The following is a 72089-nucleotide window of genomic DNA, read 5'->3' as shown; positions in this document are numbered from 1 at the left end:
ATCTACCGTAAGTATCATGTTGCCAAAGTCTAACGGGCAACCTCTGATCTCCTGGGTGACGTCTAAAGTATCACCGGACGGTAGGGAGACAGTCAATCGCCGCAACCTAACAGTAGGTAATCTACCAATCTCCCGCATAAAGGTACGGGATATAAAAGAGTGCGAACTACCAGTATCAATCAAAATATCAGCAGTAAATGCATAAATGGAAATCGTACTGCGGAAAACGGATCCGTCGGCCCGCGTCCTCTGGTAATAGCATGAACACGACCGGCTCTGCGGAGGAGGAGGTGGTAATCTTGCCGGTAGGCGTAAGCACCGCCTTGGACTATGTGCGATAAGGCGAGAGGATGATGGCGTCTTGTCGGTGGCAGAATCGAGTCTCGACATCGCCCGAGTCGGATAATAAGGTCCTGGAGCAAAACGGGGTGCTACAAAAGCACTGGAGTACTCCTATCCAAGCATGCCAAATGCTGCGGAGGCTACTCCCTGCCGACGCTGTGAAGATTGGGCTTCGCCCTCCTCGATATGCCTACGATGACTAGGCTGTCCCTCGACTGACCCTCCGGAGCCGGTGTCTGAGCCTTCACCGACAATCTCGCTCTGGTGCCGGCGGTTGCAATAAAGCAAGCGACTATCCCAGAGCAAGGCGGGGTGAGGTGATCTCTGGATCCACATCCAAACAATGAGTATCAGGAAGGTGGTTGCGATTCTCTGAGAAAATCGGGGCGTCACGAAGACCGTCACGATTTACGAGGCCTCGAGGCGCCCGAAGTACTCGACGACCGTCTGCGACTACTGGCTGTCCTGTCACTGTGTCTGCTGGACACGCTCGATGTCGACCGTATGCTTTCTTTTCTGTCCGGATATGTCTGAGCTAACTCTATCATCAAAGCTCGATTCAATGCATCGAGTAGGATGAAATCCTAATCCGAAGAAGTACATGCGAGATAACCGTCAATCCTGTATAAAGCGCATCATGCGAGTTACGTCCTCCATGACTAACTCGACAAAAGCGAGCCAACCAAGGAATTACGTATTATACTCGGTCCGGCGGTTATTCGCCTCGGACTCATAAAATCGTGAGACATCGATAGGGATGGAAAAGCGGCTCTCAAAAGCCTCTCGAACTCGGGTCCATGTGACGCTCTGATAATAGAAACGAGTAACCCACGGGCATTAGCTTCATCCGTAAATGGTAGCGGCCACTGCTTTCTCCCACTCGAGCAAGCCATATAGAAAATCTCCATAGTCTCTATCCATGCGAGCCATACTCGGATCGAGATCTTGGAAAAGAGTGAAACGAGTCTTCATCGACTCGGCCATGCTGGAATCCTAGCTCGTGCGGCGACAATATCGATGAGCTGTGTCGGGACGGCCGCAGGAACTGGCGGATACTACCGGTGGTACCGCGGAATAAACCGGAGGAGGAACTCCGGTGCTCATATATCTGGGAGCATAAGCCGTCGGTGAACTGCCTGGGAACAAGCGTGGTGGCAATTGGAGTACGGTGGGAAAAAGTACGGATGTGGAGCATTGCTCATGAGCCTTTGGAGATACAGTGCCAGCGGTGTCCTGTAGGTCCAAGTGGCGGTGGTCCCGAATACACGTAGGCTGCGCTGGAGCAGGTGTCGGGTATGATGGTACTGTAAACAGGGTAGGCGTGGATATCGTCGGTGTGGCCAAAGTAGGTATCTCTACAGGAGCTATCGGGATTTGAGAGCCCGATGCTCCCGCTGCATCCTTGACTGACAGGCTCACTAACAGTGGGCATCTCTGGCATATCCAGAGATCCCGTGGTCCTCGCACGTGGTCGACCAGCACCACGTCTCGCAGCAATACGAGTAGATCGTCTCATATCTGTTAAATTAAATTACAGATATCAATACCAATATAACCAACACAAAATAACAACATACCTATTTGCTGTCTGGAGATGTTCCGTCGCTGTCCAGTCCCCAATTTGACCTCAAAATTCCGAACGTACATATCGCCGGAAATCCAAATAAATCCGAAACGGAAATCCGAAACATAACCATATCGAAAATCCGATAATGCCCAGTTTGACTCGCAAACCTGGCTAACCCAAATATCCTGAATACCAAAACAAAAGATCGTATAACCTGGCTTTGATACCACTAAATTGTCACGCCCCCAGAAGAGTCCCTGTCCGAGAAAATTTCGGCAGCATCTCCCCTGTACAGCGGACAATCAAAATTTTCTACAAGCACTAAATACTCAGCCACAGGCGGCTGGAATAATAACAGTAATAAAAATCAATCACCACGCAGTTTATATATATATATTCAGCCTCTGGCTGACACAACCACGCAGTAATAATACTCTGATTCAAAATCAACCCTACTCAACTACACTCGTAAAGCCCAAATCCGATTTTTCTTACCTCTTCTGCCGTTCAGGCAGGCATGTAGTAGAGTAAATCCAAATCATACGAAAAGTTCATCCAACGGAAAGATTCCATACAATATCCATATGTAAGTCCAAAACAAAACTAAAATAAAGTCTGATAGCGAAAAGCTAAAATGAAACAACTCAAAACCCAGAGCGGTGTAGCACTACGTGCAGTGGGGACTAGCTCGGACAGCATCAACCTGAAAATAACAACAATGGAGGCGGGGTGAGTCCAACACTCAGCAGGTACAGTTGATATGCAAAGTAAAGAAACAACACCTAGCACTAATCATGCGTACAGTCTCCTGATAAGAAAGATAAGAATGCATCTGAAATAAACAGGAGAATACTGTACTAACCAGGTCCTGAGTATAAGGTCAAACAGTCCAAGGGATAAGGAATCCTGTATGCATGTCAAACATAGGTATCCAAACAATATGCATAATATGCAGCAAACACAAACACAAGCAATAAATGCATCATGCATATGATGCCAATGATGCGTCCTGGTCACCCCTGACGCCAGTCGATCATCTCACACAATAGTGAGGCCAATTGGGTAGGGCTGTGACAACCGTGCACTCTGTCGTCACTACTCCTGATGAGTGACCGAGTGACGGGATGCTGTCGGAGTACACCTATCCTCCTATCCCAAATCATAAATGGGGGAGCACAATGCTCTCAACTCCCGGTACACGATGACGGGGAGGAATCCCAGCCGGATAACACGTTGTGTCACACTACCCATGAGCGGACCAACAGTGCCTAACAGAGTCCTCGCTCTAACTCACAGAATCGACCACTAACCCATGGTGGTGGTGTGTGCAGATCCATGTAATCGGCGATGTGCTCAACAATAATGGAGCGGACTATCGCACAGCATGCAATCATGCAAATGATGCATGGCAATAACCATATAAACATCCTGACCTAATCCATATATATAGAAAAGTGCACCCTAGGTCAACGAATCATATCGAATCAAAGGTACACAGAAGATATAAAAACCTAGGTCCTGAACATGGTCAAGCATGGCATATCACTACCCCTATAAGCATGTATAAACAGGTAAAATATACCTGAGATGCAAAACCAATCAATCAATCAAGCATGTAAGATTTGGGTAGTGATTAACCGAAACAGATAAGAAACACAATTAATGCAACATGTTAATTTAATTACTAAGCATATCAAATGACATAAGTCAAAAGTACCCGCCTCCGAAAATAGAAAGGTCCAATCCGATATCGAGATACTCGTCTCGCGACCAGTCCTGTAATAACCACATTTAATTTAGCTACATACATATCACATAGCTAAAGAAAATTCCTTATTTACCAGAACTCTAATTCGTTCCACTATAAAATTTGATTTAGGTCTAAACCTAAATCAACTTAAACTCTTCCAAATACAAACCTGATACCAGAACAAATTTATACACCTTACCTCTAAACAAACCATTAGATAGAAATCCAAAAACCTAAATCCAAGTACTCATGAACATAATTACTACACCTTACCTCTTCCTCACAGCCCCTCTTCTGATGATCCTCTGCCAAGATCGTTGCTACTAGCAACCAGGTGAATCGCTGGACCAAAGCACACCACAAGCAAACCAGATCAAAAATAAAAATCCTTGCACCTACTAAATTTCCAACCAAACAAAACCTCACCGTGGACTTGATCAAAGGCAAAGAGCACTAGGGCACAAGGTGAGGTCGTGGTCAGCACTGTGCAGTGGAGAAGGCTGAGGAAAAACTGTGGCCGACGGTGCTGAATGAATCAAGGGCAGATGAAATGCAAATTTGTGGTCGGCGGCTGTAAACTCCACAGCAAAGGGCAGAGGAAAGGAAATGCAAAGCTGTGGCCCAAACCTAGGGCAATGGCGTCGGGAAGGAGTCGGCTAGGGCACAAGGTGGTCGTCGGCTCTAGGGCTCGGTTGCCGGCACAGAGGAGTCGGGATCACCGTACGCAGCGGGGAGGAGCGGTGCTCGGCGTCAGCGCCGGTGGGCAGAAAGCAGGCGGTCGGGTGGCGCCGGGTGGCTAGGGCACCGAGGGGTGAAGGCTTCGGCGGCGGAGAGGGCAGCGGTTAGGGCTTGGAGTAGTCGGCGGCGTCGGGGAAGAGATGAGGTGCGGATCGGGGCTAAGGGATTCGGCGATATAAGAGAGAATAAAGAAATAAGAAATATTTAATAAAAGAATTTATTAAAGGAACAATTCCTCACTTAAATCGGGTAGCCCAAACAGGCTTTTCTGGGCCCCGTTCCGGTCCCCGCTAACTCGTCCATACGAGCTCCGAAAAATTCCCGAAAAATATCCAAAAATTCTGGAAAATTCCCTTATTAATATTCGTCATTTTTCCAGTATTTTACAACATCCACCTCACCTGGTGGTCTCTCTGACTCAAATTCCGGACAAGATCAATTTGGCGCTGTCTGTTGGAATCTTCTCCACCTATTCTAGAACGTGAAGATGGACGACGTTGGGAGGTTCTCCACCATTATCACAGTCCCAGAGGATCCTAACGAACATATTATCTTCTACCCTCACTCCACGGGTATTCGGGAGTTGAGGGATTGAGTTAGAGCTTTAGTTGGCCAATAGGTTAGTTTTTCCATTATATTTTTTCCTTACTCCACTAGTATTCAGGAGTCAATGGACCGAGACAAACTCTCACTTGGTTGGCACGACTCCTCAATTAGGTACGTTATGGGTTTTGCTCCCTTTTTACGATTATAGAATCTGCTATAACTCCCTGATAAGAGAGTAAGATCCTAGTTCCTTGATTAAATAGTAGGACCTTCGATTTTTGATCGGACGCTAGGGGCCCAACTCCTCGATCAGACATTAGGGGCACAACTCCTCGATCAGACACTAGGGACACAGCTTCCTGATCAGTGACTCGTAGTACAGCTTCCCGATAAGGATCTAGGGATCTCACTCTTTGATTACAGGTTAGAGGCCTTACTCTCCGATCAGGGAGTAGGGGCCCAGCTTCCCGATCAGGTGTGTTACAGGCTCTTCACCTTTCACCATGGGGCTCTGCATTCTCTTACTGCTACAAGCTCTGCACCCTTCACCATGGAGCTCTACATCCTCTTACTGCTATAGGCGCTGCACTCTATTACTACTATATGCTCTGTATCCTACACCTGTTTTGCATCCTCTTACGTCTACAGGCTTTGCTCCCTTTACCCACCGTGCTATGCTTCCTTCTACTGCTATGAACTCTGCTCCCTTATATTGCCATGGGTTTCGCTCCCTTTGACAGTTAGGACTCAGATTATTATCTTCTCCCCTCGCTCCATGGGTATTCGGGAGTTGAGGGACTAAGACTGATCCTCGGTCGGTCGACACCACTTACGATCAGGTATGACAAAGGTTCTGCTCCCTCATATTGCTATAGGCTCCGCTTCTATGGACTTCAGGGCTTAACCTCCCCCGATTGGGGTCAAGCGGTCTTCACTGGTCTCGGACCAGCCTATCGGATCCCTTATCTCCCCCATTTGGGATCGAGCAGTCTTCACTGGTCTCAGACCAACTTATCGGATCTCTTATCTTCCCCGTTCGGGGTTGGGTTGTCGCCACCGGTTTCGGACTGGAGTATCGCCACTGGTCTCAGATCAGAGTATCGCCACCGGTCTCAGGCCAGAGTATCACCACTGGTCTCGGACCAAAGTATCGCCATCGGTCTCGAACCCGAGTATCACCAACAACCTCCCTGTCGTGCTCCAAACTCTCGCCCCAGCGCGTGTTATAAGCGCGCATGCTCTCGCGACCAATGACCTCCCGGTCGGGCTCCAGACTCTTGCCCCAGTGCGAGTTATAAGCGAGCATGCTCTCACGACCAATGACTTCCCGGTCGGATTCCAGACTCTCGTCCTAGTGCGAGTTATAAGTGAGCATGCTCTCACGCCTCCAGACTCTCGCCCCAATGCGAGTTATAAGTGAGTATGCTCTCACACCTCCAGATTCTCGCCCTAGTGCGAGTTATAAGCGAGCATGCTCTCACAACCAACAATCTCCCGTTCGGGCTCCAACTCTCACCCTAGTGCGAGTTATAAGTGAGCATGCTCTCGCGACCAACGACCTCCCGGTTGGGCTCTAGACTCTTGCCCAGTGCGAGTTATAAGTGAGCATGCTCTCATGCCTTCAAACTCTCACCCTAGTGCGAATTATAAGCGAGCATGCTCTCACGATCAACGACCTCCCAGTCAGGCTCCAGACTCTCACCCCAATGCGAGTTATAAGTGAGTATGCTCACATGCTTTCAAACTCTCACCCTAGTGCGAGTTATAAGCGAGCATGCTCTCGCGACCAACGACCTCCCAGTCGGGCTCCAGACTTTCGCCTAGTGCGAGTTATAAGCGAGCATGCTATCGCGACCAATGACTTCCCAGTCGAGCTCCAGACTCTCTCCCCAGTGCGAATTATAAGTGAGCATGTTCTCACGACCAACGACCTCCTGATCATACTCTTAGGATCAATTACTAGTCAGACGGATTACTCCCTAGTTAGGGACTCGCCTCACTCACCGCTCTGCCTGACACTCACTGCTCTCGCCGCTCTGCCCGACACTCACTGTTCTCACCTCACTCACCGTTCTTCCTGGCACTCACTGCTCTTACCTCACTCGCCGCTCTGCCCGGCACTCACTGCTCTTGCCTTACTCGCCGCTCTGCCCGACACTCACTGCTCTTGCCTTACTCGTCGCTCTGCCCGACACTTTCTGCTCTCGCCTTACTCGTCGCTATGCCCAGCCCTCACTGCTCTCGGCTTACATGCCGCTTTGCCTGACACTCACTATTCGCATTTCGCTCACTACTGTTGCTCGGTTGGCACTCATCTCACTCGTCGCAATATTGCTTGGCTACTTGCTTTATTCCGATCGGCCTATCGCTTAATGTTTTTCTTGGTCGCGCTCTTGACACCGCTCGCCATCGTCTTTCAACCCACTCGGCATTCTCTCTTTATTGTTTGGTCGACATCTTTTAGTTGCTCAATCACGGTTACTGTCGCTCGGTTGACATTTCTTTTAGTCGCGCACTCGACACCACTCGCCCATCGTCTTTTGGCCCGCTTGGCATTCTCTCTCCATTGTCCGGTCGACTTTTTTCGATCGCCCGATCATGGTTACTGTCGCTCGATCGACATTTTTCTCGGTTGCGTGCTCGACACCGCTCGCCCATCATTTTTTTGATCCGCTCGACATTCTCCCTATTACCTGGTTGGTAATTTTCGATCGTCCAGTCGTGATTTACTGTCACTCGGTCAGCATTTTACTGTTGCGCCCTTGGAACCCCTTGCTCGTCGTCTTTCGACTCGCTCAACATTCTCCCTATTGTCTGGTCGGTAATTTTCGATCGCCCGGTCGTGGTTTATTGTTGCTCAGCCAACATTTTCTTGGTTGCGGGCTCGACACCAATCGTCCATCCTCTTTTGACCCGCTCGACATTCTCCCTATTGCTTGGTTGGTAATTTTTGATCGCCCGGTTGCGGTTTATTATTGCTTGGTCGACATTCTCTTGGCCACCCGCTTGACATTGCTTGGTTGTTCGTTTTACATCGCTTGACATTTTTCAGTCGCTTAATCAGCATTTCTTCGATTACTCGCTCGGCACTACTCAGTCTTTTACTTTGTTCTGTTTATACGCACGCTCGGCATTCTTTCGTGTGGGATCCGCTGGGTACCGTTCGATCGTTCGATCGAATTCTCTCTGCTAGCTTTCCAGATTCTCGCACGATAGCGAGCTATAACCGAGCAAGGCTATCATGGTCACGACCTCTCGGTTGGGCAAAATGACTAGTCAACTGGGTTCTCTCCCTGATCAGGTGCTGATTTCAATTGCCGCTCTATTTGACGCTCGTCGCCTGGTTGACATTCATCTCATTCATCTCTCGCACCTCATTTGCCGCTCTACCCGACGCTCATCATTCGCGTCTCACTCGCCACTCTGCCCAACACTCATCGTTTGCATCTCACTCGTAGCTCTGCTCGGCGCTCATCATTCGCATCTCATTCATCGCTCGTGCCTCATTCGTCGCTCTGCTAGGCGCTCGTTGTTCGTCGCTATTCGTTTGACGTTATACGACAGGCCTAGCGATCTGACTTTGCATTCAGAAATAATTCCGCTTTACGTTAAGTTTGGTCTAGTCAGTCAGACTTGCGCCTCCTTCAACTAAACTTGAAGGTGAGACTTGTGATGCGAATATTGATTAAGGGCCCAGAAGGAATTAGAGAGAAAGGGAGGGGCAATTTGGTCAAATCATTATTAGGGCATTAATAGGGTGAGGAGACACTGTAGCAAGGGAGGTTGCGTTTTCCTTCTTCGTTGGTTTCCTGCTCCGCTACCATCATCTCATGCACCACCAACGTCGCCGCCACTCCTCTCCTCTTTTTGATCTTCTTCGCCGTCTCACACAGGGGCTTTAGTTCACCGCTAGGAGGAGGAGGATGCACAGGAGGGCTACCTTCACTGCCGCCTTGCGCCAGCTGGCGCCACCTCATACCTCAATGTCGTCTTCTCCTCCTCACACCACTGCCACTTCATGGACTCACGCGATGACGTCGCAGCTTCTTCTTCCCTCTTTTCCCGACGACCACGCTACCGCCTCCACCTCTCGCGCTCGCCACCACGCGCCGACATCCCCCTCTTTTTTGGTGTCCATAGTTGCCTGTCGGCGGCCTCTCCGCCATCAGCGGCTTGACGCCAGCGCTCTCCCGTCATCTTCCTTGCTGTGCGCTTTCCGCCGATCGGCCTCGCAGACCACCCTGCAAGCTAGGTCACCGCCATGGACACCAAGCACCTTTCGTGGCTCCGGCAATGGCCGCCATTATCGCTCCACGACCCTCGGGTAGCAGTCTCCATCCGCCAGTCCCCCTAGCACAGGTCCGACACAATTTCTACAGTCGGAGTAGTCTCCTCTCCCCCTCTTCACTGCTGTCCTCGGGCCATAGCCTGCCGAGCTGTCCTCACGCCTTACAGGGTCAGCTCCACCATCTCTCGTAGCCTTATATCGGCTAACTCCACGAGCTAGTGGAACCTACTTCGTTAGTCTCCCTGTGGTTTATTGTGTTTCGGCCTTCGCGCTGTTATCATGCCCTAGCCCGTGTGTCGTGTTTCGGCCTGCGAGCCGCGGTCGTATTTTGGATTGTGTGCTTTATGTCCAGCCTTCGGGTTGTTGTTATAGTCCGGCCTACGTGCCAATATCTTATCTCAATTTGCGTGCCAGTGTTATATCCCGGCATGCGTGCCGAGGTCGCATCCGATTTCGTGTCACCGTATCTGGCTCCGCGTCATCAGATCCAGCTCTTCATCCGGCTCAGAGTCATCTTCTCTTCCGGGTCATGACAACTCGAGCAACGTCCAGACCAGCTCACCGATCCACTCGAGGATGCCCCCTTGGGCCAGGGTACGTTCTTCGTACTCATTCTACATTTATTTCATCATTATACGTCTTAGTCTGTTACTTATATACTCGTTGAATCTGCCTCAAGCATCAGGGTATCAGGGACCAGGACGACTCAGTCACTGGCTACATATGACGTTGACCAGAGGACTTCTAACGACTTGATCAACATAGAAGACATCTCAGCATATCCTCCCTTTGAATCATCACGATTCGATCAATATTTCATTCACCTTATTTGACGGTCCCTCTGATTCAGATTCTAGACAGGATCAAGGTGAAAAGTATTTTTTCCAATAATAGTTAATTACGTTTTTAAACTTGATTTGAGATTACAAAGGCGATGAATAAATTAGAAGCTTTCGGCTTCAAATTAAATATGAGACTAGAGATTAAAAAAATTGGAGAAAATGATAGTGTTGTAAATTCTGCAAATGAAAGTTGTTTTCATAACTATGAAAGCTTGGATGATTTTCTGATTATGCAAAGTATAATTCATTCTTGTTTTTATTAAAAAAAAATATTTTAGCCTTCTTATTCTTGTTGAGCAGATAAAATTTTTCAAAAGCGTGATTTTTGAAGATTCTACCAGGAATATTTGAAAGCTGAATATTAACCTCATGTTTTCTCACCGCAACAAGTTAACTAATCTTTTAAATCTTAAAAACGTGGTACCTTCATCTTAGCCGCCGCTGTTTTATGTCATTTATAAAGAGTTGAGTACGAATTCAAATTGACAACCAGATGGATGGGGATCTACCAAAGTGATTGAATTTTTGGTCGACTTTTGATCTGATTATTATAATCATTATCGCATATACTTACTGGCGGAATGGATCTTCTGCACTAAGCTTTTAGATTAAAAAATAAAAATATAGAATCGTCACATCAACGATCCCTTAAATAAGTTTTTAGATCTTAATTTTGTATTGGTTGTTCGTCCAAGGGTGATAGGAGAAAAATGTTTAAAAAATATGATGATTTTATAAAAATCATTGAATCAAATAACATTGAATCTGGGACGATTGATTTGAGTCAATGTAAATTTTTTACTAGTCGCTAGGATAAATCAAAAAGTGCTGACGATAGATGGCTCAGAATTCCAATATCCTATGATTACGTATCTCATTTGGAGAAAAAATCTCTCTACATGCGTTATAGTTGGGGATCGAATCATAGATGTATGGTGATAACTTGACACCCTTCTATTGCACCATAGCTCCGGGGACAACGTACGATGATTTTAAAAAAATATTGAACCAGATAATATCGAAGTTGGGCAACTGCCGGGCTTTATTCAAGTTTTTTACCGACTGCTAGGATAAATCAGAAAGTACTCATGATAGATAGCCCAAAACCTAGTATACCGTGATTCTATGTCCATTTAAAAGAAAAATATTTATAAATATGCTTGTCACATAGACTACGAAAGCTATTATGGTGGAAAAAAGATGAATACGTTCATCCCAGCACTTCCGCCAACTCATTCCAGGACTAACACGGAGAAGATAAATCACGGGTGGCTACTAGCCTTTGGAATAGTGGTTAGCATATAAAGGAGACATTTATCTCGACTTTGTCGAGATTCGAACCCCAGACCTCATGATGATAATATTTCATGTGCTAATCACTAGACCCGTCTAAAGAGACAAAAAATAATAATAATAATAATAATAGAATTGAACAATAGAACTACGTATTATTGATATAAATTGAACAATAGAACTACGTATTATTGACACAAACAAAAGATGATTAAAAAAATGGATAATTTTTTTATTTTTAATCAAAGGATGTCCCTCCCAATAAAAAATCCATGTATAATTATCTAATTGTCTTTTAGTGTATTGTTCTCCTCATTAAATCCTTAACCGATCGGAATGTACGATTTTGAAAAAGTTAAGAGTAATTTTGAATAAAACTGCTACCTGTTTTAATATTTTTGACCTGACTACCATAATATTGAAATAAGAATATTTTGAGGATGAAGAATAGGATATATAAGATGTTGTGTTGATATTTTTCATTTTGATTTTTATCAAAAATTGAATTAGGTGATCGTACATTACTTGAGCCCAGTTATAATCCTTCAACGTCGTCTCAGTTGACACTTTTTGGCTTAACTAAATGATGATCTGACAAATCATCAAGGCAGTGCGGATGCCTAGATCACGAGGTTGTTGGCTTAACTAAACTCGCTTCTAACTCTTTCTAACTACTTAGGGTTACTTAAGATTTTTTTCCTTTATTTAGAGTTCACTCATCTCCTTAGAGTCTTCCTATTACCTAAGGCTTACTCTCTTAAGATATTTTTTTTTTGGTTTGCTAAACATTTGATCACTTTTTAAGAGCTCAAGTACTTACGAGGTTCAAAAGTAACTTTGTATCTACTTATAATAAAAATTTGATAAGAGTAATATAAAAGAGCGTTGACTTTAAGGTGGTAGCAAAGAACAGGGCATAGTTAAATTTTTAAATAAGATTTTTTTGTAACCTTTAATGTGCCACGTAAAAAATGAAAAAGCTTACTATTTTACCTACAATGAAAAAATTTCTATACAACTTTTTTTTATTAAATCCTACCTTACAAATCATATATCTCCATACATTATATATAAATCACAATCTCCAAATCATATATCTCCATATATTATATATAAATCACAATGTAACTATTTTATTATTAATTACAAGCTCAATCTTCAAGAGAAAAAAAATAAGTTTGAGTTTTCAATATTGCTCTTGCTCTTGAACTATAAACCTCAAACCTTACTTCTATAATGGTTCAATTTCTTTTATTAAAATTTTTTAATTTTACAAACCTCTCACCAACCTTGCATTGGAAATGCCTTAAAGCGGGGGTGATAATGTACATGACAAATTTGTTAGAAATGTAAATGGAAAAGGAAGTGGAAAGGAAAAATGAGACTTTTTTGTATATGAATTTAGTCCCACATTAAAAATTTCAATGCATTATACTTGATTTATATTGTTGTACATATATTAATAATGTAAATAAAACATAAGGAGAGACTTTTGTTCATACTATTCTAAAATTTGGATAGACAATTACATGTGAAATAACTTAGTTTAATGAATTATTTATTTTATTTCATATATATGAAGTGAAATTTTTAAAAATTATACTTTTACCAGACATAATTAATATTTTATCAACAAATAATTGTTTTTTAAAAGTAAACAAAAAATAGTGAATCGCGTGCATAGGGTTAGGTTGGAGGTTTAATAATTTAGATGAGCTACTAATTAGGCAAGTCAATTAAGTAAGCTGAGGTAGATGAACTTCACGTTAGACAGGATAAGCATGTCGAGCTTGGATAATGCAACCTACCTACCTTAGGTGGGCCAATTGAGACAATTCAAAAATGTTGATTTAATTGATCAAGTTAGTGAATCAATTGAATCATGGATGAAAGTTGAATGTGTGAAATAAACAAGTTGGAAAATTATACTATAGTGAAACAAATATACCCAATATAAACCATTTCGCTCTTTGGAGTATTTATTATTTTAAATAAATAAATAAATAAAATTGGACACTCCTCTTATTTAAATTTCGTTCAATTAAGGCTACGTTTAGTAGGATGTAATTTGCCTGTAATGTAATCAGGATTATATTACAAGGTTGATAATTTTATTTATTTTAACTTTGAACCTGTAATGTAATGTAATCTCGATTACAAAAAATAATGAAGTTGTGCAATTTGGATTACAAAACAAATGCTATGTAATCCGATTACATTACGAGGTCACTGTTTAACCAAAATTTGAATGCCTAATATACCCCTAGTCAGTCGATCGCCTGCCGCCTGCCCATCGCCCGCTGCCGCCGGTCACCTCTCGCCGGTCGTCGTCGCCGCCGGTCGTTAGCCGTCGTTGCCACCGCCGGTCGTTGGCCGTCACCGACCACCGCCGTCGCCGGTCATCGCTGGTTGGTCGTCACCGGACACAAGCTCCGATAGAGGTGTGGCGACCGTCGGTAGAAGTCGCAGGATATTTTTATCATTTTATAATAATATGAATTACATTTCTTATAAAAAATAATGGATACAAAACACAAGAATGTAACCACCCTTGTAATCAAAGATTACATACACTATATTACCAAACGTAGTAATGTAATCAATATTACATTACATTACATTACAAATTTGATTACATTACAAACTCGATTACATTACACTCAACCAAACGTAGCCTAAGTGATTCCATATTGCAATTTGATACGATGATGAAAAGGCATTCTAGGATAAAGTAAAAAAGAACGATTGATGTGGAGGTTGAGGTTAAAAATGATCAAAGACCCCAGTCGATCGATCTGTCGACCGGATGATCAGACGAATGGAGAGCTTGATCGGTCGAGCAAGGGTGTCGAACGACTCACCTAATGTCGACAGATGGAGTCAAGAGGTAAACGACAATCTGCAACGAACTTGTTTCACCAACCGGGAGGCACGACTGATCGAACGAAGATAACCAATGGTAGTCAGAAATAAGGAAGGAGACGAGCTAGTAAATCCGAGGGACACGACAGAGCCGGGATGCCTTGACCGAGCGGACGCTGATCGGCCTATAGCAGGACCCACCTAACTATCTTGGCATATCGGGGTTTGCGCCACTAACAAAGGAGCATGTTCCACAGGCAAATGGTACTTTGGAAGTTTCTAACCTGTCACATAAAAGATATGCATGCTTGCTTAAAGAAAGATGTACACTTTTTGGCTTGTCTTTTCATAGGATATTTGGGAAAATATGTGCACGCTTTGAAATACGTGCACAGACACTACAATGACATTATAAAAGAGGATTTGACCTCATCTACAAGTGAAGGTACGTGCAACTCTATTTTCTACACAATTTGCTACCGCATTCTTCTCGTTTTCTACATTATCGGAAACTGACTTGAATGTCGAAGCACAAATACCAAAAACCCCTTCTCAACCCACACTTCTAATGTTACATGATCTTGTCCGAATGCTGACTCAACGGACGCTGGGCACGTGGCGCTCTCCGAACTGCTGACGTGGATCTCTGACCGTCCGCACGGACCTCCGACGAACCTGCAAAGAAGTCGGACCGGGAAGGGGTTCCCGGCGACGACCCTTCGACGCTCAAGTCAGGCAAGTGGACAACAAAGAAGTGGCTCTTAATCTCGGAGAATGCATACCTCCGGCGAAGTGTGAGACTCCTTATATAGAGTTGTGAAGGGGCTCATGCACACATACCGAGACGAATACGTGTCCTCAGCCCATACCTCAGTATGGTCTTGTCAGAAAAGCTTACCTGACACCATACTGCTACAGTCCGAGCACATCTCTGATGAGACAGCGGAACCCTCTGTCATAAGATCCTGAGTATGGCTTGATCATCGAACATACCCGCTGTCAGAAGGTGTTCCCTTGTCCTCTTCTCCTTTTACTCCATGCTGAGCATCCGGCCAGCTGGCAGTCCCCTCACGTCCGGCCGGTCGTATGTGCTGGTCCACTCGGGAGATTCCCGGTTGTGTGCTCTATGGACTGCTCGCAGTATTGCTACTTTATGCCTTCGGCTGAACGAGCTACCCGATCGGCCCGTCGACCCTGTTCCCGGCGTCGGAGACCCGACTCCTCCGTCAGGTTCTTTGCTTCTGATTAGACCCCGGTCGGCCGGTCGGTCCCCTATTTTCGGTCGGCCATTCGACCTTTTGACGCCCACATGGCGCTGACTCCCCTCAAAAAGGGGGTCCCCTGTCCTCACCTCCGGATCATTACAAGATTACGAAGAGGCTCTACTCCGTCAACCTTCTAATCACATCCCAGCTCACCATGTCTTCACTTTCTGACCGAATCAAAGTTAATGCAAGCAGCGCCCATAAATCATGACCTAGTTTTCTGGCGGAGTGTGAAATACAAGCATCATCCCGTCTGACTTTGCCCATTAAAAAATATCATCATAAATAAAATCATCAGGCTCTCTTTGAATACAGTGGGCAGCCCTTAATCATAAGATACGCGTTAACTAATTTATTTATCCTCCTATGTAATTTGACTAAAGTGTTTGACCGATTCATCGGTCCTCCCTGTCAGCACCAACCTCATCCAGTTCCAAATAACATCGATGTCTCCGTCGCGGCCTCATAATCTATAAACACAGGCCAAATAGCATGCACATATCGTCAATTCACCCTTGCTATTTGTAGCCCTCTGTGTTGTGTTCTTCGCTCGATCGAGTTCTGAGTTAAGAATATATGGATTATTTCCCCAGCTCAAAGTTGAATGACTCTGCAGCACCTGCACCGGGATCTGCTCGGGTTCCCGGTGGAAACCCGGCCGGTTTGGTCGACAGGCCTCTTCGATTGCGCGGATGACTTCGGCAACTGTAATTAAGCTAATTGGTTCTATATATTATCTCCATTGCAATTTGATCGATTTATGAGCTTAAATAATCCAATGTACTTGTTTCATGCTGCGTGCAGGCTGCATGACCTGTTGGTGTCCCTGCGTCACTTTTGGTCGGATTGCAGAGATCGCAGACGGAGGCTCAACCTGTAAGCCAATTAGTTAGATAGCAATAGCAATAGGATTATAGCAATGATGAAATGAATACGATTGATGCAGCGGAGCCAGCGGGGCGCTGTACACTCTGATCGCGGCGGCGACCGGGTGCCAGTGGATATACTTGTGCTTTTACAGATCAAAGCTGAGGGCGCAGTACAAGTTGCCGGAGTCGCCGTGCTGCGACTGCTGCGTCCATTTCTGGTGCGAATCCTGTGCCTTGTGCCAGGAATACCGAGAGCTCCAGGCCCGTGGCTTCGACATGACCATCGGTAACCTTATTATCTATTAATTATGATCAATCCATTAAGTTAGTTAGTTTAATTGATGAGTTAATCGATACATATAATTAATGGATGCAGGATGACATCTTAACATGGAAAGAAATCAGCAGGCAGGTGGAATGGTTAGAATGACGCGACCACCAATAAAACAAGATGGGATGATGCGATGAGAATACAATCGACACAATGCAGTAGCCTAAAGCCTAAATTAATAATAATTAATTGGGCGTGTTCTTTAATTTCTATGTTTGTTTTTCTCTATGTAATGTGTGTTGCAAGGATATGTTATATAAAAATATGTTCACTCTAGAAAATAAATGACATTTAAGATATAATTGATTTCTGCAGTTCAAATTATCTAATTATATGATCACTTGAGGAAGAATATGTAAAAATTGATCAATGCTCATGACTCGTTAATTGTGTGTGTAATTTTAGACATCCACATAAATAATAACAAAGATGTTACTTTATCAAAAAAAATAGGATGAAAACTTCTCGCAGAACCATTCCAGGAGATATTTAGAACAACCGAAAAGCAAAATAAAAAAGAAAAATTAAAGGTCTGTCGACCAATCAATCTCATTTGTAGTTTCAGAGGGAAGAGATTTCTACTTCTCCGTTGTGTAATTTTGTTGCACGGCGCTAACAGCCTACAGTCGTTCCTCTGTCAAAAGTGACTCCCTTATAACTTTCTTCCGTTCACATAATCCTGACCATTTAAACTAATTCCTTTTTTCTTATAAAATTGCTCCTTGACTCTCGTTCAAACTCCATGCCCGGTGGTCTCTAAGGTTGGTTCCTGTACGGGTTCTTTGAAATTAGCTTTTTCACATAGCTCCTCGTATGCATCCACCAAATTCTGAAGCCTCGCAACAAATTCAATAAGTAGAGAAGCAAAAGTTGCCAATGACAATGCACTAGCACTTTGGTAGGTTGTTGATTCGAGTTGACTTGGCATGGCTTCTACATGAAAGGATTGCCTTGAGGCCGGCCATTGCATCTGCTTTTTGAGGAACGAATCCATCCTTGACAGAGAAGCCATATCACTAATGACAGAGTTGTGTGCACCATAATTGGTTGACATTGGCGGCGGTCGATAATCCTGAGGCAATTCTGATTTGTTCTCACATTCCATGTTAGCTCTGTCTAACATCCATTTCATTCCGTCAGGGAGCTCTGCACCATCCCATCTTTCCGAATTCACTAGAAGATAAGATTTCTGGTCTATCTTCTTCTGCAACACCTCAGCTGCCTCATGGACTTCAAAAAGAAAATTTTGTTTTCTTAGCTTAGTCATTTTCTTAATTAAATCTCCAAGCTCACGCAATACTTTAGAACCCTCTGTACCAACCCGCTTCAGCTCACTCCTAAAAATTTGTCTGCTCTCAGGTGGAGCCTGTGATATTAGTCAAAGTGTAAATTTCAGTGGTGAAAAAGTAAATTGGAATATTTGGCTTCTCATAATTTTCTTATTAAATCTTAAAAAGAATGACGAAATGAAATGAGGAATTGATAACCATATATGTACCTCAAAAACAAAAGACAAACACAAACAGAAACTACTGTTAACGGATTATAGTTAGCACAGAGCACCCTCGTATAAATGCAAGGAATGATGATAGTACAAGGATAATAAAAGAAAGTGGAAGACTATTACAGAGAGTAAATATAGCAAGGATGTGGTATGAACCATGCTACCAAGATTTATTAAAAATTAACCAAAATTACATAAGTAATTTGCATTTAACAGAAAACTTGACACCAACATTGTTGTAGAAGCAATGGCAAAATATCACAATACCATAGGTTGAATCCCACTATATTTCACCAGTTGTATAAATTAACACCTAAGTCACAGGTCAGAAACCTACATAATTGAAGCCTAATGAGAAAAGGCTACTGAAATGCAGCGTTGATTTCCTTTGTGCATGAGGGCCATCAAGTTTCATTAGATGGGGAAGAAGCTACAAAGTGTATAAGAGCTACACACATGATAAATGGAAGGTCAAGTAAAATTTTCAATAAGGAGAATTGAGAGGATGGGTTCTTTTATTCTCTAGCATCTTCAAATAGAACCACATTTGAAAGAAAGTGTGAACATGATTGAAAAGATAGATAACCAGCTGCTCCATGTATATATGAATCTTTGGTGACTTTGACACAATAAAGGCTCAGACTGATTGCTAGTGGATGACAGACAAACTTTATGAAGCTTGTAGTGGCGAGTAACTTGGGTTCAAACCAGTATCACTGGATATAGGGAGGTATGCTTATCAGGTCATCAACTGATAAGTGTGACTTGCTATACAGTGTAGATTCGGTAAAGATTTTACATCATGTTTTGCAGTATAAATTACTGAAATGTTTCTAAAATGTAAGAGGAGTTGCTCTGAAAATGTGGATGGTTGGCTCAATTTGTTTCAAGCCATTACATGAGCAAGGAACCAGTACTTCTGCTTGACAAAGACTCCTAGAGTGCAATGAAAATATTACTATCATAATAAAATTAATCGATGTAGGAAAGTTAAAAGGCCAACATATTGCTGTACAGCTACTTTGGAACTAATAAAGGAAAGAAGTAAAATTAATTTTTAGTTGGGTATCGTAATTAATTAGTTTGCTATGGCTATAAACCTAATCTAGTAGCACTGTCGTGGATGAGATTTAGTCATGCTAGGGAATCTGAAACTTCTCAGCATTTGGAATTGTTGTACCCAAGTTTTAATCATGTTAATAAAAAAATACACAAAATTTGGAATGTGAAAATTGTTTTGGTCATAAACATCCTAAATATATGCAGTGTTGGCCTTCATTATGTGACCACAACATAAATATGAAAATTTTCACTGCCCTCCCAGTTCAACATAAAAATGTATCTAATTTCCCTAAGATGGCTTTAAACATAAACAATTTGTAATATATGGTATACATTATACTACTCTAATATAAAAATTTGAGAGACAAATACAATCAAGAAGAAAATCAATCTGGCAGTCACTAAGAAAATGGACATAGCAAAAGAATCTTTCCTTTTGTCTTCAAGAATCATCTGAGACTTGAAAACAACCATATAACTTTTAGAAATCACCTCAAAGTTAATATAGCTGAGTTTTAGTACAAGAGGGTTAATTGAGCCTTGAGGGCCTTTTTTTTTGCCAAAAGCTAATAAAAATGATTTTAGGTTACAATATTGTCAGACATTCAGATCCAATGACTTCGATATAAAATGAAGGATATATTTCCCACACTTAAATTCACATTGTTTCCACTGTGGTGGATCAAGATCATGTTGTACTAACTGAACCATTGAAAATCTTCTTTGTTTCTATTTTTCTCAGAATATTATGAGAAAAAGGTCGCATATCATGCCTTAGAAAGCTTTATATCGTGTGGAACTATTCGAGGATCGTTTTCATTCAAGTAACCAAATTATATTGCTCAATTTTACATTACTCAAGCTACCAGATAGGTTACTCAGAGGATCAGACTATTCAAATGGGACTTTAATAGAAGTCATCTGGTTACCATGAGTGCCTTCTGGTAGTCAGAAGCACCAGAAGGCACTCAAGTAACCAGATGACTTCTATTCGAGGATCGTTTTCATTCAAGTAACCAAATTATATTGCTCAATTTTACATTACTCAAGATCATGTTGTACTAACTGAACCATTGAAAATCTTCTTTGTTTCTATTTTTCTCAGAATATTATGAGAAAAAGGTCGCATATCATGCCTTAGAAAGCTTTATATCGTGTGGAACTATTCGAGGATCGTTTTCATTCAAGTAACCAAATTATATTGCTCAATTTTACATTACTCAAGCTACCAGATAGGTTACTCAGAGGATCAAACTATTCAAATGGGACTTTAATAGAAGTCATCTGGTTACCATGAGTGCCTTCTGGTAGTCAGAAGCACCATTTGATGCATTGGAGGCAGTACTGGACTCCGATTAAACTAAAGGTTTTGATCATTCCTTGTTCTTTCATGATACCCATACCTCTTAGCCTCTCTCTCCATTATATTTCTTTATTTCCCTTTCTATATGTTTTATGCTCCCACTTTGGGTTATTTACAAGTTCAAGTAGCTGCAAAACTTTGTCACGCTACCCTCTCAAGAAAAAAAAAGGTATTGATATTATATGCAGAAATTACAATAGGCTACAAGGCACTAAGGTAATTGTATCTTTAATTCTTTAGCTGCTTGCAGAAATTTCTGATATTGCCTTTGGGCTGGTTTTGCACCTTGGTTAATATCAGACATCTCAAAAATGAAAAGAGGCCTAGACCAAAGGCTGGTTATTCATTCTTTCTCTCTTCTGATTCTGCAGAAGTGCAGTAGTTTCCAATCGCTCACCTTACAATTGTGGAAAATCACATCACCAAATTTCCCCATTGAAGACTGGAAGTGGCCATCATAGTCTTATAGTCACATTTGCGAGAAATCCATTCAAATTATAGTATTGCCCATGATTAATTCTAAGTAATTGGCAAAGAGAAGAATAGTTGCTGTTTTTTTAAAGTCACACGCCTATTATGTGACCTCAGTCACACCTAAATCTGGAAGAGAGTGACCCAGCATCATTCAATCACCAATTTGTTCAAACATCATGGTCCCACAACCACCAACAATTTCTTCCATGCATGCAGGGCTATTGGAGACTCTTATCATGTTTCAGTTCACATAGGCTTCAAGTAGTTTGTCTGATTATTCAAGTACTAAAAGTTCATCCACAGTCTTAGTTCCAAGATTTTCAACAAAGAATGTGGCCATGATAATTGCTCATTAATTTATTTTTTGTATGTTGTCAAGAAGAAGCTTCATCTGATGCCCACTAAGACATGAGAAGAGAGGGAACAAAAGCATTCATTGACACATCTAAAAATGATCTAAAGCAGTGATGGACCTGGTTAATCATTGTAAAATTGAATATGGTGTGTAATATGCCCACCACATACCTTATTTAACAGACACTGTAACATGAAACAAAGGTTCTCAGAATGTAAAAAGACATTAAAAAATCTCAAGGTTACAAGAAAAAGGAAAAAAAACAACCTGAATCTCCGAAAGTACACAACCATGCAAGGCCATAACCATAAAGGCACAATGTCTGAGTGCACCACTGACTCTAACATACGAGCTCCAGGGATACTTCCACTGCTTATAAGGACCATGTGGGGGCTCCCAGGAAGCAAAACCTAACTGTAAAAATATATCGAAGACATTCAATAGCTGTCAATTCAATCTTTTTCAGATTGCAAATGCATACGCAAAGACAGACATACAAGAGAATCCTCCTGACTCGTTGATTGAACAGCAGACCTGTACCCACTATACATTGGATCATCATGAGCTTGGTATGTAAGAATTTTGGAAGGAATTCTGTCATATTCAACACACTGAAGATATCCATTGACACAGCCTGCATAGATAAGGATAAACAATCAGCTGAAAACCAGTTGTGTGCTACGAAGCATTAGCGTAACCCCAGCTACGTCACTTTAAACACTTTTGCACTTTCTACCAAACTTTTAACAGTTTATACTTTCATAACAGCATTAACATTAGTTCAAAACTTTGAGTATTGATGATGAGATGAATTTCATGTTTCAAACGTATCATATTATCCACTACAATTACTCGATAAATGCAAAGGTCTGTCAACCCTTAACAGTTACATTTTCTGGTCGGATCAAATAAGGGTACATCAAGTTTCCAGGACAATCAGAATTTCAGGTACATAACTAAGCTCTAAGCATATTGTTACAACAATAATGAATACCTTCCAAAGACTTGGCCACGCCTATGAAGTTCTTTGCCACTAGGTTGTGTAGATCCTCTCCTGCCCAGATTGGATAAATACAAATATTTATCCCCATGCCAACAGCAGCACCAAGTGCAATTAATAAAAACCGACTCACAGCAGTCTCAACAAACTCTCTTGTCTTGTATCCAGACACTAGAATGAAACAAAATGTAAGCAAGAACACCCGAAATCCATATTCATATGGAGCCATTTTTGGGAATAGCTTTATGTAAGATGCAAGAAAACCTGCATCACAATATAATGCGAACATATGAAAAAATTAGCACTTTGTACTTACGATCCAGTTCATAGAAGTAAAGAGAAGAAAGCAAGACAAATATTATGCAGCTCACCAGCAACAAAGATAAAAATGATGACAATCACTTCTTCCCAATCACCAGCAATTGTTGCTATCGATGCCACCCCTAGAGCAAGACCTCCCGCAAGTAATGTTCCTAACCCCCGATTAAAACCCTTGCTTAGGGTTGCACCTGGAAGGCGAAGTGTGTATATTATTGTAGTCCTTGTGCAATGCACCAAGGAAGAACCCAAGAGAACCAAAAGAACACTTTTTTTTTTTTTGCGAGAAATCGGGGACAAAGCTACCCGATAATAGTCGTATATAAGTATAATGGATAGTTAGTAAGCGACTCAATAGTATTTTATTTAGAAGTCGCAAATGTTTTTAATTGACCTAGACTTGTTTATTCTAAAGTTGTCGATCCAATTAATATGATAAAATTACAAAATTGTATATTGGTTTGACAGAATGAGATGACGAAAGAAATGAGATTGGAAACGAATTTAAAAAATTTGGAGAATCCAGTGCCGATGGAACTAGAAAGACGATTCACCCGAGCAGAGAAGAAAGCTCCAACAATGGAGGAAACCAGATGGGAAAAGCACGAAGGAGCCATAAATAGATGTGAGGAAGCGTTTTTATAAGTGATAATAAGAGATTCTGCATCTCGAACCTAGATAAATTTGCGCAAACAAAATCGACATAAAGAAGGCAGAGCCAATCATCGGCCGGACGCACCTATGCTGAACTCGAAGACGACGACGACGGTGAGGATCGCCCAGACGGAGTGCTTGGAGAGGTCGCGGAATGGCACCCGGAAGAAGATGAGGACCGCGACGATGGTGAGGGCGAGGCCCATCTTGGCGGCGAACACCACCTTGCGGGGATCGGATCGGCCGAACTTCCAGCCCTTGAGGACGAGGTCGTGGAGGCCCTCCCACGCCGCGGCGGCCCCATCGGAGAGGCACCAGAAGCAGCAGCGGCGCCGGGAGGAGGGCTCGTCGTAGAGATTAGGGAGGAAGGCGGCGGAGAGGAGCCGCTCCTTGCTCCGCTGTTCGAAGGTGTAATGGAAGGATCCGAGCTTGGGAGGCAGGCGATTCGGCTCCATGGTCGAGAGCCCGATCAGGAAACACAACGAATAAGTTCCATTCAAATGTGAAAAAGAAAGAAAGAATGAAAAAATTTCATTCGTGTTCTAATTTGAAATCGATGCCGCATATTTTTTTAGGTTTTTCGACTATAAAATTCAATCGAAATTTGTTGAATGCGAATCCACTTTTATAGTTGGTTGGAGCGGATTGATTCACGGGTGAAGAGGAGCATGAAATGCTCTTATACCTCAATTTATGAAAATCTAATTTATAATACGGGAAATTATAATTTGTTTCACGATGTGTTTTTTTATAGGTTAACGTTAATGCATAAATTAGATGTGATTTAAAAATTGACTTAATTTACTAATAATTTCTTCATTTTAAATATTGACAATTAATATATATATATATATATATATATATATATATATATATATATATATATATATATATATTTGGCCCACAAAATTTAAATACAAAAATTTATATAAAAATTTAAATACAAAAATTTTTCTATTTGATTCTGGAATGTTGGAGTGTGTTCTTTCAGTAAGTTGTCAACATGTACTTTTCCACTGAACATGTGGCATGTGGTAAAAGAATGATTCATTTATCCACCATTGTTAATTTATTTTTAGATTAATAGGAAGAAAATAAATTATGGATAGATGGTTAAGATATAAGAAAAGTTATATTCAGATGCATTAAATTTTGATCCTAACAATTCATATGATAATATTTTTTATTTTAATCATCACACTGTCCGAGAGATATTTTTCCACTGAACATGAGAAAAGAGAAGGAATTTAATCCGTTCATATTCTCTAATTTTATTCTCAGCCAAACCAAATAAAAATGGTCGGAATTGAAGTTTACGCTGATGGGCACCAGAAGTGAGCATTTTCTCCCGTCAAATATGTCTAACCAAACAAGATAAATTAAAATAGTGGAAGAATATAATACATACTGAAGAGTAGCATGATCAAAATTCATTATCATCAATTTCGCATACCCTAAAGTTTCAAAATTCCAAATACATATAAAATTTTTCCATTATACCCCACTTTCTTTCCACGTTCAAATTTTTTCTATCCATGTTCAAATTTTTCTCAACCAGGTCAAAAATTTCCTCAATCGAATTCAGATAAAAAGGCATGGATACATTAAAAAAAACTTCCATGAGTACATTAATTTTGATTAAATGATTACTGTCAATTTTGGACACAACTAATTGATAGACTTATATCATTCAAAAATATAAAAAATTAAGGGTGTGTTTGTTTTACGCATGTTTCATTTTCATTTTCTGGAAAACGTGTGGTTTCTAGAAAATAGAAAATAATTTTTAGTCATTCTCTATTTTTCTAGAAAATGCTATTTATTTTTTTAGAAAACAGATATGGAAAATGCAAACCAAACATCATTTTTTAGAAACACGTATTTTTCAAAAAATGAAAATGAAAAACGTGCAAACCAAACACATCATAATATTTTTCAAATAAGGAGAGGAACTCATTGGTGATATTGTTAATATTGTCCTAAGCTTTATAATGAACTTGTGATAAATTTTATTAAATATTTGTAAGTTTAATAATTTACTGCTCTTAATTAAGTCGTCGAATTCCTATATATATATATATATATATATATATATATATATGTATGTATATATATATATATATATATATATATATATATATATATTTTGAGGGGATTTGTAAAAGTACATTGATTTTAGTTTGAAGTGATTCAAAATTCTCTTGGTCAATCAACTAATTTTGTCTGAAATTGATTGATAGACCTATATCATTCAAAAATTCAAAATTAGATATTTTTCGAATCAAGGGAGTTCTAAAAATTTATTGGTGGTGTTAGCTAATAAATATTACTGTCCTAGATCTTATAACTAATTGTAACAAATTTTATTAAACATTTACAAATTTAAAAATTTAAAAATACATTTCTCTATTTAAACGGTCAAATTCAGATATAAGGACATAGATACATTAAAAATGTTTACATGAGTATATTATTTTTTTTATTTGAAGTAATTCAGAGTTCTATAAATCCATTAGTCAGTTTTATCCGAAATTAATTGATGGATCTAAAGAACTGTAATGCTCAGTTTATCTTAAGGAGTGAATGATAGATGGATAAAATAAACCTAGTCATGAGAAGAGAATGGAAAGAAAAAAGGAATATAAATACATACAATATAATTTTTTAATTGAAAAATGGTACATGCGTTATTTTTTAGCTATATGACATAATTTTATGAGTTAAAATGACACATACGTCATTTTTTTTTACATATGGTATAATTTTGCGAATGAAAATTTTTGTATATGATATAATTTTGTGAATGAAAAAAGACATATATGTCATTTTTTTTCTCATCGGTTGCTTTCTACTTGATTTTTAGACTTTTTAGATGATCAATTTTGACTCTAAAACTATTGTTGATAGATTACGTATTTTTTTCTTTTAAAATTTTAATGAAGTAATTATAAAAAATTTTCCTTTAACTTCCGCTCTCCCAAATAAATAAGGAATAAAAAAAAAACTAATATATTTCAACAAACATCCCTTCTCTCTCTATATATATATATAACAAAGTTAAAAAAATTTAATTCTATTTAAAATTATCTAAACCATTAATTATTATATATATTTTTTAACAAAATTGTTAATTTTAGAAATATATGAGTTTTTTAATGGTTTATTGAGTATAAGTTTTGCTCACTCAAGATTCAATCTTTTGTCCTTGTCTAAATTAAAAAATCAAAATTAGTCATCACATCACATGAGAAGATAAGTTTTCGATTTTGTTCAGGATTCAATATTTACTTAATTATATAAATCAATCGCGTAATAATGAACTCGATTACGTGGGACAAATTCAAGCTTCTTCCGTAACATGATAAGCTAGTCAACTTGACGTTTTAATCTTGTTTAATGTTTCACTACTTTGAAAGAATTAGAATAAAGTCATGCCTTTTTTGTATCTGTATTTTGGCTTTGGCGTTCGCCACTAACTTGCAGATGTCATGTCGCTGTCCAAACTCATTAAAGACGCTTCAAATGCATGGGATTTTATCTTCTCTAGAATTTATAATCACAGATCGACCATTTCATCGTAAGAAAAATCTTTATTTTTCAGATAAATTTTTATTTAAAAGCAGCCACAATCTGAAAATGTCACTGTCGTTGAATGAATTTATCCTGGAAAAACGAGGCAAATTTGGGCGTTGAATTGTAATTTTGCGAATAGTTAGGCGCAGTGAAGAAATTTGAAGATTATCGCGGAAAGCGTGTCCAGCACGAGGCTCTCACGGCGACGGGAGGAGCAGTTACCGCGAAACTCACAGCAGCCCAGGAATCATCTCTAGAATATTCCGAAAGCACAATCCCAGAATCAAAATCGCATCTTGCGGCATCTGCTCCGGCGACCACTATTTTGATGGATTGGCAAGCGCCAAATTAGCAGCAAATCATCCCCTTGCTTTGATTTTTCTTTTCTTTGTTTTGTTTGGGGAGAGAGAGGGGTGGGGGGAAGATATCACCTTTTTGGTGTGTTCTTTCCCCTTTTCTTTTAAGGGTTGGAGCAGCAATCGGAATCTCATCTTTCGACGACCTGAAACAAGATCATCTTCTTGTTCGGTACTTTTTCCCACTTGAACTCTTCTTATGCCGTTTTCCTGTTTCTTTATAATTTCTTAATGCGAAAGCGGTTGCGAGATGGCTGTAGACGCCGTTAATGGGGGCAGAGAGCCTCTCGAGTTCGACCGGAGTAGTAGAAGGGATTCATGGGGCAAGGATGATGGAAAGATCAGCTTTCGGAGTTGATGAAGCGCTCGTCCGTGAGGATACTAACTATTCAAGTTGCAAAGGCTCGGGTATCACTGGCACTAATCAAGTATTGCAAATTCGGTGAGTGAAAGCAGGCGCTCCGATCGTACCCTATCTCCTATCGTCGATTGATGTGGTCCTTTGGGGCCTAAAAAAATCAACCTTTGTGTTTCAGGAGAATATGGGAGCAGAGGCCACCTTGTTTGAGGCCAATTCGTTGTACACTTCACGGTATGGGTAAAATTAACCTTTGGGAATAAAACCAGTATCCTTGTGTGAAAAACTTATCAGAATGCACAATTTGTGTGTTGCTTTCCTGATTAGGTGATCAGAACATTTCGGAAACTGTTGTGAATGTATTGACTTCTCTGCCTTTTGTTTTTCTTGGATTGCAAGTGCCCAGGTCAGTTCTACAGGAGAATACATCAATAGAAATTTACACTACCTGTTAGTTTTACTTCCTTTTTTTTTGCAATACTTGAAAAATATTAATTCACTTTGCAGGAAGAACATAAATAATAAGCTGTATGCTACTTCATTGATTGGGGTAGGCATTGCTTCGAGCTTGTATCATTCTTCAAGAGGGCAATTCAGAAAATATCTAAGATGGGCTGACTATACAATGATAGCTACTAGTACTATTGTAAGTACAGCACAACTTAAAAAAAGAAACATGTATATATATATATATATATAGGGTCACATGAAGCATGCTCAACTTGTTTAACATTCTATATTGCAAATTGTTGGTGGATGATCACCTTTAATAACATCACTTGCTTGCACTTTCAAAGTATTGTTTATGCTGAACCAATTTTTTAGCTTCTCATCCTCCTGTTTCCCTACTTGATTCTTCTGTGTTATATTTTAGCTTAGCTATTTTTTTTTCTATAATGCCATGACTCCTAACAATTAGGACTCTTTCAGGACAGTTCGACTATTGCAACAAGCTGTTTAGTTTTTTCTACTGAATGCATTTTGAATGATAACTCTTGTGTTACTTGAAAATTTCACATTTGACTCTGACCTGGATTTAATGTTAGGAGTTGATTTGCCTCTACTTATTTTCTTTTAACTGTATTGTATAGAGTGCTCCAATAACAGAGTGACTATTTCATGAATTGGTCAAACAATTTCCTTGTGATCGCCAACTCAATATTAGTGTTCATTGCATATCCATGGATATGCCCCTTGGAAATTTGTAATGGTAAAGCAGCTAAGGATAGCTTGGTGAATTCTAGTTTTGAGTTTCCTCGGTGGAATGGGAAAAAGATCAGCAATTGATCGGCTGCATTGGGAAGGGAAACATGAGGAAAGAAAGAGAAAGAAAATGAGGGGGGAAATCACTAAGAAACAAAAGGAAAAAAAACCCACGACCTGGCTGTCATGGTTCGTCATTGTGGCTTAGTTGCGATATCACAATTATGTAAGTACCCCGTGCTAGTTTTGATGTGATCAACCAAGTAAAGTTAGGTCTTGTTGGTATTTAACCCTTGTGTTTAAGTGTGCAGGAACTTAGGAGTACAGGAAGTCGAGCGAAAGATGTAGCTAGTGAGAAGGACGGCACGAGAGAGAGCCGACAGGCTCGGTGTGTCCGAGGGACGAGGTGTTGCGGAAGAGTACGCTGGCGGACGAGAACGAGGCGCGCGACGTTCTCTGAGGGACGAGACGTCGGAGTGGAAGAGTGCTCAAAGGTCGGAAGTTGGGTTCGGGTGAGCCCTATTCCGGATGTCCGAGATCACCCATGCGAGCGGAGCTGAAGTGGAAAACCCGAACTAATGCGAGCGGAAGATCCGGACCAAAATTTCAACTAGAAGTTGACTTTCTGGTTAGAATTTTATCCGAAAAGCGATGTGACGTGTTGCATTGCGATAGGGATAAAGTTTTATCCCCCTAGAGGCGCCTGGAACCCTTCCAGGCACCCCGACCAGGGCTATAAATACAGCCCTGGTCCCAATGGTTCATAACAACACTTGTAATTGATTTCTTTTTAGTCTTGTTCTGTAATTAAGTGCTTCAACTGCTGTACGAGACTTCTCCGTCTAAAGGAGACATTAGTGAGTTTTTCATCTTCCTTGGATTAAACACCTCCCCGGTTGTAACCAAGTAAACCTTTAGTGTCTCTTTCTTTCTTTATTTAGTCTCTTATTTCTTTTATGCATGTGTTGATTCTTATAAATCTATAAAGTTCAAGGAAGGTTCGTTTTCCTTTGTAGGGCTATTCACCCCTTCTAGTCGGACGCCAAGAGTCCTTCAAGTGGTATCAGAGCGGGATCATTTCAGGAGGACTAAATGTCGAACGAAGCACACGAGATGGCCGGACCAAGCATCTACCCACTGAAGTTCGAGGTGGAATTCGCGAGCTGGGAGAAAAAGATGGAGGTATTCTTTAAGACAGATTTCGATTTACTTTTAATAATGAAATTCTGTTTTATAGCACCTAAGGGTAAAGAAGAATACCAATGGACGAAGGAGTAAGCCGACTTTATGGCAAACGACAAAACGGAGTTTCACCTGCTTAGCGTTTTACCATCTCAAGAAGTCAACCGGATCGGAGCCTATGAGTTAGCTAAGGAGCTCTGGGAGAAATTCCTGGAACTACACGAAGGGACCTTGGAGGCAAAACTCGCGAGACAGGATCTGCTCAGCAACATCAAGTTAGAAGAAGGAGAAATCATTACACACTTTCACTCAAGAATAAAGGAACTCATCACCGGACTCACGAATCTCGGAGAAAAGGTAAGCAATCGAGATTCGCTAAAGTACGCACTTAACGCATTTCCTAGGACTACTGAATGAACATCATTAGTAGATGCTTATTATATATCTAAGGATCTGAAATCAAGTACTTTAGAAGAAATATTTTTAACTTTTGAAGTCCATGAAACGAGATATGCAGATCCGAAGGAGCCAAGACACAACATTGCCTTAAAGGTAAAGATGGACGAACGAGATTCTAAATCTTCTTTCGATGACGATGAAATGACATTTATGGTAAGTAGATTTAAAAAATTATTTAAATTTAACAAATGCAGCGTACAAAAAGAAAAAGAAAAGTAAGATGCTACCACTGCAATGAAGAAAGACATGTGAAAAATAACTGCCCAAAATTGAAGAGCAAGGACAAGGAAAAGAACAAGAAGGCAGCCTAGAACAAATATAGAACTCTAAAGGCGACGTGGGACGAAACGTCGTCCGAATCAGAGATCGAAGCAATCGCCGGACTTGCCCTAGTGGCAAGTCACCAAGAAGATGACGGCGAAGCAAGCTTGTCCAAAATGAGCATCGATGAAGGGGAAACGACATCGGAAGAAAGTAGCAATTTAGGGGGAGCTTCAGATTACAGGATTGACAAGGTAATTCAGATACAGTCTCTTCCTCCTAACAAGTTATTTCAGTTTGTAAAAATATTATCAAAAAATTGCTGTAAGTTAGAAAAAGAAAATAAGGAATTAAAATCAATTCTAGCTGGTTCTTATCGATTAGAAGATTTCAACAAAGTAAATATTGAAAATGAAAAATTAAAAAAGGAAATAGAAAATTTGAAAAATTATGCATGCTCATATATTCAACATGTTAGAAAATACAATAGATTAAATTGATACTTTAAATACAACAAGGGTCAAATTAGGAAAGTATCACAAAAATATATTCTTAAAAATTTTTTGATTAATCTTGTAGGAAGGAATCTATTTTGGGTTCCAAAATCATGTCTAGATTGATTTTTTTTCTAGGGCTTTCAGAGAAAATTAAACAAGTGATTGTTGTTCCAATATCCAAGACGGCCTAGTGCCTCGTTACAGCATGAAGTCAATTATTAAAATGAGTATTTAATTGACTAACAATTGAGCATTTAATTGTTATAAAAATGCTTTTAATTGTTTGTCAAAAATTTTGTTATAAATTAATTAGAAGTTAATTTTTCCGAAAAGATAACTTTATTACTTATCTGTAAGAAAAATTTTAAAATTTTTTGAATGTTAAAATTTTTAATTATTAACAATTTTTTTTTAATGTGGAAAAGACTGTATTTTTGCTTAAGAATAATTTTAACTTTATATGAAATTTTTTTATGCCTTATATATGTTAAATTTTTTATGTAAATCTAGATTTTTCGAAGCTTAAACTTTAATATTTTTCTAGAATTTTTCCTTAGATTTTTTTTTAAATAGCATTTTTAAAGTACCCATTTTTAATGTGATCAAAAGGGGAAGTAGTGAAGATTAAGTCTAGGGGAAGGGTAGTACAATTTTTTGTTTTTAATTTTTGTACTTGCAAATTTTATAACTGTTATTTTTGTGGTTTACCATAAATTTGGATTTGCTCACATTAAAAAGGGGGAGATTGTAAGTACCTCGTGTTAGTTTTGATGTGATCAACCAAGTAAAGTTAGGTCCCTCTGTGTCTAAGTGCAGGAACTTAGGATCACAGAAAATCAAGTGAAAGATGCAGCTAGCGAGAAGGACAGCACGGGAGAGAGCCGACGGGCTCGATGCGTCTGAGGGATAAGGTGCTGCGGAAGAGTACGCTGGCGGACGAGAAGGAGACGCGCGACGTTCTCCGAGGGATGAGAAGTCGGAGCGGAAGACTGCTCGAAGACCGGAAGTTAGGTTTGGATGAGCTCTATTTCAGATGGCCGAGATCATCCAAGCGAGCGGAGTCAGAGCGAAAGACCTGGACCAATGCGAGCGGAATCGGAATGGAAGACTCAGACCAAAAAGTCAACTGGAAGTTGATTTTCGGTCTAGGTGCTCGGACTCTGGGCATCTAGAACCGAATGTTATCCGAAACGCGATGTGGCGCGTTGCGTTGCGACGGGGATAAAGTTTTATCCCCCTAGAGGCGCCTAGAACCCTTCCAAGCGCCCCGACCAGGCTATAAATACAGCCTTGGTCCCAAACAACACTTGTAATTGATTTCTTTTTAGTCTTATTCTGTAATTGAGTGTTTCAACTGTTGTAAGAGGCTTCTCCGTCTAAAGGAGACATTAGTGAGCTTTTCATCTTCCTTGGATTAACAACCTCTCCGGTTGTAACCAAGTAAACCTTTAGTGTCTCTTCCTCTCTTTATTTAGTTTCTTATTTCTTTTATGCAATTGTTGATTCTTATAAAGGTATAAAGTTTGAGAAAAGTTCATTTTCCTTTGCAGGGGTATTCACCCCCCTCTAGCCGACGCCAAGGGTCCTACAAATTAGGCTTTCGTGGCTTGCTCATGTAAGGCTACAACCTAGTCGTTGCAAGCTCGTCGGGCTCTCCATGAGGTTGGGCTCTCCATGAGTGCGGAGGTCTCACGTCCACATTGAGGCTAGGCCTGACCATAGGCTCTTCGCAAGGCAGTGACGACCTCGTGAAGGCTAGGCGTGGAGGGTGTGAGTCGAGGTCTTGCCTAGCATAGTTGTGTAGGATTGTGGATGACTAAGAAGAGTTGGAATTGTCAGAGTTGCAAAAGGAAGGAAAGTTGGTTCACTGATTTGAGGTAAATGAAAAATAAAAAAAAAATTGATCCACTGATGGATTTGGAATCTATCCTTAATTTTACACCAAGCAAACAGGGAAAGTGTATTGACTTCTATGCAATCCATTATTTCTTTTATCCATCCTTAGGAGTAAAGGGGGAATAAGAATCGGAGATACTTCTTCCAAAGATCTCATTTTGTTGATGTTATATGTTGAGATTGCTAAAATGAGAGAACTCTTGCAAAGGCCTTTGAGTTATGAAAGTATTTGAATGCCTTTGAGTTTTGATCGTAAGATTATTTTTTTAAAGAAAATATAATTTTAGACTTGTTTTGTCATCTACTTTCCTTTTGATAATATATTGCCTTCAAATGCTAAATTTATTTTTTTATGGGACAATATATCTTATCATGTTGCTTTATTAATTTTATTAGAGGTATTAGATTAATAGAGATATTGGTCTAATGGGTATTGTCCCATATGAGTAATTCTAAATTTATAGTTTATCATGAGGTATACATAAAGAAATACAGAAAAGAATAAGGAATAATTATTTTGGACGATATTATTAATGCAACCAAAGAGGCTTGTTTATGCATATCGTCCAAATGATAAATATGGTATACAATTATAAGAATAGTAAAAATTGTAATCATAGCAATGAATACGATAAATCTTAATTAATTTGGAAATATTATCTTATGCCATCAATTGATGTTAATCATGATTATTATACCAAATATGGTAAATGTTTGAGATCAATTCGAAATTCTTATCCTTTATTGTTACTCTTATTGTCACTACCCCCAACAAATTCAACAAGAGTGCTTGAACATTGAGTTTGATTGCCAACTTGTTAACTATTGTTTGGATAATGACGGTGAATATGTCAACAATTTGATCAGAGATAAAAGAAACTGAGAGTTGTTGAGTTGCTACACATTCTCAGTCAAAATGAAAATCAATCTTCACATGTTTGGTACTAATATGAAAAATTGAATTTGCAACAAGATATGTCGTTATAATATTGTCACACGAGATTTTGGGTGTAATAGTAGAAAGATGTAATTCCAATAGAAGAGATTGTAGCTAAATAAGTTATAGCTTTGTATTCAGCTTTAGTGCTTGAGCGAAGGACTGTAAGTTGCTTCTTTGAAAGCCAAGAAACAAAATTTTGTCCAAGAAAAATGACATACCCACTTGTAGAACGTCTATCTTTAGGAGATCCGACCTAATCTGCATCACTATAGACATTCAACTCTCATTGGGACCAAGTAGAATAGTGCCTTTAAGAAAGCAAAGAATTCTCTTTAACACCTTCACAATGGTGTTAAGTAGGAGCATACATTAATTGACAAGCACGATTGACGTCGAAAGCAATGTTGAGTCGTGTGATGGTGATATATTATAAGGTACCAATAATGTTTTTGTAGATCTAGGGTCAACCATTGTAGGAGAGGATGAAGATGTCATGAAACCACCTTCAATGATCAGTGTGGAGATGGGACATGCACCATTCATTTTTGCTCGTTGAAGAAGCACAGAAATATATTTGTTCTGAGAGAGGAGATAACCTTAAAAATGTGAAAAAAAACTCTATGCTATGGAAAAAAGCGAGTATTGTTGAGATTTTGAATAGGAAACTCTTGATTAAGAAGATGAAGTAAAGTAGCGATGCGTTACTGATCACTGCGGGTTATTAAAATATCATCCACATAAATTAGTAAAAAGATTGTAAGTTTTTCATTGCATTTGTAAAATAGGGAAGAAATCAATTTTTGAGCTAAAGAATCCTTGGGTGTGAAGCGAGTTAAAATGAAGATGAAATCATGTACGAGGAGCTTGTCGAAAACCATATATAGATTTCTTAAGTTAACAAACATGTGTTGGAAGTTGGAGATAGATGTATTATAGTGGTTGCTCCATAAACTCAATTTCTTCAAGTTGACCATAAACATCTAGTTGGAGCTAACAATTATAGATAATAACAATTTGATAGTCATAATTTTGATGATCGAACTAAAAGTATCATTGAAGTCAATACCTGATTATTAACTTTTAGCAACAAAGCAAGCTTTGTAACGTTCAATAGAATCATCAGCATGGGATGCAGGGACGGAGCTAGGAATTTCATATCGAGGGGGCAAAATATATGTGTTTATGTTGAGGGGAGGCGACCATATCATTGCCTCCCATTCGCCTCTCTTTCACCCTCTATTCCTATACCTCATATACTTCTTATGCTTCTCCCTTATGTGCTAGTCACTATTCCAAAGGCTAGTAGCCGCCCGTAATTTACCTCCTCCGTGTTGGCCCTGGGACGGATTGGCGGGGGCGTTGGAGGCGAGCGTATTCACCTTTTGCCACCACCATATACTTCTTATACTTAAAATTTGAAGGGGATGGACGCATGCCCTTGGGGAAAAAACCCCTTCCACCCCCTAGCCAACTTAGCGGACAGCTATAAGCTGACCCCGTGATTTACCTCCCTTCACATAACCTGAGGACGGACTGTGAGAAGCGCCTGGGGTGATCACCTTTGCTACAATAGAGTCATCAGCACGATACTTGATTCGGTAAACTCATTTAAATCCCATAATATTCATAAAGGGAGTACGAGGAACTAAGTTCCATGTTTTATTGTAGGAAAGATCATCAAACTTTATAGCCATCGCAAACACCAATTTGGGTCTTTGACTGCCTATAAAATTTGAAAAAACAATTAGAACCTGTGGAATAAGATATCGAGTGGAAATTGGCAGACATCGTGTATAAATCTCTCTTAGAGGAAACATTCGACGAGGAGTATTATCATCAGGACTACTTGGAGATGAGTGATCAAGCAGACGAAGTTACATCATTTGAAGAACCAAGATCGAATAGTGCGTCATCATTAGCTGTCTGTAAAAATTAGCAAGGATGGAGCTAGAGCTGTCAGATGGGTCAATCCGTGGCGGTGCGGGCCGACATGTCAACTTGACGGGTTGAAAAATTTCCAACCCAACCCAATCCAAGACGGGTTGTGGGTTTGGCGGGCCAACCCGCGGGCCCATCAATTTAAAAAAAAAAATAAAAAAATATTTCATATTTTCAACGTTTTACTTTTCATCAATCAAATGTATCTATAAACATGTATTTTAAATATAAATGGACACAAACAAGTACTTATGTGGGATGAAAAGTACTATTTAAAATTATAACAAAGAAAGATAATAAATTGGCATAAAACTTAGTTTACATGTGTTTATCAACCCACGGGCCAACCTAAGCCCGTCGCGGGCCGACCCACGCGGGTTGTGGGTCTAGGCGGATCGGCACACGACGGGCTTGGGTTGATAAAATTCCAACCCAATCCGCTTAAATTGTTTGGCGGGCAGGCCAACCTAACGGGCCCAACCTAAATTGACGGTTGTAGATGGAGCATGACTTAAAATTTTATCCTTCTTGTACCTTCATTATGCTCTATTGGAGCAACTGAGATTCTGGTATATTATTCGGTGGTATTAAAATGTGCTTTGATTTTTAGAAGGAGTATCTGAAATCAGAATAGAATCATAAATGGAAAGATAGACATCAAAAGTAACATGTCGAGAAATATATATCCGCCAGATATATGCAGACAACAGTACCCTAATGCAAGTTACAAATATTATTGAGAGCGACAGTTTAACTTGTGTTTAGAGTAAGGGCATAATCAAAGATAACATGCGCAGCTAAAGATACGTAAGAATGAGTAATCTAGAGGTCGATTATAGAGATTTTTTACGAGACTTTTGTTTTGAAGTGACATAGATATATTAGGTAATGGTACCTGTTCAAAGCAAAACCTAAAATCTCGTGTTAACGGAACCCCACGAGTTAGGCCTTTATATAGAAAAGAAAATATACACCAAAAGACTCAAATACCCTTTTACTTATTCTAACACTCTCCCTCAAGCTTGAGAATATAGATTATATACACCAAGCTTGTTACATATGTAGTCAATCCGGGGACCTCTAAGTGATTTAGTGAATATATCTGCTAGCTGATCATTTGAGTTGACAAAGCTAGTAGATATTTCTCCAGATATGACTTTCTCTCTGACAAAGTGACAGTCAACTTCAATATGCTTTGTTCTCTCATGGAAGACTGGATTTGAGGCAATATGCATAGCGGCTTGGTTGTCGCATATGAGTGACATTTGTGTAACCTCTCCAAACCTTAGTTCCTGAAGCAACTGCTTTAACCATATAAGTTCTGGACTAGCAATAGCCATAGCTCGATATTCTGCCTCTGCACTGGATCTTGTCACAACATTCTGTTTTTTACTTTTCCAAGAAATAAGGTTACCTCCGACAAATATACAAAATCCAGAAGTGGACCTTTTATCAGAGGGAGATCCTGCCCAATCTACATCAGAATACCCTACGACTTGAGTATGTCCTTTGTCTTCATATAAAAGACCCTTTCCTGGTGCACCCCTGATATATCGAACAATGCGAGTTACTGCATCCCAATGTTCTTTGTATGGAGAGCTAAGAAACTGACTTACTACACTCACTGCAAATGAGATATCCGGACGAGTGACAGTAAGGTAGCTTAGTTTCCCTACCAATCGCCTATACCGTTCAGGATCTGAAAGGGGCTCTCCCTGATTTGGTAGGAGCTTGACATTAGGATCCATGGGATTGTCGACTGTCTTTGAGTTTAACATTCCTTTTTCTTCTAGAATATCCATTGCATACTTCCTTTGGGATATAATGATCCCATCTTTAGACTGTGCCACTTCTATCCCTAGAAAGTATTTGAGTTTGCCAAGATCTTTTATTTGGAAATGTTTGAAAAGATGTTGTTTTACTTGTGAAATTCCAAGATGATCATTACCTGTGATGATAATATCATCAACATAAACCACTAAACCACTACATAGATGCAACCAGTAGATGAGTGGCGATAAAAAACAGAATGATCAGTCTCGCTTCGAGTCATGCCAAACTGTTGAATTATGGTACTAAATTTACTGAACCATGCTCTGGGTGACTGCTTAAGACCATATAAAGATTTCCGCAAGCGACATACAAGACCAGAAGACTCCCCCTGAGCAACAAAACACGGAGGTTGCTCCATGTAGACTTCCTCGAGCAGGTCACCATGTAAGAATGCATTTTTGATGTCCAACTGATGAAGGGGCCAATGGCGAATTGCAGCAATAGACAGAAAAAGACGCACAGAAGACATCTTGGCAACAGGAGAAAAAGTGTCGCCATAATCCAATCCAAATACCTGAGTATAGCCTTTAGCGACAAGACGAGCCTTAAGCCAATCAACCGTGCCGTCTACACCAACTTTCACCGTAAACACCCATCGACAACCAACCACTGACTTTCCAGGAGGTAGAGGAACGAGGTCCCAAGTCCCACTGCTTTGTAGGGCACTCATTTCATCAAGCATAGCCTGTTTCCATCCTGGATGGGCAAAGGCATCACCTACCGTCTTTGGAACAGAAACAGACGACAAGGAAGACAGACAATAATAATAGGATGGGGAAAGACGATGATAGCTTAAAGAAACATAGTGAGGAGAAGGATTACGAGTAGAACGCATACCCTTTCGAAGTGCAATAGGAATATCAGAGTCAGGAGATGGGACCGGAGGAAACGGCGAAGGACTTGGCTCCAAAGATGTGCCCACAGCAGTGTTAGTGTTGGTCGGTGGCAAAGCAAAAAGAGGACGACGCTGATAAACCTGTAAAGGAGGAGACGAGGCTGGAGATGATAGAGGCGCCTCCGGAGGATAAAAGATAATCACTGGTGCAGGTGGAGAGGGAGAAACCTCGGCCTATGAAGCGGAAGGACCAAAAAAAGAAACCGACTCAGAATGTGACATCAGCAGAGATGAAGTACCGACGAAGAGTAGGGGAATAACACTTGTACCCTTTCTGAGACCGTGGGTACCCAAGGAAGACACACTTATGAGACCGGGAAGAGAGTTTGTCAATGCCGGGATCAAGAGCATGAGCAAAACATATAGAACCAAAGACCCGAGGTGGCAGAGGATGAAGGGACTGATGTGGATAAAGTACCTGATGAGGTATTTTACCCTGGAGAGTGGATGAAGGCATGCGATTGATGAGATAACACGTAGTAAGTACGACATCACCCCAAAATTGATGAGGGACATGAGAATGGAGAAGAAGAGTCCGAGTGGTCTCAAGGAGATGACGATTCTTGCGCTCTGCAACCCCATTCTGTTGAGGGGTATGAGGGCAAGACGTGCGATGCAACACACCATGAGATGTCAAGAAGGTACGAAACTGAGTAGACAAATATTCGTGTGCATTATCACTTTGTAAAGTTCGAAGAGAAGTACCAAATTGAGTTTTTATTTCAAAGAAAAAGGATTCAAAAATAGAAAACAATTCTGAGCGATCTTTCATTAGATATAACCATGTACAACGGGAAAAATCGTCTATAAAAGTAACAAAATACCTTGACCCCATTGTAGAAGAAACACGACTCGGACCCCAAACATCAGAATGAACCAAAGCAAAAGGAGACATAGCCCGACTCTCAATACGAGGAGAAAAAGAACTACGAACATGCTTGCCTAATTGACACGATGCACAAGATAAAGACTCTAAGTGAGAAAGACTAGGATGTAACTGTTTCAACTTATTAAGACCTGGATGTCCCAACTGAGCATGAATAAGAAGTGGAGATGCCGCCGCCGAACCAACAAAAGAGGGTTGTTGAAGCCGATATAGGCCATGAGATTCACATCCGAAGCCAATCATCCTCCCCGTACTCCGGTCCTATAAGGAAACAGACGTGTTAGTAAAAGAAATGACACAATCAAGAGATCGAGTAAGTTGACTTATCGACAATAAATTAAAGGGAGCTCCGGGAACATAAAGAACATTATGAATTGAAAGAGATGAAGAAGGATGAACAATACCAATACCCTGGGATTGAGTTTGGGAACCATTGGCCATGGTGACCATTGGTAAACTACCAGAAGTAGGAAAAAAGGGATTTATTACCAGTGATATGATCGGTGGCCCTAGAATCAAGAACCCAAGGACCCGAAGAACGAGATATGCCAGCAAAGGAAGTACCAGCGTCTGCAATGGTAGCAGTGGAACCCGAAGCCTGTCGATCCTCAAACCATTTCAGAAAGTCAGTATAGGAAGGTGTTGAAGTCGAATCAGGAATTAACTATGGAGTCGAAGCCGAAGGAGCAACAGAACTCTGAACAATCTGAGCAGCACGAGGAGGACGACCATGCAAACTCCAGCATTTATCAATCGTGTGTCCCGGTCGGTGGCAATGATCACACCAAGGTCGTCCTTTGCCACCCTTGCGAGGTGGAGGTCCTTTGTGTCGAGAGACCAAAGCTGACGAGTTGACAGGAACAGAGGAAGACATCGTCAAGACTTTGGCCGGGACACGGAGAAGAGTCGCCCAGGTATTTTCCATGGTAGCTTCTGTGGGGCTGCCCAGGATCTGGTCACGGACATGAGAATAATCCGTGGGCAGACCATATAAAGCCAAAGACATAAAAAATTTCTTCCGATTTTCAAGTTCTTCAACAGGATCGGCCGCAGGTGGGAGCAGTTCATTGAAATCACAAAAGAGGTTAGAAACTGAACCCAATAAGTTGACATTGAATCCTTAATCTGATTGGCGTTGAGGATGGTCATGAGATCTTCACAGACTTGATAGAGTCGCCGAGAGGTGTTTGTAAAGAGTTGTTGAGCTTGTGTCCAAACAACTTTGCAGGTTTTGTGAGAACGGAAGACATTCCTAAGAGATGGATGGATGGTGGCTCAGATAATACAACATAACTGAGCGTCGACCTTCTTCCACAGAGGACGATCGACGTCTTGAACGTCTTCTTCAGTTTGAGTGAGATGTGTCTCATAACCCTGTCCAACAAGCCAAAGCTCAATGTGAGATGCCCAAGAGATATAATTTTTACCATCTAACTGCTCGGAAGAGAGAGGTGCAGTGATATGGTTGGTAAAGATTGAGGTATCTGGTTTTGGGACACTAGATGTAGCCATGAATAGAACTGTGAACCTGGCTGTTGAAATATACGAAGTGAGGAGGAACAGGAACTGATATTAGTAGTTAATTTGGAGCGGATATGCGGATATAAAGAGTGCTGTTAGGTTTGCTGACGCAGAGGAAATCAGCTGGAGTTGGATTCCAGCCGGTGTGCCGGCACTTGGGAAGCAGGAGGCTGCAGGCACTTGAGAAGCAGGAGGCTGCAGGACGCCAGGCCGAGGAACCACACACAGAATGTCACCTAATAGCTGAGTCGTGAGCACAATAATGAGCGCGCAGAGGAAACTCAAGATCACGATCGCAAAGAGGCGGAAGGAGATCAAGATCGCAGCGACGGCGGCAGTGACGTGGAGGAAGAACACGTCGTTGGCTAAGGGATCCTCAGCGACTCGGCCACCAGAGGTATTCAGAACAGTCGTACCTGAGAAGAGGGCGTGGTCAGCAGTGCAGGCGCACCTGAAGGCCGGGTCGATGTTCTCCTCGTCCTCCTCAACGCGGCTAACTCCACCGACGAGGGCAGGCTTGGGAAGAGAGGCTCGAAGCTCTGAGAAAGCGTGCGCCGACACCGATCGAGGCAGCGAAGAAAGCTGCCGGCCAGTGGTGAGGAAGAAGAAGAAAGCCGGCGGTGGGAGTTGTCGCGAGCCCTAGCCGCACGATCGAGGAAGAGGTCGATGCCAGTTGGCGCTGGTGAGAACTCGCGCGGAAGGAGGCGACGCGAGGAAGGAAGCGGCGCTCGCTGCTGGAGAGAACTCGCGCGGCGCTCGCTGCTGGAGAGAGGCCCGTCGCGCGGCAGAAAAAAAAGGAGAATTCGGCGCGGGGAAGAGAAAAAGAAATTAGGGTTTTGGCTCTGATACCATGTTCAAAGCAAAACCTAAAATCTCGTGTTAACGGAACCCCACGAGTTAGGCCTTTATATAGAAAAGAAAATATACACCAAAAGACTCAAATACCCTTTTACTTATTCTAACAGTACCGATGATGCAAATTACTATAACCAAGAAACACACATTGTTGAGAGCGAGGGTTTGATTTGTGTTTTGAGTAAGAGCATAACCAAGGATAACATGTGCAGCTAAAGATACGTAAGAATGAGTAATTTAGAGGTCGATTATAGAGTTTTTCGACATGACAGTAAAGTGGGTAAACGATTGATAAGGTAGACTGTGATTTGGATGATGCCATTCCAAAATTTAAGTGGGATTGAAGCATGATTAAAAATAGCTAAGGCAGTTTCAATTATATAATGATGCTTCCTTTATGTGGATCCATTTTATTCAAAGGATCCATTTTATGTGGATCCATTGAGAAAGGCTAGTAGCCGCCCGTAACTTACCTCCTCCGTGTTGGCCCTGGGACGGATTGGCGGGGGCGTTGGAGGCGAGCGTATTCACCTTTTGCCACCACCATATACTTCTTATACTTAAAATTTGAAGGGGATGGACGCATGCCCTTGGGGAAAAAACCCCTTCCACCCCCTAGCCAACTTAGCGGACAGCTATAAGCTGACCCCGTGATTTACCTCCCTTCACATAACCTGAGGACGGACTGTGAGAAGCGCCTGGGGTGATCACCTTTGCTACAATAGAGTCATCAGCACGATACTTGATTCGGTAAACTCATTTAAATCCCATAATATTCATAAAGGGAGTACGAGGAACTAAGTTCCATGTTTTATTGTAGGAAAGATCATCAAACTTTATAGCCATCGCAAACACCAATTTGGGTCTTTGACTGCCTATAAAATTTGAAAAAACAATTAGAACCTGTGGAATAAGATATCGAGTGGAAATTGGCAGACATCGTGTATAAATCTCTCTTAGAGGAAACATTCGACGAGGAGTATTATCATCAGGACTACTTGGAGATGAGTGATCAAGCAGACGAAGTTACATCATTTGAAGAACCAAGATCGAATAGTGCGTCATCATTAGCTGTCTGTAAAAATTAGCAAGGATGGAGCTAGAGCTGTCAGATGGGTCAATCCGTGGCGGTGCGGGCCGACATGTCAACTTGACGGGTTGAAAAATTTCCAACCCAACCCAATCCAAGACGGGTTGTGGGTTTGGCGGGCCAACCCGCGGGCCCATCAATTTAAAAAAAAAAATAAAAAAATATTTCATATTTTCAACGTTTTACTTTTCATCAATCAAATGTATCTATAAACATGTATTTTAAATATAAATGGACACAAACAAGTACTTATGTGGGATGAAAAGTACTATTTAAAATTATAACAAAGAAAGATAATAAATTGACATAAAACTTAGTTTACATGTGTTTATCAACCCACGGGCCAACCTAAGCCCGTCGCGGGCCGACCCACGCGGGTTGTGGGTCTAGGCGGATCGGCCCACGACGGGCTTGGGTTGATAAAATTCCAACCCAATCCGCTTAAATTGTTTGGCGGGCAGGCCAACCTAACGGGCCCAACCTAAATTGACGGTTGTAGATGGAGCATGACTTAAAATTTTATCCTTCTTGTACCTTCATTATGCTCTATTGGAGCAACCGAGATTCTGGTATATTATTCGGTGGTATTAAAATGTGCTTTGATTTTTAGAAGGAGTATCTGAAATCAGAATATAATCATAAATGGAAAGATAGACATCAAAAGTAACATGTCGAGAAATATATATCTGCCAGATATATGCAGACAACAGTACCCTAATGCAAGTTACAAATATTATTGAGAGCGACAGTTTAACTTGTGTTTAGAGTAAGGGCATAATCAAAGATAACATGCGCAGCTAAAGATACGTAAGAATGAGTAATCTAGAGGTCGATTATAGAGATTTTTTACGAGACTTTTGTTTTGAAGTGACATAGATATATCAGGTAATGGTACCGATGATGCAAATTACTATAACCAAGAAACACACATTGTTGAGAGCGAGGGTTTAATTTGTGTTTTGAGTAAGAGCATAACCAAGGATAACATGTGCAACTAAAGATACGTAAGAATGAGTAATTTAGAGGTCGATTATAGAGTTTTTCGACATGACAGTAAAGTGGGTAAACGATTGATAAGGTAGACTGTGATTTGGATGATGCCATTCCAAAATTTAAGTGGGATTGTAGTATGATTAAAAATAGCTAAGGCAGTTTCAATTATATAATGATGTTTCCTTTATGTGGATCCATTTTATTTAAAGGTATGGGAGTAAGAGACTCGATGAAGGATTCTAGAGGAGGTGAAATGGTGATGAAGTGCTTAATACTCTTCTCCCCAATCAAAATGAAAAGAGATTATTTAATGATCAAAGTAGTGCTCATCATGTGTCTAAAAGCGTCAAAAAATTTCTAAGAGATTAAATTTTCATTTCAGAGGAAAAATCCAAGTGAACTTGCTAAATAACATAATAAAGAAAAATTTGATTAGATAAAATAGGAGCATGACTCCATACATCAGAATGAATTATTTCTAAAGGAAACTTGAGGTACGAGTGGAAGACACAAATGGTAGTTCATTGGATTTTGCTTTCATGCAATATTCGCATAAATGAGTTGAGGAGGCTAAAGAAGTGCTAAAGCATAACGATTAATGATATCCTGAATCAGACGTAAAGATGGATGACCAAGACGTGTATGCCGATAGAATTTGTTAGTGTGTTCTTCAAAAGGCAGGGAGGTTGAAAATGATAAAGTTCGTCTTTAATTTCTTCACGGAGTAGAATAGTTCATATCGCTAGATCTTTCACAAGATAATGATAAGGATGAAATTAAAAAAACACATTATTATCAAGAGCAAATTTACGTACAAAAAATAAATTGTTAGCGATAGGAGGAACATGAAGAACGTTGCATATGTGAAAGGTTCAACCACAAGAATGAAAGGATGTATTTCCAAGGTGAGCAATTTGTAAACCTAAGTCATTACTTATTTGTACCATGTCGGGTTCATGATAGGGTGAAACTTCTATGGGAATATCATAATCTGACGTAACATTATGAGTCACTCCAGAATTTGAATGTTATTTTAGGTTTACACAAACTGAAGAAATTATATTAGGAGGGATGGAGAGTGAGATGTTCTAGATTGAAATGACTGAGTTGATGATTGCCAAGAGAAAGGTGGAGATCAATTTGATGATGTAAGTCCTCTTGGAAAATTTGAATCAAACTTTTTTTAACAATTTTGAGCAAAGTGATCATAGTTGAGACATATCTAACGACGTCCTTGACCTCAACTTTTGTTTCCTCCACTTTGATTTCAATGATCATGTTGTGGATGAGATTGATTTCTTTGATTATGTTGTGGATCTTTGCTAGTCACATGCGCCGATAAAGAGAGAGAATTTGATATCCTTTGAGATTGGATTTGTAGAAATCTTTTATCAGAGAAAGAATAACATACCATGAAGTGTTTTGAGTGACACCTAATCCATGTGAGTTGTGACACTAGGAATAAAACCCTCATAAATTAATTGAGATTGATTTGAGATTATTATCCTTTATTGCTACTCTTGCTTTGCTGTCATTAGTACATACCCGTGTAACTGATATATTATTAATGCACTATAATACTTTTTATCCTATTTCCGAAGTTTACATGATATCAAAACCCCATTTCTAGAATTAGGATTTTTCAAAGTGGTATTTCCCCCAAGGGGAGGTTGTTGGCCCCCCTTATAGTTCACCCCTTTCTCTCCTCTTCTCTCTCTCTCATTTATGTAATCTTCAACTCATGAACATGTTTGTGACTTCATCCCGCTGTTGTGTTCTCACTTTAATTGCGAAACATCTTTGTACTAATTGCCTCGTCTAGATCATTGCATGTCACAAGGAGAAGATGAGTACGTTGTGCGACAACTTTGCCTAATTGTTCCTCGCTTTGTGTATCCTCAGCATGGCCACACAATGTTGCCCTCTAGCATCTAGATTTAAAGGGGCATCAGAATTCAAAGGACCACTACAACCTTCCCTCATCGTGCACTCTAACACCGACCATGACATGACCCTTTTGTTTGATTCTCGATTCGCTCTATTATTTCATTATAAGTGGATACCAGAACCGCAACTGATGCTTGTAGATATCGTGTAGAGTAACTGCGAGCACCCCAAGAATCAACGCATGCAATGATTATCCTCCGTGCAGATGTGAACACTGCCACTACTAGCCTCTACTTGCGATTCTACAGCCTTGTGACAATCAATCGTCACACTCATGCAAGCACCATCACCACCAATCTCAGTTTGTGATTTGATAGCTTAGTGACAATCCCATCTCGTGTGGAGCCTCTACTTGCACGCTCCATCAACAATTTCTAAAGCTTTATTGATCAAAGGTCAAAAGGATCATTGGTTATGCTTCATTAGCCCCTTAAGTTCTGTTTCCCTTGCGCACATGTAATATGTTTCTCATTTCACTATATTATGCTTAGTTGGGCATAGATAGTATCTATGATCCAACTTGAGTGGTAGTGTTAAAGATATTAGATTAATAGTGATATTGGTCAAGTGGATTGAGTCCTATTCTACATTTAGGAGTACTGAGTTTCAGATTTTATCTCGAGTAAATAAATATACATACACCCATGTAACCAATATTAATGAGGAAATGTAATATAACTTAGTTTAGTTGTTTTCTTACTACAATGAATGTAAATGTTATGATACAGCATACTGCTTGTAGACTATCAGAAAACTTTAGCACTAAATACAAACGCATTGGCTTAATGAATTGGCCTCTCTGTTCATGGATCAGCTGATGTGCTAACAGTCAGGACTTTGTATGATTTCTGATGATCTCTCCCTCTGTCTACATAAAGTTCGATTCTTCTTTTGCTTGTGAGCCACTGAATGCAATTAGTAATAGAAAAGGCTTATATGTTCACTTTTGAAGCTTAAAGATTATTTGCCCAATTTGCACATGTTCTTTGTTAATTAATGTGTGTTGACACATCCTTTCAACACAAGAAATTTTTTTACAATATTCTCCCTTATCTTGGTGCCGTATAAAGTATAAATAATTATTTCTTGTAGTGTTTATCACGTGCACTCCAAAATGAGAATCCAAAACTGCTAATGGCCGTGTCAACATTGCTTTTGCCATTTCAACCCTTGATGGTTTCGGCTCTTCACACAGGATTAATGGAGGCAAGTAACTTCTACAACAATTCTATTAATATCTATAATATCTAGCAGATTTCCTTTACTCTTGAATTCAGTTATATCTTCTAGCCAGGATTACGGTTTCTTCCTCGTGTAAGTTTCCGTCGGTAGACTGGACCAGTTTTGAAACAAGTCCAAGTATTCTTTGCACTATACTGTTAAATTTCCCTCTCTTACTGAAAGCATTATAACACTTTACAATTGACATTCTCTTGTATGTATCTTTGATCCTAAGTTACAACTGAAAGTAATTTAGATTGGTTAACTGTGGATGGTGATTATGCTAATATTTCTCAGCTACACGATACCAATAGGCGCGGCTATAGTCAGCTCCACTGATCGAACCTCGTTGCTTTTTGTCAGGTGGCATTTGCCAAACAAGCATTATCAAGACCAGATCTAAAGATGGCACACAACCTCCATAAAATGTCTTCTCTATTAGGAGGGGCATTTTTTGTTGCCGATGATTGCTTCCCTGAAACTCCCTATCTTCATGCAGCTTGGCATCTAGCCGCAGCAGTCGGCGTTAGTACATGTAACAAGCTTCTCGAGTGATATATCTATCGCTTGTTCTTGCATTCTCAACCCATTTTTATTTTTCTCTTGAGGATCCAAACATTCATACAAGAGCTATTTTATCACTTCCAATTTGTCGACATGTATTTCTGCTGGCATACTTCCTAACCATTAATGCTGCTATTCTCTATTCTGTACCTTCTTTTTCACCTCCAAAGCTAAATCATCCAATGTGATCGTTAGCTGTGAACACTTGCTTTAAATATTCCATAGGCTTTACTCCGGATAAGCATCCGATACACCAAAAAGTGGAGATGCCTTGTTTTTTTAAATACATAAAAATAACAATAGAAACAGGACATTAATTCCTTATCAATTAATCAAACATAACATAAATGCCCATTAGCTTACAATGAAAGAGGTGAAACTCTAATGTTCACTACGGAGATTTGCTGATTGCAATTCTAAAATCATGTGTGGAAGAGATGAATATAATACATATAGTTCCTAATATTACCAAGAAATATCCAATACATTATTTTTTGATTAGTTATAAGTGTTGTGTTCCTCTTTAATTAGTTCATTCAATTGTCAACTTTCAGTAGTGATTAATCAGCAAGAGAGCAAGGGGAAGTTGTGGATGCGGAGCGTGTGGGATTGGTGGTGCAACTCCCTCTCGATGAACCACCGGAGTCTGAGGAAATCATCGACGGAGCATGGCAGCTTGAGTGGCCCGGAGGAACGGAAACCGTAGACCTCGCCGGCCGACTCGAGGAGCCTCGAGAAGAGAGGGTGGTAGAGGTAGGAGATGGGGATGGTGAAGCTCTGATAGCCATCACCTCCGTCAAGGTTTCCCACTTTCACCGTTAGCCATCCCTTCTTCACCTTCATCCTCTTCTCCGCGACCTCTTGCATCTCCACGGCCGACAGAGAGGGGAGAGCCAGAGGAGTTCGACTTGGTCGGCCTTGGTGTGAGGGGAGAGGGGAGCTGGCCACTTTATATAGAGTTGAGGAGAACTAGAAAGAAGCCCAATTGACACAGATGGTTTAGATAAATCTGGGTACGGAATGTCCAGTTGATTATCTCATCCCTTGCACTACTGTTATGGGATAAAAGTCGACATCAACTTGTTGGCATGCATGCTCCACGTTGCTAATTACGCCTTGTTTGATCGTATTGTAGTCTATGGATGCGTCAACGACTGAAAAAGTTCTATTTATAGGGCTAATGGAATAGAGTTGGGTTGGATATTGGCATTCAACTCGATCACAAAATCATATATATTCTGATGCGGTAGAAATCTACCCGCACCATGGAGCGATATTGCAGCCGTAAAATTCTATCTCGTACTATGGAGCGATGGCGTCGAAGCTTTCTGCTTGTGATGTAACCGACTCTACAAAAAATAACATTAGTCGTCGAAGAGCTCACCGGGAGTTACCCGAAGAGCCTAAGTCATGGAGCTTCAAAATAGTATAATAGAAATAAGTGATAAAAAATAGAGTAAAAGCAGGTCAGTCCTCTCTCCTTATACAGGGAGAAGTCTCAGCTCAGGAAGAGAACTCCAAGGGGATGTTTGTCACTAAATGGTGCATCCCTTTGTGACTGTCCATTGCTGTAAGTCTTAGTCTGCATAAAGACTCACATGTACTCGGGCTCGGGCTCGGTCCTCAGCTTCCGAGCAACCTGACAGCGAGTGCCTGTGAGCTCCTTGTTAAAAGAAGAATAGAAAGAAGATAAAATAAAAGAGTAATCTTTGTTGATACTTGCCCTTAAGACAATACAATATATAGGGTTTAAACAAGTACTCGGTCAATTAACCAATTAATAAATAACAGAATAATTCTAAAAATTATTCTGAGAATTATTCTAATAATTATAACAGAATTATTCCTAAAACTAATTTGATTTGATTTGATGATTTGATCCGGTCAATTCTGGTAATTCTCTTTTATTTCTTTTACCCCCCGACAAACTGAATGGGAGATCTTTGACGTTGAGTTTGCTTGCTAACTTGTTGAAACGTTGTCTGGATAATGGTTTAGTAAAGATATCAGCAATTTGATCCTCAGCAGAGATATAAGAGACGGATAATTGTTGAGTTGCCACACGTTCACGAACAAAATGAAAATCAATCTCCACATGTTTTGTACGAGCATGAAAGATTGGATTTGCTGTGAGATATGTTCCTCCAATATTGTCGCACCAAATTTTTGGTGCAATATTTGATGCAAGATGAAGTTTAGAGAGAAGTGATTGAAGCCAAATAATTTCAGACGTTGTATTTGCTATAGCTTTATATTCTGTCTCAGTACTTGAACGAGATATCGTAGGTTGCTTCTTCGAATTCCATGAGATAAGATTTCGTCCAAGAAATATTGCATATCTACTAGCAGAGCGTCTATCTTCAGGAGAACTTGCCCAATCCGCATCACTATAGGCATGTAAATCTCGAGACGATTGACGATATAAAAGAAGACCATGTACAATAGTACCTTTGAGATAGCGAAGTATTCTTTTTACATTATCCCAATTTTGTTCAGTTGGAGCATGCATGAATTGACAAGCACGATTTACTGCAAAAGTAATATCAGGGCGTGTGATAGTGACATATTGTAAGGCTCCAACAATGCTTCGATAAATCTGTGGATCGGACAGAGCAGGAGAGGATGAAGATGGAGAGTTGTTTATAGCAATTGGTGTAGAGACCGGACGTGCTCCATCCATTTTGGCTCTTTGAAGAAGTCCAGTAATGTATTTGCTCTGAGAGAGAAGATAGCCATCCTCATGTGGAATAAGCTCAATACCAAGAAAAAAACGAGCAATGCCCAAATCTCGGGTAGGAAATTCTTGATTGAGAAGACTTAATAAAGTTATGATTCCCTTGTGATCATTACCGGTTATCAGGATGTCATCCACATAAATAAGAAAAAATATCATAAATCCATCATTATATTTGTGAAATAGAGATGAGTCAGTCTTTGATCCAGAAAATCCTTGAGATTGTAACCAATTGGATAGTCGATGAAACCATGCACGAGGAGCTTGTCGAAGACCATATAAGGATTTCTTAAGTTGGCAAACATGAGATGAAAATTGTGGATGAATGAACCCAGGTGGTTGCTCCATAAATATAGTTTCCTCAAGATTACCATGGAGAAACACATTTGAGATGTCCAATTGGCATACAGGCCAATTGGAACTAACAGCTATCGATAATAATAGTCTGACAGATGTAATCTTGATGACTGGACTAAAAGTGTCATTGAAGTCAATACCTGGTTGCTGACTAAAACCTTTGGCTACAAGTCGAGCTTTGTATCGTTCAAGAGAGCCATCAGCTTGATACTTAAGACGGAATACCCATTTAGAGCCCACAACATTCATTGAGAAAGTGCGTGGAACTAGACTCCATGTTCCATTGCGAAGAAGTGCATCAAATTCTGTAGCCATTGCACTACGCCAATTTGGATCCTTGTTTGCTTGCGTAAAACAAGTTGGTTCAATAGATTTTGAAGAAACCACTAGAGCCCGTGGAAGAGAATATCGAGTCGCATTTGGTGGGCAACATTCATAAATGTCACTAATGGGAAGCATGCGACGAGGAGCATTATCATCTGAATCACTTGTTGATGGTGATGAGGAAGTAGACTGACATGGTGATGTAGATGACGGACTTGCATTATCCGAGGATTCAGAACTAGAGAGCATATTATCTTCGACCGGCGAGGCTTCCAAGATTGGAGTAGCATCCTGAGGTGATTCTGATGGTATAGGGGAGTTATTAGAGAGCGGAGCAGGATCTAGGATGCCATCATTTCTGACAATATTAGGTGGTATTAAGAAGCTGCCACCTGTATCTGGAGGAGAGATCGAAGAAGATACTGAAAAAGGGAATAGAGTCTCATCAAAAGTAACATGTCGTGAAATATAAATTCGACCTGTTGGTATATGTAAGCAACGATAACCATGGTGCAAATTGCTGTAACCAAGGAAAGCACATTGTAGTGAACGAGAGTCAAGTTTGTGTTTAGAGTAGGGGCGTAACCATGGATAACATGCGCAACCAAAAATTCGAAGGAAAGTGTAATTAGGAGTTTGATTATAAAGTGTTTCAAAAGGACATTTATGATTGAGCAATGGAGTAGGGAGTCGATTTATGAGATATACAGCAGTGGTAACAGCTTCATCCCAAAATTTACGTGGAACTGATGCATGATGAAGAAGAACTAAGCCAGTTTCGACTATGTGTCTATGTTTTCTCTCAGCAGAGCCATTTTGTTCTGGAGTATGAGGATAAGAGACTCGATGAATAATTCCATAAGAGACAAGATGACGATGGAGAGCTTGATATTCACCTCCCCAATCAGAATGAAAAGAAAGTATTTTACGATTAAAATATCGTTCAACTTGATTTTGAAATTTACAGAATATATCCAATAAATCAGATTTTCTTTTCATAGGATAGAGCCAAGTATATTTACTAAAATGATCAATAAAGGTAACATAATATTGGAAACCTTGGTTAGATAAAACAGGTGCAGGGCCCCAAACATCAGAATGAATTAATTCAAGTGGGAAATTAGAAACATAATCGGATGAATAGAAAAGTAGCTTATGACTTTTAGATTCCATGCAGGCCCTATATGAATGAGATGGAGAGGAGGTAATGGAAGTAGATAAACCATACCTATTGATGATTGACTGGACAATATGAAGAGAAGGATGACCAAGTCGAGTATGCCAAGTTGGTTTATTTGTGCGTTCACCAACAAAAGCTTTGATTGAAGAACTTTGAAGATAGTAGAGGCCATTTTTGATTCTCCCATGAAACACAATAGCATTTGTTCCTTTATCTTTTATAAGATAATGATTATGATGAAACTCAAAAATGACATTGTTATCAAGACAAAACTGACGGGTAGAAAGTAAATTTTTAGTGATAGATAGAACATGGAAGATATTGCACATGTGAAAAGTTCGATTAGATAAATGAATATATGTGTTTCCAAGATTAGTAATTTGCAAACCTGAGCCATCGCCTACTTGAACCGTATCTGAGCCATAATATGACATTATGTCTGTAAGGATATTATAATCCGATGTGACATGATGAGTTGCTCCAGTGTCAATATACCAATCAGTAGATGAAAACTCTGGGGTTTTACCGCAAGTAGGCACAGATGAGAGAGCTTTAGGATATGCTTGTGAAATAGACGGTTGTCTTGAGACTGTAGAACCACCAATGGAATTTGAGGTAAATCTTTGAGGGCATAGATTTCTAGGATGACCAATGATGTGACAAATTTGACATTTTACCCGAGAGTAATCAAATCTTTTAGGGCATAGATTTCCAGTATGGCCAATGATGCGACAAATTTGACATCGGACTGAATTTTATTTTTGGCCTCCTTTATAGTGTTGAGTATTTGACATCTAAAGTAAAATAACTTATCTTGTAGAGAGATTGGATCGCCGGAAAGGGGGCCTTTCACCTGGAGAAACTCCCCTTGGAGGAAATAGAAGCCTTGGCTGGAGCAACCACTTGTTGTCGACGTCGAGGTTTGGTCGGCGTTCGGTGGACAGCGGCGGTATCACAAAAGGAGAAGCCCTTTTGTCGTCTTGTTTTGCGGTTTCAAAAAAAAAAGAAACTCCTCTTTTATCTTGGGCGGCGACAGAAAAATGAAGGGAAGAGGATTTGTGAGGGAGAATTAAGATAAAAAGAAGGAACGAAGGATCATGGCTCTGATACCATATTAAAAGAAGAATAGAAAGAAGATAAAATAGAAGAGTAATAATTAATCTTATTATTTTTTTGTTGATACTTGCCCTTAAGACAATACAATATATAGGGTTTAAACAAGTACTCGGTCAATTAACCAATTAATAAATAACAGAATAATTCTAAAAATTATTCTGAGAATTATTCTAATAATTATAACAGAATTATTCCTAAAATTAATTTGATTTGATTTGATGATTTGATCCGGTCAATTCTGGTAATTCTCTTTTATCTCTTTTACTCCCAAGTCCACAGGTACTCTAGAGCTCTGGCAATTTGACAAATCGGGAGGTTGGACTAACTCAACAGGTCGGAAGATCAGACTAATTTAGTAGGTCGGACTCGACTCAGATTGGCTACATCAATTTGGCAGCTCGATCGAGTGTGACCAAGACAAAAGGCAACTCAACAAGATGACAGACTAGCTCAAAGAGGCATCATGCAGACGCATCCTGCCGACCTAGAGTAGGCTAGATATTGACAGTATCGTATTCAATGCCCTAATAATATATTCCTAATAGATTTGCAAAAGCTCTAGTAAATTTGATTCTCAATAAAGTTATACGATCGAGTTGGAAAGAAATTAAATGGGCTTCTATTTTACAAATGCAAGTCTGTTTTTGTTAGTTAGATTCTGATTCTGGAAAAAAAAAAGAGAGAAAATATTCCAAGAGATATTTAGGCCATGTTTGAAGCTTCTTGGAACTGACTTACAGAGGAACCATTTTAGTCTTTTTCTTTTTCAACTGAAATTTTAATCATTTTCTCTCCTTCCTTTTTTTTCCTCTTCCTCTTCAATTTTTTCTCTTCAATCTTCAGGTAAACGAAACTTTCAGTGAAAAAATTGTTATATATTAAACATGAGCTCTAATGATCAGCTGATCTTCGTTTTTGGATATTGTGAGGCCATCTTTCTTAGTAGAATGAAATCAAAATGAATGATTATTTCAATAATTTTATCTGCACGTTTAGTTGGATAAATTATCATTCTAAGATGAATAGATTTTTTTGTTTGTTTAAGATGAATAGATTGATTTGAATGAACTTCGAAGATTTAGCAAGTAGAGAGAATGAGACGTACAAGCTAAGCGAAGCTATGTGAGAATTGGATAGGCCAACAAGGTCAATTGGTTAGAACTGACTAAGTTGGCATAATCAAATGGGTCAAACGAACTGACTTGGTCGGATAATTTAAATGACAAAGTAAGAGTAGTAAATACACCAAACAATCCATGTGGATTGGATGAGGCAAATGAACTAAATTGGGTAAATTATTTGGACATGTCTAATAAACTGGATGATCGGAAGATTAAGAGCTAAATATTAGACTAAATAGATGAAATGAAAGAGTTAGATGAGACGATAAAGTTATAAACTAAAAAGAAAAAGTAAAGAAAGCATAAGATTCAATTCGGTTAATTTTTTTCGAACCATGCTATGATACAATGTGACAGTGAAAAATTTGTACAAAACAAATACTTACATTGCTCTTTGGAGAAGAAACCGGTGAAGATCTTGGTTTTTGAGCAATGATCATGAACAAATCAAACAATCCTTCGTATTCCATAAACTAAATCACTCTCTTTCTACGGGATGTTCTCTTTGCACACTCCTTGGATGAACATTTTTGCATTTTTTTGTATCCACACGCCTACGATCACATCGGGCTATCGGCGATCAGTGTCTTGCACCGGAAAGAACCAACGACCGCCATGGTAGGCCGATGATTAGCTGCCGTGGTACCATGCCTTAGTCACGGCTAAAAGAGATTTTTTTTAATCAATTTTTTTTCTTCATCAAGAGAAAATGTTTGATTTAAAAAAATCAAAAAGAAAATAATAAAAAATGTGAGAATAGAGAGAAAACCTTCTCACGTGAAAATTTCAAAGGTACCAGTTTGGTTCTTTAAACCAAACTAATTTGGTTCATTTGAATTAGATCAAGTTGATTCATTTGAACTAGACTAGATTAATTATTTGAACAACATTCGATTAGATTATTTTGGTCCAATCAGACCTAAGTCAGGTTCAATAAGATCGGATTGAATCTAATTTGGATAATTAATTGGGTTTGAGTTTAATTAATAAGTCTAAGTTAGACTTAAATGAGCTTAGGTTGAACCATAACAATACATAAGTATAGGTGACTCTTGTCCAATTAGATCAGTTTTAATGAGGAAAAGGGAATAAGCTAATGTTTTAGATTTAGTTTCCCAATCGACTGGTCTAGTGCGTTGTCAAATGGAACTTCTCAAATAAAGAAAATTTATTTTTCTTATTTGCTTAATTATACTATGTATTGGTTCTATGCATATGTGTGAATTGAAATGAATCATTTTTTGTTACTGATTTGTTATTTTTGTATTGACATTATTATTTTTAATTCAAATGTCAAGAATGATATACATAATGACCCGTTGTGACGTGTGACGCAACGAGCTGAGGGAGGAGATTGAGTATGACCTAGTTTACGGACTTAGAGGACATATTGGACGATTCGATCGACTGTTCTGGAAGCTCGAGTAGAAAGAGTTTCCAATCCTCGACAATTACAGGATCTGGACTTTGATTCAATCATTGTCAGGGCATCCTAAGGTGGTAGCACACCATATATGAAGGTGTTTTAAAGAGTGTATCTCATATGCAGAATTGTGTGTGGAGCTATTTCACCATAAGCATTCAGAAAAGGATCCTGAAGAGTCTGAGGAGAATAGATAACCATCATTTGGATGTATTATTTTTGTGTGATTTATCGGTATTTCTATCCTCTTATGTATCAAAATATATACTTTTAGTGTATTTCATGAGTTTGAAACTTTATTAGTCTTCATTCCAATTCTTGTACATTTTATGAGTATTTTGGATATTATTTGATTATATTGTGTTTCGCAGAAATTGAGAGAGACAAGAATTGAGGGGAGGAACACCGACTTGGTCCAATCGTGGTTGGGTTCAATTGCCAAATGGTTAGAGGAGAGTAAGAGAAGTCCATTTGTAGAAGCCTTAATCAAAGCCCAATTTGAGGAAGGGCTTCAAGGCAAGCGGCGACAGCGGCGAGCTTCAATCGTCTTCACCTCATTGGAGTGGTTCTTCAATGTGTCCTTCACCTCCAAGCGTTCTTCTGACTCCCCTCTCCTTCCATGGTTCGGACAGACAGAGGAAGAAGAAAGGAGGCAATGAGTCCATCTCCATCTTTCCGACGAATGTCCACTCATTCTTAGTATATCAGCAAACTCTAGAGGATCAACTTGTCGGAGTGGTTGCAAGGGCAGGGAGGTTCTTTACGAGTTTCAGTAGCCATCTTCATTCATCAGAGACTGTCCACCGTGTTGTCTTCACCTCCGGTTACATACGATCTTGCCAAGCTTGCCGTGGTTCGCATGGGTTGAAGTAGATTGACGGGGATTGGACAACATCTCTACATATACTAGTCAACTTCCATCGGAGTGGTCCAGCTTCGGTAGAAGATTCCTATCACTATGATTGTCCAAGTAAGCGCTCCCGACCTCTGTGTTGTTGTTCACTGGATTTTGGTGGTTCCAAATCAAGGCCCTTCATGTGATGGTGGAGGATAGTCGATTGGAATTGATTGTTGAAAAGGGTGTTTGGTTAATTTAATTTACCTTCATGTTGATTTTGTGGTTATGTTCTTATGCATGATAGATTGATTGTTATTGCACTTTGTTAGTTTCATTTATGCATGATTGCTGATCTTGTATCATAGGGTGACAAAATGGTACAAGTTTATCATTTATGCATTGTTAGGCTTTGTTTATTGTTGTTTAAGTTTATTTAATCACTTGCATAATTTAGTCTTGCAATTCCGTTTGTTTTCATATCATGTATATTAATGGATGTGCTTGTGTCATAGGTGACAATACAGTACAAGTTTATCTTTGATAGTTAGATAGGATTTTAGTTTCATTTATGTATGTTTATTCTATAGAAGGTGATGCTTGTAAAGTAGAGTGACACTGTACTATGGGTTTACCATTGCTGGTTAGTTAGGATTTTATTTACTACATTAGGTTTAGAGAACAACCTCCAAAATAAAACTTTTTTGTTCGATTTTGTCTGAAGGTAAACGTCCTGCCACTAGTTCCGCGAGAGAGACGATCTGAGCCCTCTACTAGTGAAGATTTTTTGATCTTGTTGTAAACTTTTCTAATATACTTTTAAGATTTACAATTTCAAATTTCAGTATTGAATTTTTTTCTTCAAGTTTAATACTTTGAGTTGAAGTTTCAAGCTGACTTAGTTCAGGGTTTGATTTAAGTTATTCTTTTAGTTCCTTATTTTTTTTACTAAGTATGTTTACTTGATTTTCAACAGCAGTTAATTTTCTATCTAGACATGCAATAATTTTAAAAAATTTAGAACCGAGAGTAGTAGTTACCTTGATGGAACATTCGGAAATGAGTGCAGACTTGTGACTCGACTCATATTCTGACTCTTCATCTTGTTCTGATTCGCTTTTTGATTCTGGTTTGATTACCATCAGTGTAAGATAGTTGTGTTGCTTTGATTTATCATTGTTCGATTCTTTTGAAGACGACTCAGCCCAAGTCACTTTGAGTGCTTTCTTTTTCTTGAAGTTCTTGGGTTTATCTACCTTGATGTTCGGATACTCGTGTTTGTAGTAGTCCTTTTTGTTGCATCCGAAACAGGTGATGCTTGACTTGTTGATGTTGGACTTGATCATCTTTTGAAGGTCCTTCGTGCTGAAGTCCTTCTTCTTAGTGAACATTCTCCTTATCATGTTCACAAGTTGCTCTTCTTCATCTGAGTCTTAAGTGATATTCAGATTCTACCTTTTACTTGGTCTTGTTCTTTGTCTTCCTTGTAGAACCTACAAGGAAAGCTATACCTTTTTCCGTCCTTTGAGTGTTAGTTTGTTCATGCAACTCTAGTTCACAAAATAATTTATCTAATTTAAGTTTATTTAAATTCCTCACAACTTTATAGCATCTATTATAGATGCCCACAGTGCATTTCAGGGAAACAAATTTAGAGCATAACTTATAACGTCCCAGTTTTGAAGTTCGTAGCTGATAAGGAGCAGACCATTGAGGATGTTTTTGATCCTCGCGTGGAGTTGCGTCACTGTTTCTCCATCCTGCATTTTAATATTGAAAAGAGAAGTTAAGAGAAGATATCTTTTCGTTACCTTTGCGTCGCTGGTGCCCTCATGGAGTTCAATTAGCTTGTCCTAGAGCTTCTTTGAATTTTCAAATGGGTTGACCTGGTTGAGTCCATCCTTGGTCAGTCCGCACTGGAGGGTGTTTAGTGCTTTGGAGTCAATCTAGGCTTCTTTCTTCATGTCCGGGTTCCAACTCTCTAGATCAATAGGTATTTTGGTTGCTTCCTCAACCGATGCCTGGTACCCATGTCGAATCGAGTCGATGTTCATTTTGAGGTACACCTCCATCCTCCTTTTCCAATATAGGAAGTTATCCCCGGTGAAGAGTGGAGGGCGAATGGTGCTGAAGCCTTCTCTTTGGGCCATTTGATTTAGAAACTAAAAAAAAATTACAGAGATTCCAAGACTAGTAAGAAGTGTGGTAGAACGAAATAAGGCTCAAGTGGCGTTACACCAATTTCAAGAAAGAATTATAAAATAAAAAAATAATGACAAATTTTGTTAGAAGAGATATTTTACCAATTCTGATTAACGGTAAAAAGATGAAAATACAAAGCTGAAAAAAAAGGTGTAAGAATATTTTATATCTATACTCAAAAATAGTGTGTGTGTGTGTGTATATATATACACCCCCTACTTGATTGGTGGTCGCACCAATTCAGAGCAGCCTCGCTCTGATACCAGTTGTAGGATCATAAAGATGCTAGAGGGAGGGGTGAATAACAGTCTTCACTTTTTCAAAAATCGAGAATACGTAGCGAAAAGAATAGAGGAAATATAAGTCCTAACATAAGTTATTTTACTTGGTTCGGAGTCTTCGACAACTACTACTTCAAAGCCCGCACTCGCTGATTGCTTTTATTAGATGATCACTATAATCGTGAATGATGAATACAAAGATTAAGTACAATTGCAGGAAATAAAAGTATATCGACAATACAAAAGTGGAAGACTAGAGCGTCGCTTGTCGGAGCAACTTTTTGGTATCCTGGAGACCTTTTCGAAGCAACGTATGAGTACAAAAATCATAGGAAATGATGTTATGAAAATGTTGGTCGAAGCTGCTTATATAGGTTGTTCCGGGCGCTTGGACCTCCTCTCCAGGCACCTAGAGTACTCTGACATGGCTGCACCTTATCAAAAGTTTATCTGGAAACTTTTATCCACATCTGGGTGCTCAGAATCATACGGGTGCCTGGACCTTGACGTGTGTTGGTCAAACAATGATTGGCACCTCAACTAGTAGCCTCTTGCCACACCCACCTTGTATGGGTGCCTGGAGCAACTTGGCCCCTTGGATCTCTGGGCACTTGGACAAGGTCCGGGAACCTAGATAGCCTTCTTCTAGCTTTTTTTCCTTGCATCAAAGTGTTAATAAAAATAACCTATAATGCAGAGTTAGGATAGTATAAAATAAACAAAATGATTATTAATTATATCCTATCTTTTTAAGATCAGGATCTAGTCATGATCTCAGTTTAGACTTCTAAAATAACTTTAAGCTAGACCGGTGCCTATGGCCCCTAACTGGGACTCGCCTTCACTAGAACTCTCTCCTCTAGTGTTTATCTTACTTATCATTGCAGACTTACTTGACTCTTCAACACACCAGGTCTTCCTGCCAGATGCCCCATCTGGACTCCAACTAGTTGTCAGATCTCTCAGACCCAACTAGACTTCTTGCCAAATATCAGGTTACTCCTTGACCTATTTAAACTTTGTATCAATTATCAAGTCCTTTAAACCTAACTGGACTTCAGTCTAGTGTTAGGTCCCTATCTTTCAGTCTTGCATACTTGACAAAAAGGTTAGACAAACAACACATTTAACTGTAATATATTTGTCATACATCAAAATCTAATTATTAGTGCAACCTGCACCAATAGATTCAACTATAGATCAAATGGAGAATCCTGAAGATAGTTTACTTGAGATTGACCTAATCAAGTTCGGGATAAACGTGATAGTACTGACCATTGCATTAGTATTTTTCCTAGTGGGAGTCTAGGATAAATGAGAGTGTTGTTGTTGTTACTATCATTATGTATGAATAGTAATAGCCCATTCAGTTCAATAAAATTATGTAGTAGAAATTATTGTTATGTACGAACAAGACTACTTTATGAAATGTTATGTTATGTATTAAGAAATTAGAAAAGGAATGTTATGTGTTAACATTCTTAAAAGAATGATTAGTTCATTTTATTATTTGTTCACTTAATGATTAGTTCATTTAATAGGATATGTGTAATAGAATTGATCAATGTTGGTTAGATTTGATCATACAAATGATGAGTGAAAACGTAGTTGCCACTTGATTTTATAAACTAACTCAAAATAGCATTGAGTTAATCATAAATCATATACATATGAAATACATTGAATTACTAAATAATGTGTTTATTTATGTTAAATCATGACTACTAAAAATATCATAGTTGAACTCAATAAGGGAGAGAAACTATATAGGGATAACTACAAAATAGGACACCTTAAGATACGATATGTCCTTGAGGAACAAGAAGTTCTAAAGGCTATAAATTAGTTTATGGATGAACCTGCTGATGGCTCTACAACACAATATAGACATGATCTTGATACCTATAAGGCATGGAAAAAGGACTCCACTGCTAATGGGATATTGATTAGTTCATTGGTAGAGTACTTGAGATTTGAATATGAGTCATTACCATCGACTCCTGCTGCCTAGGTAGCCTTTAGAGATAAGTATAGTGGAGTCAGTTTAAGCAAACTTCGTTAATTGATAATCAAGTTTGATAGCTACAAAAAGTGTCCAAATGTTACCATGGTCCAACATCTAAGGAAAATGATGAATATGATTCAAGATCTAAAAACTGTTGGTCATGAGTTAACTAATAAGCAACAGGTTCAGTCAGTTATTTGTTTCTTTCCTAATTCTTAGGAAACAATGAAATAGAATCTGACTCACAATTAAAGTATCAAAAGTTTTATTGATATCTCACGTAATGTTGAACTAGAGGCAGAGAGAATAGAATCAGCAAGGATATCTGGTCAAATTTTTATAGATAAAGGTTCTAGATCCAAGAATAAGAAAAGATGATTTAAGAAAGGAAATGATAGAGAAAAGAAGTTAGTGTTGTCGTTGGGCAAGACCCAATCATGGAAAAGAAAAGAAGTATAGAAAGAAACCTCAAAGTAAGCTGACTTGCTATAACTGTAGCAAGAAGGGTCACTTTGTTTGAGAATGTACTGAACCAAGAAAGGTAGATTTATATTTATCTTCTTTCCATGAGCATTATGTTGCTAGTTCTTATCCTTTGTGGATTGAAGATTCATGAGCAACAAATCATGTAGCTCGTAAGTGAGTTACATACATGGAGTATTGTCGGGTACCAGCTACAACAAATGGATATATGTGAGAAACAATGGAAGGATTGAAGTCAAAGGAGTTGTCACTTATAAACTCAATCTGCGTGGTGGACGTATCTTGTTTCTACATGATGCCCTGTATGCTCCTGAGATTTGATGAAATATAGTTTTCGTTACTAGTCTTCTTGATTTGGGTTATTATATAAACTTTTACAATTGTTGTGTGGAATTATGAATTAACTCTATGTTAATAGGATATGGTTATATATCGAATAGTTTCATGGTTCTTAATGAAGAGCCAAATATTAATTCTGGCAATAATGGCTATTTTTCGAACATTTCTCTTACTAGTGATCCTGATGTAAATGATGAAGTTTGACAAGCTAGATTAGGACATATAGGATAAGAACGAATGAATAGATTAGCTAAAAAGGATTTGTTCGGTACTCATGCTAAAGTTAGCTTATCTATATGTGAGCACTGTCTTACTAGAAAAGCAATTAGAAAATCATTTAGTAAGGCTATTAGGACTGAATCACCATTGCAATTAATCCATTCAGATATTTATGGTTGAATGAATGTGAAGACTAAACATAGAGGTTCTTATTTCATTACATTTAATGACAACTTCACATATTTTGGTAGTGTGTATTTGATTTCCTATAAATCTGAAGCATTAGATTACTTCAATTGTTATTTGAATGAAGTTGAAAATTAATTGGAATGTAAGGCTAAAATCTTGTGTATTGACCATGGAGGTGAATATTTGTCTGATCAGTTTAAGATAATGTGTAATAAGAAAAAGATTATTAGACAACTAACTATCCCTGGAACTCTATAGCAAAATGTAGTTGCTGAAAGAAGAAATCGAACTCTTCTGAATATAGTTAGGTCTATGATGGCTGAAGCATATTTGCCTATTTTCTATTGGGAAGATGCGTTATTACTTGCAACCTATATACTTAATCGAGTGTTTTCTAAATATGTTCCATCTATTCAATATGAACGTTGTACAAGTAGAAAACTATATTTGAGTAAGCTGAGACCTTGAGGTCAGTTGCCTACATTCTTAATAAAACAAAAATATAAAAAATTATAAATATAGAAAATTTGGACACAAAGATAAGAAATGTATCTTTATAAAGTATTCTGATAGTTCTAGGGGTTATGTCTTCATTGGTGAGAAATAAGAAGGAACCATCTCTGAAATAGAGTCAAGAGATGATATTTTTCTTGAAACTGAGTTCACAACAAGAGGTGAAGTTGGTAAGACAATTCCTCTATTTACGATAGAGAAGGAGGATAATGCTTTTTTATCAACAAATCAGGTATCACAAGAGATGTTTAAATCTAGTCAACCTTGTGGGAGTGATTTTCCAATGAATAAATCAGTTTCTCAACAGTCTAACCTACGAAGAAGTAGTCATCGGATTATTCCTCGGAGAAGGGTTGGTATTGAAAATGAGTCATTGATGATTTTCCCAGTTAATGATGAGAAACCTCAAATGGTCGAGGAAGCATTGAGATGCTTAGTAAGAGAAAAATAGAAATTGTAATTGATGAGGAAATGGAGTCTATGAGAAATAATCAAGTTTGGGATTTAGTCGATCTTCCTCCGAGCCGAATGGCTATTGGGAATAAGTGGATTCTCAAAGTTAAGAGGAAAGAAGGTAGATCGATTAATCGATACAAAGCTCATTTAATTACAAAAGGATATACCCAAATGAAGGATATTGATTTTGAAGAGACATTCTCTTTAGTTGTGAAATTTATGTCATTACGTGTCATCCTAGCTATAATAGCACATTTTGGCACAAAATTATATTATTTGAATGTAAAAATGGCTTCTCTTAATGGTAAGCTTGACGAGGAAATCTATGGCACGATCAGAAGGTTATATTGCTAACTGCAAAGAGAATAAAGTATGTAGACTTCAAAAGTCTATATATGGGCTAAAGTAAACGTCAAGATAATGAAACATAATATTTAATGAAGTCATTTTGTCTTATGGTTTCAAAATGATCAATGAGGATCATTGTGTTTATCTAAAAAAAAAAGTTTATCGTCTTATTGTTATATGTTGATGATATGTTAATAGTTGGAAGTGACATAAAATGTGTGATAAAAATCAAATCGTAGCTTTCATTACAATTTGACATAATACGTATGAAAGAAGCGGAGTACATCTTAGGAGTAAAGATCATTAGAGATCGATTAAAGAGTCTTTTGGGTTTGTCTCAAGTGGCTTACATCACTAAGATAATACAATACTTCAATATATCATATTGCAACATTGAACAAATACCTATTGTAAAAAGTTCTGTTTTGAACAAAAATATGTATCTCAAGACTCTTGAAAATATAGCCGAAATGAACAAAAAATCATATGCCAATGTCATTGGCAGTTTAATATACACTATATTGTGTACTCATCTGTTGGCTTAGTTAGTCATTTCCAGTCAAACTCATAATCAAAACATTGAAAAGCAGTGAAGAGGATATTTAGATATCTTAAAAGAATAATATATTATTGTCTGTGTTTTTAAGAATCATATATGAACCTGAAGGGCTATACAAATGTAGATTGGCTGAGAAATCTTGATGATAGAAAATTCACATCTGGCTATACCTTTTTGTTAAATGGTGGCACCATCTCATTGAATAACAAGAAACATGCTTATGTAACACCATCAATAATGGAAGCTAAGTATGTGGCTTGCATAACGGTTGTGTAAAAAGTTGTCTGGTTTCGAAGGTTCTTAAAACATCTGAAAATTACTGAGGACAATGGGAGTCTTTGTAAGTAGCTCATGGTAGTTTTAATGTGGTTAGCTAAATTAAATTTTATCTTGTTGTATTTGATCCTTATGTCTAAGTGTGTAGGAGCTTAGGAACACAAGAAGTCGAGCGGAAGACACAGCTAGCGAGAAGGATGGCATGAGAAAGGAGTCGACGGGTTCAGTGCATCCGAACGATGAGGTACTGCGAATAGTACACTGGTAGATGAGAATGACGCGCATGATAGTCTGAGGGATAAGAAGCTGGGTAAGAAGGTTGCTTGAGGAGAATGACGGAGTTGGGTTTAGGTGAGCTCAACTCCAGTCAGCTGAAGCATCACCTACACGAAGAGATTAGCTTATGTTAAGATGATCTGTCTTGTGGAAGGCGCCTTACATGGCTTGGAAGGCGCCTTCAATGAATAGTGCGAAGACGCCTTCTAGCCCATAAAAGACACCTTCCCTAGCCGTTATCCGAGGATAATGTTTAATCCTTGAGGGAATAAAGTTTATCAAATGGAAGGCGCCTTGGACCACTTTGACGACACCTTTAAGCTGTGAATAATATTTTCTATAGGCTATAAAAGGCCCCTGGACCTAGGATATTAACAACAACTCTTATATTCATTTCCTAACATATTTCTATGTGTTCAACAAGTGTAAGAGGCTTCTCTACCTATATGAAGGAGATTTTTTTAGTGCTTTCTTTTGCCTTGGATTAATAACCACTTAGGTTGTAACCAAGTAATTCTTTAGCCTCTTTTATTTTATTAGTTGTTCAATTATTTTAATTTAATTATGCTATTAATCTGAGTTGAAAGATCGAGAAGGGCTTTGCTTTATTTTTTACAAGTAATTCACCCTACTCTTGCCGGCCCCGCTACACTATCAAGTGGTATCAGAGTCAGAATACCTCAGAAGGACTAACTGCCGACTAAAGCACCGAGATGATGACCGGACCAAGCATTTACCCGTCGAAATTCAAGGGAGAATTCACGACATGGAAAAAACACATGAAGGTATTATTTAAAATAGACTTTGAATTGCTTTTAATAATTAAATATGACTTTGTAGCTCCCAATGACTCACAAGGAGGTGAAAAAGAGGAATACCAATGGACCGAGAAGGAGCAAGCATACTGTTGGAACCCCAAGGTGTTTTGATGTGATCAAACAAGCTAAGTTAGGTCCTGCGTTTGTTTAACCCTTGTGTCTAAGTGTCCAGGAGCTTAGGAACACAAGAAGTCGAGCGGAAGACGCGGCTAACGAGAAGGACGGCACGGGGAGAGAGCCGACGGGCTCGGTGCATCCGAGGGACGAAGTGATCGCGGAAGAGTACACCGGTGGACGAGAAGAACGTGTGCAACGTTCGAGGGACGAGAAACCGGGAAGGAAGGCTACTCGAGGAAAAGGCTGGAACTTGGGTTCGAGTGAGCCCTATTCCGGATGGCCGAGATCACCCAAGCTAGCGGAGCCGGAGTGAACAAGACCCGGACCTAGACGAGTTGAACCGGAGATGAAAAAGTCAACACTATTGACTTTGGGCTCTGGGGCGCCCGGAGCCCTCCGGGCCGCCCGAAATCCTTCCGGGCGTCTGGACCTGGATTTTGACCAGGATCGCGTCAAACGCGATCTGATCGTTGGGGGATAAAATTTTATCCCCCCCAGGGCGCCTAGAACCCATTCGGGGTGCCCCGACTAGTGCTATAAATATAGCACTGATCTGCACAGTCAGATTAACTCACTTGTAATCAGTTTTCTCTGTGCTTTCAATTCTGTTTCTTTTATTTGTGCTGTCAATGCTGTAAAGAGGCTACTCCACCCGAAGGAGATAAACAGATAGTGCGGTTACTTTCCTTGGATTAACAATCCCCTGATTGCAAACCAAGTAAATCTCTTGTGTCTGCTCTTTTCCTTTAGTCTCTTAGTTTTATTATTACAAATGTCTTTTAAATTAGTTGAATATCCGAGAAGGGTTTTTGGTTTAATTTTTGTAGGGCAATTCACCTCTCCCCTCTTGCCGGCCTCCAAAGGGGCCTACAAGTGGTATCAGAGCAAGGTGCTTCAGGAGGACTAATCGTCGATCGAAGCAACAAGATAGCCGGACCAAGCATCGTCCCACCAAAATTCGAGGGGAACTTCGCAGACTAGAAGCGTTGTATGGAGGTATTCCTAAGAACTGATTTCGAAATTCGGTTTATAATGAAGTATGGTTTTTTAGCTCCGACGAATCAAGATGGAGAAGAAAAAGAAGAGAGCAATTGGACAAAGAAGGAGCAGAATGAATCTGTAGCAAACAGCCGTGCGGAATATCACCTGCTGAGCGTGTTACCGCCTCAAGAGGTCAACCGCATCGGAAGCTATTCATCTACTAAAGAACTCTGGGAGAAATTCCTGGAACTCCACGAAGGCACGTCTGAAATGAAGCTCGCTAGAAGAGACATCCTCCGGAACAAGTTGATGAACATTCGTCTGGAAAAAGGTGAGAAGGTATCCAATCTACACGCAAAGGTAAAAGAACTGATTACTGATCTCGAGAACCTCGGAGAAACGGTAACAAATCGGGACAGTATACGCTAACGCGTTTCCCAGAACTCCGGAGTGGACATCAATCGTCGACGCCTACTATATTTTAAAAGACCTGGAGGTAAGTACTTTAGAAGAGTTGTTTTCTACTCTTGAATTACATGAAACCAGATGTGCAGCTACAACAAAAGACTCAAGTCAGATAATGGCGCTGAAGCACAACCAAGAAGGATGAACCCGAGTCAGACTCCGAAGAAGACCAAGAAGCATATATGGTAAGAAACTTTTAAAAGTTTTTTAGATCTAATAAATTTAAAGAAATGCAGAATAAAAAGAATCCAAGAAATAGAAGAAAAGTACGTTGCTACCAGTGTCAAAAGGAAGGACACTTAAGAGAGGATTGCCCAGAACTAAAGAAGGACAAAGGCAAGATTCCCAAGAAGCACAAGAACCTAAAAGCTACTTGGGACGACACTTCTTCATCTGAGTTCGAGATTCAAGAATATGCTGCGGGATAGCACTGATGGCAAGCTATGAAGGACAGAGTACATCAGAACCCAGCATCGATGAAGGGGGAGCGACCTCAGATGGAAGTAGCGAAGCAGGGGGAGATTCAGGCTTCAAGTCTGATATGGTAAGTGAGGTATGCCTCTTACGCCCTGATGAACTTTACTTTGGTATTAAGGCAATGGTAAAATCCATGTATAAATTAGAAAATAAAAATACCAAATTAGAAAATGAAATTTTAGAAACAAAAAGAATTTTGGCAAAATCATGTCTTATAGAGGATTTTGAAAAATTGGAAATTGAAAATTGAAAATGAAAAACTAAAAGAAGAAATAGAAAGATTGAAAAAATCTAATGGTCCAAATATTTCTACTTTTAGAAATTATAGAGGTTTAAATTGGTATTATAGATTCATCAAAGTCAAATTAGAAATATATCAAAAATCTATGTACCTAGGAAATACTTGGTTAATCCTGTAGGTAGGAACCTCTACTGGGTTCCAAAAACCTGTTTAATTTAAAATTTAAATTAGACTTAGCATTTTCAACAAGGAAATTAAACAACTAATTTCATTATGAGGCTTTGTCTAAGGAAGTGGTTGTTGCTCCAATAACCAAGAAGGCCTAGTGCCTCACCACGACCTGGAAGCCAAGTATCGAAATGAAAAGTTTAATTGACTAACTGAAAAAGCATTAATTTAAATTATTTAATGTTTTAAAAGAGTTATTCAATTTGTGTTAGAAAATATTTTTTTTAACTTGACCTAGAAATTTTGTTTAAAAATTACCTTAGAAACTGTTTATGAATATTAACTTAATTTTTTTTTAAAATTAAAAAAAATATATTAACTTAAAATTTCAGAATTTTTTTTGTTAACACTTATGACTGTTTTTTTTCTGAAAAAAAATGTTTTACTTAAATTTTTTTTCGAAACAAAAATTCTGACAAGTGTTTTTTACTTAGACAGTTTTTAAATTTTTGTTACACTTAATATTTTTTTAGAATTTACCTTAGACTTGTTTATAACCCTAAATTTTTATGTGATAAAAGGGGGAGAAGTATGTTAAGTCTAGGGGGAGGTAATATAATTTTTCAATTGAAAAATATTTGGACTTATTTGAATATAAATTATTTTTATTGCATATGTTTACCCTAACTTAACTTGAGTTGCTCACATCAAAAAGGGGGAGATTGTTGGAATCTCAAGGTGTTTTGATGTGATCAAACAAGCTAAGTTAGGTCCTGCGTTTGTTTAACCCTTGTGTTTAAGTGTGCAGGAGTTTAGGAACACAGGAAGTCGAGCGGAAGACACGGCTAACGAGAAGGACGGCACGGGGAGAGAGTCGACGGGCTCGGTGCGTCCGAGGGACGAGGTGACCGTGGAAGAGTACACCGGTGGACGAGAAGAACGTGCACGACGTTCGAGGGACGAGAAACCGGGAAGGAAGGCTACTCGAGGAAAAGGCCGGAACTTGGGTTCGGGTGAACCCTATTTCGGATGGCCGAGAACACCCAAGCTAGCGGAGCCGGACCGAACAAGACCCGGACCGAGACGAACTGAACCGGAGACGAAAAAGTCAACGCTGTTGACTTTGGGATCCGGGGCGCCCGGAGCAGTCCGGGGCGCTCGGAGCCCTCCGGGGCGCCCTGAATCCTTCAGAGCGCCCGAACCTGGATTTTGACCAGGATCGCATCAAACGCGATCTGATCGTTGGGGGATAAAATTTTATCCCCCCCAGGGCGCCCGAAACCCATTCGGGGCGCCCCGACCAGTGCTATAAATATAACACTGATCTACACAGTCAGATTAACTCACTTGTAATCAGTTTTCTCTATGCTTTCAATTCTATTTCTTTTATTTGTGCTGTCAACGCTGTAAAGAGGCTACTCCGCCCGAAGGAGATAAACAAATAGTGCGCTTACTTTCCTTGGATTAGCAATCCCCTGATTGCAAACCAAGTAAATCTCTTGTGTCTGCTCTTTTCCTTTAGTCTCTTAGTTTTATTATTACAAGTGTCTTTTAAATTAGTTGAATATCCGAGAAGGGTTTTTGGTTTAATTTTTGTAGGGCAATTCACCCCTCCCCTCTTGCCGGCCTCCAAAGGGGCCTACACATACTTCGTAGCAAATGGATGAGCTGAGTTTCATTTGCTGAGTGTGTTACCTTCGCAAGAAGTCAGCCGAATGAGTGCCTATGAATCAGCAAAGAACCTTAGGAGAAGTTCTTGGAGCTACACGAAGGTATGTCCGAAGCCAAGCTCGCTAAACTGAATCTGCTCCGGAACCAACTAACGAACCTCCGGCTGAAAGAAGAAGAGTCAGTAGTATAACTACATGCCAAGCTAAAAGAGTTAATCACCAGACTTATGAATCTCAGAGAACACATAACAAACTGAAATTTTTTTAAAGTATGCCTTAAATGCGTTCCCTAGGACACAAGATTGGACGTCCATAGTAGACTCCTATTATATTTCAAAAGATCTAGAGGTAAGTACCTTAGAAAGTTTATTTTCCACTTTAGAACTTCATGAATTTAGATGTGTAGAATTAAAAAATGAGCCCAATTAGAACATTGCCTTGAAGGTAAGAATGAACGATCCAAACTCTGAAGCGTTAATTGATGAAGACAAAGCGGCTCTAATGGTAAAAAATTTAGTAAATTTATTAAATTTAATAAAGCATAAGCTAAGAAACATTCTTGGAGTAAAAGAAAGGTCCAATGCTACAACTACAACAAAGAATGACACATCAAGGATGATTGCCCAAAGTTGAAGATGAAGGAGAAGAAGAAAGAGCCAACCAAATCAAGGTACAGAAACTTAAAGCAACATGGGACGAGTCATCATCGGAGTCAAAAGTTGAAGAATATATCGGACTAGGCCTATTGGCGGACCACCTAGGAGAAAATGGAAGCGGCTCAAAGATGAGCATCGATGAAAGGGGAGGAACATCAGATATTAAGATATAGAGCATCAGAACATGAGGTAAGTGAGGTACGTGCCCTATCTCTTGAAAAGTCATTTCAATTTAATAAGATGCTTACAAAGAATATAGTACAATTAGAAAGAGATAATGCTAGATTAAAATTAAACTTAGCAAATTAGTGCCCCTTAGATATGTTTTATAATTTAAAAATAGAAAATAAAAAAATTAAAAGTACAAATAGAAAAATTTAAAAATAACCATGCATGTTCTAATGACTTAAAAAAAAATCAAAATTTAAAAAGTATGGTAAAATTAATTAGTATATTAGAAATCATCAGGGACATATTAGGAAAATCCTTAAAAATTAATTAAGTACCATCGAAATTTTTAGTGAACAAATAGGAAGGATCCTATATCGAATTCTAAAATCCTTCTTAGATTAATTTTTTTTGGATTAAAAAAATTGAGTATTTTTTTTGTTATATTCTTTGCTCAAAATCTTACCTATGCCTTAATTTATTTAATTTAGTCATTTTTATAAAATCATTTATTTTGTTAATCTTTCCGTGTTAATTTTTACTAAATTTTTTCTATGCAAAATGGAAATATGATCTACAAACAAGATTTTTTTTTAGAATTTTTTGACCGATAAATTATTTTCTATGAATTTATTAACAAAAATAATATTTTGGAAATTAAAATTATTTTTCAGACTTATCTTTAAAATATTTTATTTTTTGGGGATACAACATGATGTCTTCTATCATAAAAATTTTTTGATATTTTTTGAATTTTATCTAATTTATTACGAATTTATTTTTTGAAAAGTTAGTTTTTAATATTAACAATTGAGGAAAATAAAAATTTGAGAAAATTGATTTTTCTAGTATTAGACAATCTATTTGTCATATCCAAGAAAAATTAGTGGAATATTTTTTAGAGTTGAAAAAAATTATTTATTTATTTTTAAAAATTAGTGTTTCACTAAAATAAATCATTTCTGTTAGACTAAATAATATCTTTTTATAAGAATTTTTCTACTTGTCTAGCTTCCTTTGCTTAAATTCGATAAAAATTTTAACGATTTTTCAAAATTGAAAAGTATTTTTGATTTATTTTTTGTCAAAATAGAAGCTTAATTATTAAAAATAGAATATATTTAAAAATTATTTCTAAAAAATATTGACTTACTAGTAATGTTTGTAATGTAGCCTTAGATTTTTTTTTTTTCAAATTTGT

General features: G+C 39.1%; 3 protein-coding genes and 1 long non-coding RNA gene across 7 annotated transcripts; 2 read left to right on the top strand and 2 right to left on the bottom strand.

The window, feature by feature from the left end:
- Window positions 1–17078: 17078 nt before the first annotated feature.
- On the bottom strand, window positions 17079–24012 carry LOC121995549 (aluminum-activated malate transporter 9-like). Its single transcript, XM_042549269.1, has 6 exons — window positions 23509–24012; window positions 22823–22960; window positions 22446–22715; window positions 21949–22085; window positions 21719–21865; window positions 17079–18059 (listed from the first exon to the last, which is right to left on the bottom strand). Exons 1-6 carry the CDS (start codon window positions 23876–23878, stop codon window positions 17427–17429), a joined length of 1695 nt encoding a protein of 564 aa, XP_042405203.1. The 5' UTR covers window positions 23879–24012; the 3' UTR covers window positions 17079–17426.
- Window positions 24013–27129: 3117 nt separating this feature from the next.
- Window positions 27130–48093, top strand: LOC121995545. Of its 3 annotated transcripts, none has more exons than XM_042549266.1 (7): window positions 27130–27524; window positions 27613–27794; window positions 27889–27944; window positions 28038–28116; window positions 28218–28356; window positions 29930–30095; window positions 47199–47311. In XM_042549266.1, exons 2-7 carry the CDS (start codon window positions 27622–27624, stop codon window positions 47222–47224), a joined length of 639 nt encoding a protein of 212 aa, XP_042405200.1. In that variant the 5' UTR covers window positions 27130–27524; window positions 27613–27621; the 3' UTR covers window positions 47225–47311. The 3 variants fall into 3 exon arrangements, with proteins under 3 accessions (XP_042405200.1, XP_042405201.1, XP_042405199.1); XM_042549265.1 differs by lacking the exon at window positions 29930–30095 and adding an exon at window positions 47691–48093 and having other exon boundaries at window positions 27134–27524; window positions 47199–47312; XM_042549267.1 differs by lacking the exon at window positions 47199–47311 and having other exon boundaries at window positions 29930–30185.
- LOC121995548 lies at window positions 30310–30988 on the top strand. Of its 2 annotated transcripts, none has more exons than XR_006115862.1 (3): window positions 30310–30452; window positions 30613–30647; window positions 30749–30988. It is a non-coding gene; the product is annotated as an uncharacterized LOC121995548 (long non-coding RNA). The 2 variants fall into 2 exon arrangements; XR_006115863.1 differs by having other exon boundaries at window positions 30315–30452; window positions 30592–30647.
- Window positions 48094–48181: 88 nt separating the features above from the next.
- On the bottom strand, window positions 48182–48838 carry LOC121995546 (auxin-responsive protein SAUR32-like). Its single transcript, XM_042549268.1, has one exon. The coding sequence runs from the start codon at window positions 48756–48758 to the stop codon at window positions 48456–48458; it is 303 nt and encodes a 100-aa protein (XP_042405202.1). The 5' UTR covers window positions 48759–48838; the 3' UTR covers window positions 48182–48455.
- Window positions 48839–72089: the final 23251 nt, after the last annotated feature.

This window comes from Zingiber officinale, chromosome 6A (assembly GCF_018446385.1).
Source record: "Zingiber officinale cultivar Zhangliang chromosome 6A, Zo_v1.1, whole genome shotgun sequence".
Lineage (NCBI taxonomy): Eukaryota > Viridiplantae > Streptophyta > Magnoliopsida > Zingiberales > Zingiberaceae > Zingiber > Zingiber officinale.
This window is presented reverse-complemented; position numbering and strand designations above follow the sequence as displayed.

Bases quoted from the DNA above. Each gene is read 5' to 3' on its own strand.
- LOC121995549 (XM_042549269.1), bottom strand. From the start codon at position 23,878: ATGGAGCCGAATCGCCTGCCTCCCAAGCTCGGATCCTTCCATTACACC. The intron at 22,961-23,508 runs GTGCGTCCGGCC...TTCGCCTTCCAG, and splicing joins CGTCTTCGAGTTCAGCATAG to GTGCAACCCTAAGCAAGGGT. The intron at 22,086-22,445 runs GTATTCATTATT...TTATCTATGCAG, and splicing joins CGTGGCCAAGTCTTTGGAAG to GCTGTGTCAATGGATATCTT.
- LOC121995545 (XM_042549265.1), top strand. From the start codon at position 27,622: ATGGGGGCAGAGAGCCTCTCGAGTTCGACCGGAGTAGTAGAAGGGATT. The intron at 27,795-27,888 runs GTGAGTGAAAGC...TTTGTGTTTCAG, and splicing joins AATCAAGTATTGCAAATTCG to GAGAATATGGGAGCAGAGGC. The intron at 28,117-28,217 runs GTCAGTTCTACA...TTCACTTTGCAG, and splicing joins CTTGGATTGCAAGTGCCCAG to GAAGAACATAAATAATAAGC.
- LOC121995546 (XM_042549268.1), bottom strand. From the start codon at position 48,758: ATGCAAGAGGTCGCGGAGAAGAGGATGAAGGTGAAGAAGGGATGGCTA.